The 68,100-nt window shown below is 34.5% G+C and overlaps 3 protein-coding genes and 1 long non-coding RNA gene across 17 annotated transcripts; 2 read left to right on the top strand and 2 right to left on the bottom strand.

Annotated features, from left to right (window-relative positions):
* Positions 1 to 14,950: 14,950 nt before the first annotated feature.
* LOC142618810 (pentatricopeptide repeat-containing protein At5g48730, chloroplastic-like) lies at positions 14,951 to 21,161 on the bottom strand. 4 transcript variants are annotated; one of them, XM_075791840.1, is made up of 5 exons: positions 20,691 to 21,157; positions 19,589 to 19,995; positions 18,793 to 19,211; positions 18,480 to 18,675; positions 14,951 to 15,701 (listed from the first exon to the last, which is right to left on the bottom strand). In XM_075791840.1, exons 1-4 carry the CDS (start codon positions 21,114 to 21,116, stop codon positions 18,494 to 18,496), a joined length of 1,434 nt encoding a protein of 477 aa, XP_075647955.1. In that variant the 5' UTR covers positions 21,117 to 21,157; the 3' UTR covers positions 14,951 to 15,701; positions 18,480 to 18,493. The 4 variants fall into 4 exon arrangements, with proteins under 4 accessions (XP_075647955.1, XP_075647953.1, XP_075647956.1 ...); XM_075791838.1 differs by having other exon boundaries at positions 18,480 to 19,211; positions 20,691 to 21,151; XM_075791841.1 differs by lacking the exon at positions 14,951 to 15,701 and having other exon boundaries at positions 18,326 to 18,675; positions 20,691 to 21,161.
* Positions 21,162 to 28,778: 7,617 nt separating this feature from the next.
* On the top strand, positions 28,779 to 40,852 carry LOC142618291 (putative LRR receptor-like serine/threonine-protein kinase At1g06840). Of its 6 annotated transcripts, XM_075791200.1 has the most exons (21): positions 28,779 to 28,969; positions 29,382 to 29,532; positions 30,045 to 30,116; positions 30,276 to 30,347; positions 30,609 to 30,752; positions 30,834 to 30,905; positions 30,978 to 31,049; positions 31,256 to 31,330; positions 32,068 to 32,136; positions 32,314 to 32,382; positions 32,547 to 32,624; positions 32,829 to 32,915; positions 33,169 to 33,243; positions 33,426 to 33,931; positions 34,543 to 34,701; positions 35,190 to 35,473; positions 36,514 to 36,565; positions 36,846 to 37,096; position 37,403; positions 39,864 to 39,997; positions 40,413 to 40,852. In XM_075791200.1, exons 1-21 carry the CDS (start codon positions 28,864 to 28,866, stop codon positions 40,755 to 40,757), a joined length of 2,874 nt encoding a protein of 957 aa, XP_075647315.1. In that variant the 5' UTR covers positions 28,779 to 28,863; the 3' UTR covers positions 40,758 to 40,852. The 6 variants fall into 6 exon arrangements, 5 of the variants coding, with proteins under 5 accessions (XP_075647315.1, XP_075647312.1, XP_075647311.1 ...); XR_012841240.1 differs by lacking the exon at position 37,403 and having other exon boundaries at positions 30,030 to 30,116; positions 39,925 to 39,997; positions 40,413 to 40,546; XM_075791197.1 differs by lacking the exons at position 37,403; positions 39,864 to 39,997.
* A 7,489-nt stretch (positions 40,853 to 48,341) lies between these two features.
* LOC142619841 (pentatricopeptide repeat-containing protein At5g48730, chloroplastic-like) lies at positions 48,342 to 57,384 on the bottom strand. Of its 5 annotated transcripts, none has more exons than XR_012841589.1 (5): positions 56,880 to 57,384; positions 55,774 to 56,180; positions 54,648 to 55,379; positions 50,091 to 52,005; positions 48,342 to 49,224 (listed from the first exon to the last, which is right to left on the bottom strand). XR_012841589.1 is itself a non-coding variant. In XM_075793149.1 (4 exons), exons 1-3 carry the CDS (start codon positions 57,288 to 57,290, stop codon positions 54,662 to 54,664), a joined length of 1,536 nt encoding a protein of 511 aa, XP_075649264.1. In that variant the 5' UTR covers positions 57,291 to 57,384; the 3' UTR covers positions 48,342 to 52,005; positions 54,648 to 54,661. The 5 variants fall into 5 exon arrangements, 1 of the variants encoding a protein (XP_075649264.1); XR_012841591.1 differs by having other exon boundaries at positions 50,353 to 52,005; XR_012841592.1 differs by having other exon boundaries at positions 50,398 to 52,005.
* A 4,519-nt stretch (positions 57,385 to 61,903) lies between these two features.
* On the top strand, positions 61,904 to 62,371 carry LOC142619818 (uncharacterized). 2 transcript variants are annotated; one of them, XR_012841582.1, is made up of 2 exons: positions 61,904 to 62,055; positions 62,158 to 62,371. It is a non-coding gene; the product is annotated as an uncharacterized LOC142619818 (long non-coding RNA). The 2 variants fall into 2 exon arrangements; XR_012841581.1 differs by having other exon boundaries at positions 61,915 to 62,055; positions 62,152 to 62,371.
* The last annotated feature ends 5,729 nt before the right edge of the window (positions 62,372 to 68,100 follow it).

Genomic DNA, 68,100 nt, shown 5'->3' with positions numbered 1-68,100 from the left:
TGATGGTGGTAGTGAGTTGTGGTTTATTATATTTATTTTATTGATTTGTTTATACTATTTTAATGTGTTGTGCATTAAAACAAAACCTTTGATGTTAGGTGTAATGTAAAGTGAGTTATTAAAATAAATAAAATAAGGTTTTAAGGCTCCATTTGTTAGAGTAGTTAAACAACATGTTTTCAGTTTTTAAACAACATTACACGTATTTTCACACACTTTTTCACCCACACGTATTTCAAAAAAATACAAACAGCGTTACTAGAATAACGTTACCAAACGGCCCCTAAGTCGTTAAAAGCTATATTTTTTTAAGAACCTTGCTCTGAATGCTCTAAAAATAACGTATATTGTCATCAAAAGAATTATAAAACAATCCTTCAAAATAATAATAATAATAATAATAGAAACATATTCTCGTGATTGAATGTAAATTTCATAAACATCTTTTGAGGAAAAAAAAATCTTAAACATCAAAACAAATGAATCCAATTTTTTTTTTTTTTAGCTTATTGAATTTTGTTTCTGCTATTTAACTAAAAATATCATTTAAAAATGATTAAAGGAGATCATTAAATAATACTAAACAAATCAAAATCACATAATGTACCAAAATTGTAGCATTTTTTTTATTTTAATTTTGGAACACCTAAATAGCTGTCTTTTCAGTCAAAATAGCATTTTATGGTGCTTTTTTTTTTAATCATTTAGGTTAAAACAAAGAAATGAATAAAAATTGTACAAAAATAGAATGTTTAAAAAAATAATTCTACAAATTTTGAGTGTTCATGTCAGCTTAATTATTGTTCAAATAAAAGAAAATTAAATTTTTTTAATAGACAACAATGGTACAATAAGTAATGTAAGTGCACAATTTGTATCCGGTCCAATCACTAGACAGATTCAGGCCCAAAGAGTCTTATACAATAAAATTTGTAGAGTGTGAGCTTAAAATCTAGACTATGGATGTTGGATAAAAAGAAAAAAATCATGCTAGATTGCCATTATCCGCGTGTTCAATAGATGGGAATAACAAAGAAACTCTTCTCGGACGAAATTCGAGGACCACTTATATTGCCTTTCTTTCTTTAAGAGCGGTATTACAACTATAGTTCAAGTATTTTTCTCCTCCCCCCTCCTCTTCTTCTACCCCCTTTTTCCTTTTATATCTCTCTCGTTCCTTTGTATCAATCTTCTTCTTCCTTCCTTCTTCCATGTGTATCACAAATCTTTTCATTAGATACTTGTCCCATCCAGCACCTTCCTGAAATCTTCAAATACTAGCTAGAGGGCTGAACTCATTGTTCAAAGGTCATTTCCCCATTAATGCGGTCAGGGAGGTAGGTGTAGGGTCTTTAATGCGGTGGTAGCAGATTTTTCTTCTCTGATATTTCTCACACGTTCTTCCTTCTAACTATTGCGGGGATCACGCCTTTACCCAACAGATCTTTTAGAATTCTGTTTTCAAACCCCTTGGTATGGGCCATGACCTTTACTGGACCCGTCCGAGGAGATATTCCTCCTCGACAACTCCTCCACCCCTCGTAGTGTGAACTGGCCTGTGGGCCTCAAAGACTCTGCTTAGACAAACTTACACCACCAAATCAGGCCCAAGGCCCAAATATATATATATATATATATAATTTATTTTTCCCCCACAAGTAATTTGCCAATAACAATGTCATTACAATTAACTAACCATCATGGGGTGAGAGTGGCATCGATGCTTTGTATTTCCAATAGGTGACATTGGCAACAAATGAGACTTTCTTAATACTGAGATTCTGCTTTCTTAATAATAAGATTGTGCAGTAGTATTTACCCATTTTCATAACTATTAAGTATTAACTATAACATGTTGTTGACTCATTATCTTTGGTTCTGAGGCTTCATAGGATTGATAAGATCCCCCGTTCAAATCTTAAACAAACACTTTGGGTCCGTTCGGATAGAATTTATTTTGCTGAAACTGAAAACTGAAAACACTGTAGCAAAATAATTTTTAAATGTGTGAATAGTGCTATGGGACCCATTTTTAATGAAAAAGTTGTTGAATAGTGAAATTTGTGGGACCCGTGAACAGTGCATCCGTGCACTGTTCACTGCTGAAAAGTCAAAACATGTGGCTGGGAAAAAAAAAAAGAAGGAAAAAACGTAGACGTGGATCCACAAACGCGGATCCAAATGGTTACTTTATCTCCCAATTATTACATGGTTTGTGTGAAAGAAGGGGAAAAAGTGTTTCTAATTGATACTTAGAATTACAGGATCTTAAAAATTTGCTATGCAATAACATGGTAGAAAGCGTAGAAGGGCATTGAGAGAGAGAGAGAGGGTTGGGTTCAAGTTACACTTAAGTTAAACTTGATATAACTCTAAACAATATTATATCACCTAATAACTTGTTATAGAATTCATATTTTGAAAATCCCACCGTTGAATTACATGTTCTATATGTTCTTAACTGTGGGGAATGCGGGTCCAGGAGTGCATACTTATATTTGTATTGGGCTGGAGGCCCAATCAAAGGATATTAAGCAGTCCGAGGATGGATAAATATCTTACTAAGGGTCCATGTAAGTTTATGAGAAGTGAGTTCTGATTGTGGTCATCCAAGAAGTTGATTCGAGGAGGAATATATCCTCGGATCAGCTAAGCAGAGGTCAGAATGTGTTATCTATCATTTATAGGCAACGTCCCAAGAGACTCGGTTGATAAGGATGTGCATCACAAGGGTATAGGACAAAGGAAAGCCATGAAATATCTAAAGAAAAAGTTGTTGTCTCCGCATTGAATGCTTTGTAGCTAACTCTCTGGCTGCATTAATGAGGAAGTGATGTCTAAGTAGTAGGGCTCAACCTTATAGCAGGGCTCAACCTTATAGCTGTCATCAAAAGTTTCAGGAATGGGCTAATGGGACAAGTATCTTGCCCAGCAATCTGATCCATACATGAAGGTTAGAGAGAAAATAAAGGGAAGTATAAAAGGAGGAGGAGGGCCCTAAGATGGGGGATTGGGAAAGAAAGAGAGAAAAACACTGTAGACTGAATATTTTTGTAATCTGCCTTTAAGAAGAAAGAAATATAAGAACCAACTCCTCGGCTTGAGTTCGATGACAATTTCTCATCATACAAACTAGTCCATCAATATTGTTTTGTGATCTTGGGCCACTACCGTTGTTAGCTAAGCTCATAAGAAACTAGATTTCGAATCCACTCTCTACAAATTTATTGTATTGGGCTCTTTGAGCCTATACCCTTCCTATTATTGGGCTTATGTATAAATTGTGATCTTACATTAACATTTATGCCAATTTTTATGCCAATTTTTTGTTATTGTTATTATTTATCAGTATTATGCATGTGAAATGCACCTTTTAATTAAAAACTTTATATATAAATAAATTAAAATTATATTAATAATTAGTGATTCATTTGAAACATCATATAGTTTTACCTAAAGTAAATTAACTATTTTAATGAGACATGAAAGAAATACAATGTGTAATACTGACATGTATTAAAGCTACTCGATGCAAGCAAAATTTGTAGTCATAAATATTACTCTATTAAAACATAAAATTACAATATATAATCAATGAAACTTTTGGCAATAGAATTTAAAATTTCTTGAAACTTTTTTTTTAAATTTTTATAAGTAAATTATACAATGGGGAAAGAAATATTTGAATTTTGGATCTATTAAAAATACTAGGAGATATCAACTAAGCCAAAAGACTCTTTGCACTTAATTGCTTGAAACTTAAGTAATGGAGTTTTACATAGTAAATAGTTGGTAATAGATTATTTTTTGATATAAGATAAAAATTTTACTCTAACTTGATCTAAATGTATATGTGTGTAAACCTCTCTCCTAGAGACTTGAATCCAGCCTCTGCCCCTCCTCCAACACTTTACAAAAATTTTGTACTTGTGAAGTGACCATCATGTCAAGTTGGTAATAAATTCTTAATAATTAATAGGCGAAAAACTCATTTTCGTCTCTACATTTTTACACGATTCCCACTTTGGTCCCTAACTTTTTTTCTCACCGATTTTAGTCCCTATTCTGGAAAACGCGTCTCGTTTTAGTCCCTGACGTTACATTAGAGACGGAAATTGCATAGCTGGCAAACGGGAAAAATTAAAAATATTAAAATAATGCCTACTGTGTCCACGTGGCTTTCCACGTCAGCCTCTAAATTAAAAAAATTAATTTATTAATTTAACTAAATAAAAAAATTTAAAAACAGAAATAAAAACCAAAAATTTAATTCAAAAACAACAAAACACCAAGAACAACAACAGATTCAAGAACAAGCACAGCCAAACCCACACCCAAACCCAGAAATTTGAATCTAAAACCTCCACAAACGCATAAACAAGCACATAAACAAATTTATGGGTTTGTTTATCATCTGAGTCTCAGCCCTCCCTCTTCCTTCTCTACCTCTTCGCTATATTTTCTCTCTTCTTTTCGCGTGATAGGCGATAGCATGGGTCGGTGGGTTTCATGGATGTGGGTCAGTGGGTTAAGATTAGCGATGGCGTAGTCAGTTTCGTGGTGGGTCAATTTCATGTGATCATTGATGGCGTGGGTCAGTGGGTTTCGTGGATGTGGCGGTTTTCGATGGTGAGTGCAGTGGTGGCTGGTCTGGTTCGACGGTGGTCTAGGTTTGATGGTGGTTTTTGTGACTCTTTTGGTCTTAGTTCGATGGTGGTTTGGGTTTGATGTGCGATGGTGGTCTGGGTTTCATGGTGGGGTGCTGGGCCAACACTCTTGATCTGAAAATCAAGCTCAGATCTGTTGGGTTTTGAGGGTGGATCCAAGGCACCATAATTTGGAGGTTGTATTTGTTTATGTGCTTGTTTATGTGTTTGTGGAGGTTTTAGATTCAAATTTCTGGGTTTGGGCCTGGGTTTGGCTGTGGTTGTTTTAATTAGGTGTGATGTAGTCGTGGGTATGGTGGATTCCAGAGTGTTTTGGTGGTGTGGGGTTTGAAATATGGGTGTGAATCTGTTGTTGTTCTTGAATCTGTTGTTGTTCTTGGTGTTTTATTGTTCTTGTTGTTTTTCTTGAATTTAATTTTTTGGTTTTTATTTCTGCTTTTAATTTTTTTTATTTAGTTAAAATTAATAAATTAATTTTTTTTAATTTAGAGGCTGATGTGGGAAGCCATGTAGACACAGTGTGCATTATTTTAATTTTTTTAATTTTTTCCGTTTGCCAGATGTGCAATTTCCATCTCTGATGTAACGTCAGGGACTAAAACGAGATGCGTTTTTCAAAAAATGAACTAAAATCGGTGAAAAAAAAAAATTAAAGACCAAAATGAGAATTACATAAAAAGATAAGGACTAAAATGAATTTTTCGCCTAATTAATAAGTGTATTCATTCGTCACTCCAATAAGATAGCTATTTATGCACCCTCGGTTTCTGGGGCCTTCTTCTAAAGAAAAAACTCGCTTTTATTGTATATACTGTATACAAGTATATAATTTTGTCTTATTAGGCTAGATGACGTTAACTTGAAACTAAATACAAAAAAGATAATTATTATAAAAATAAAACACCATAAAAGACAAAATTGACTAAAATAAAATATCGTGCATTGCCCGTGGTACAAGCTAGTCTCTTCGTTTGACTCTCATTAATTGTTTTGAAGATAGAGACATGGAAATGAAATATTGATTACGTGTTCTTAAATTTTACAAATCCTTAACTTGTAAATTTTGTTTTCTCATTCTTTTCTATGTTTTTCTTGTTTTGGTAGGAGAAAGATATAAAATAGGAGCACAAATTTATATTTATCTTAACTTATAACAAAGGTTTGTTATCAAAAACAAACGAAGCGAACCTCAAATGGATAAAATGACATTTTTCTAACTATAAGTAATTGATGTGAGTTCACGTATAGTCATTTGTGAGTTTACTGTAATTACTCAAAAATTAAATTATCCATAATTATAAAATGTAATGGGATGGAAATTAAAACACTATTTATTTTTGTCAAAAGCATTAGGTGCTAGTTAAGCTACAACATTTTTGACAGAGAATGTAGTATTTTATAAAGCATTTAAGAGAAATTTACACCTTTTTTGTTTATTATTATAATTATTTTTCATTAAAATAAAATTAAAAACCATCTTTTTTTAATTTTGATTTTTCATATATATATATATATATATATATATATATATATATATTTTGCATACAACATAGAGAAAATATTTTTCAAATACCATTCCCACCGTACCGGCCACATAAGAAGATTTTCCCACTTAGCTTATACCAAACTCAAAAGGGTTATATATATAAAACTTATATTAGTTAATCACTAATACATTAATATATATATATATATTTATATATTTGTAAGATCACAATTTGCACCTAAGCCCAATAGTAGAAAGGGTATAGGCCCAAAAAGTCCAATACAATAAATTTATAAAGAGTGAGTCCTAAATCTAATTGATTATGGGCTTCGTTAACAACAGTAATAACTCAAGATCACAAAACAATATTGATGGACAAGTTTATGTGATGAATAACTGTCCTCGGACTCAAGCCGAGGAGCTAGTTCTTATACTTCTCTCTTCTTAAAGGAAGATTACAAGAATTTCCAATCTATAGTGTTTTCTTTCTCTCTCTCCGATCCCCATTCCTGAATGTCTCCTCTTCCTTTTATATCATCTTTCTTCTTCTCTACATCCTCCACGTATGGATTAGATTACTAGTTTGGATACTTATCCCATCAGCCCATCTCTGATGTCTTTGGAGGTAACTGTAAGGCTGAATCCTGATGCTCAGGCTGAATCCTGATGCTCAGGCATCATCCCCTCATTAATACGGCCAGAGAGTTAACTACAGAGCATTCAATGCAGTGACATCAGTTTTTTTCTTAGATATTTCACGGCTCTTCCTTGTCCTATACTCTTACCATGTACATCCTTATCTATAGGACCTCCTAGAAAGTTGCTTCTAGTAGATAGACCATCCCTCTCAACCTCGGCTTTTACTTTGCCGAGGAAATATTCCACCTCGAACCGCATTCTTGGACGACCTTAGTCAGACTTTATCCTTTTACTTCCAACCCGGACTCTTGAGGAGATATTTTCCCGTTTTCGGACTTCCTAATGTCCTCGGATTGGGCCATTGGCCCAATACATACATAGATATATACTCCGAGGCCCATTGACCCTACAATATTAATTATTTTTAATTAGATGTAAATTTTGATAAATCCACCGCTAGATTACATTATCTTTGTACATTCTCCATACTTACAAAATTTAAAGATGATTAAAGATCAATAACCATGTCATCAATCAATTGTTTATATTTAATTTTTTTAATATATATATATATATATTAATACGTAAAATTTAGAGAAAGTTCAATTAGAATTTGAAATTAGAATCAAATTTTGCGCTATGTGTCTAAATTTATGTGAGGCCACACCATAATTATCCATTTAAATTTTTTAATCTTTGTGTCAAGTGAGTTAATGAGTATAAAATACTAAAAAATCACATATACTCAATAAAAAAGTAATCACATATATTCAATAAAATTCATCACACAAAAAAGATCACCTCACATTCTATTTTATTAAAAATTAGAAGATGAAAAAAAAAATCATAAATACTATTTGATGATACACAGAAAATCAGTAGGCTGAATGCTTCGGGCTTCAATAGACTTGAGATCGTTTGGAAGGCCTGAAAAAGAAAGAAGTACAAGATCAAAGGCGATCGGGTTAAACTGGCCAAGAATCCTCTGATACTTAAGTTAGTTTTTTTACCAAGAACATAAGAATTCTAACTTTAGGAGTCGTGAAAACTTACTTTCATTTAATGTAGATGAGTCCTTATATAGTGGGCTTTGGAGTGGTTACTTGTTTAGTAACTTCCTCCACATGTGTGGAAGTTAGAAGGTTCAAACTTAACTTCTACAACTGCTATAGAAGTTAGAAAGTTTAATCTTATCTTCTACAACTGCCATCAGAAGTTAAGTACTTAGTGGGAAGTTATAACGATAAACAAAGATTTTGCTCATACTTCAAAATAGTAGACCATGGTCCAAATTATTAGCTTTCGTACATAAATCCATTCTGAAATTTCCTTAGTGTTGAGGGGTCGTCCAAGTGTTTTCATCATGAACTACCCTCCTACCCACAAACGACCATCTAATGATGGACGACCTTCATATGCTGGGCTAACCTTACTTGCTCTGGACGACTCTTGTGGACGAATTGGAGATAATTCGATTTTTAATTCACCATTATTATTAAATTTGGGTTAGAATTTTAATATATGACCAATTACGTTTACTTAAAAAAAAATTGACTAATTATTTATATTTTTATGATAAAATTTGTGTTTAATTTTAAATGTATTCATAGATATGCATGTGTTATATGCTATTTTTTTTTTTTTTATAATTTGACTAATTATGTATATTTCTATAATAAAAATTGTGCTTAATTTTAAATGCATCCTTGCGTTTGTATTAGTTACAAGCTAGTTTAAAATAATACATAAAAAATGAATTTATGAATCAAATGGCAAATTACATACGATTGACATGAAAATTGACATGCGTGTTAAGATCATATAGAACATGAAATTCAAAGGTTGAATTTTTAAAATATGAATTTAATAACAAGTTATTTGGTAGTATAACATTGCTTATAGTTACACCTCAAATGGGTGGTGTAACTATAAGCAATGTTACACTAGCTAGGTGTAACTTGAACCCAACTTCTATATATATATATATATATATATATATATATATAGAGAGAGAGAGAGAGAGAGAGAGAGAGAGAGAGAACTATAAGAGGACTTTTGATTTTATCATAATGGGCCAAATATTACATCACATAAGAATGTGGAAGTTTACTTTGATAGATTCTTTTATTTGTATTCAACTATAACGTAACGTAAGCACATTACTATAAACTAGTATATAACTTATGCAAATGCATGGATGCATTTAAAATTAAGTATAATTTTTATTATAAATATATAAATAACTAATCAAATAAAAAAAATAGCATGTAACATGATGGGGAACTAAAAATTGGACCATCTCCAGTTCGTCCATAGGAGTCGTCCAAAGCAAAAGGTCAGCCCAAAATGAGATGCTCATCCGTGTACGTAAGAAGGTTGTCCATAGACATGAGGGTCGTCGTAGGAAAAATGCCTAGACGACCCCCAACACTTGTGATATTTCCAGAAATAGACTTATCCACAAGAACCTATAACTCAAACCATGTGCTACCAAGCCCTTGTTCACCGCCATTAAGTACTTAACTTCCAGTGGCAGTTGTAGAAGATAAGATTGAATATTCTAACTTCTATAGCAGTTGTAGAAGTTAAGTCTGAACTTTCAAACTTCCACAAATATTGGGGAAGTTACTATGCAAGTAACCAATCCAAAAACCCACTATATAAGGATTCATGAACATCAAATAAAGGTAAGTTCTACTACTCCTAAAAAGTGGGAATTCTTGAGTCCTAGAAAAAAACTAACTTAAGCAACGGATGGTTTTTGGCCGGTTCAATCCAGTCTACTTTAATCTTTTGTCTTTTTCATTTCAGGTGATCCAAGCAATCACTAGCCCATTGAAACCCAGAGCATTCAACCTACTGATTTTTCGTGCATTATCATAACATATGCATACGTATGGATACATTTAAAATTAAACACAATTTTTATCATAAAAATATAAATAATTAGTTAGTCACATATTAAAATTCTTACCTACATTTAATACTACTTATGATCATTTTTTTTCTTCTAATTTTTAATAAGATAGAACATGCGGTGATTTTTGTTGTGTTGTGATTTTTATTGAGCGTATGTGATTAATTTTTTATTTATTTATAAATTTTATAGTTAATTAATATTAGATTCTTAGTATTTTGCACTCATTAATTCACTTGGTACAAAAATTAAAAAAACTTAAGTAGGTAATTATAGTGTGGTCTCCACATAAATTTAGACACATGGTGCAAAATTGGATTCAAGTTTCAAATTCTAATTGAACTTTGGTAGCTTTACCTATTGATATATATATATATATATATATATATATATATATATATATATATATATATATATAATTGTAGTGCAATTAACTCATGTGAATGTGTTAATTTATTTAAATGACAAATGTGCCTATGCTAATTACTTGTAATTACAAAATTGTCATTGGTTAAAATGACAAAATACCCCAAATGCATCGCAAATGACCAAAGTATCCCCAATACCACAAAAATGACTAAAATATCCATAAAAACTATAAAATGACAGAAACTACCAAAACATTATGGGGCTGTTTGGTTGGTAAGTTTAAACAATAATTTTCAGTGTTTAAATAACATTACACATATTTTTACACACTTTTTTACCTACATGTATTTTCAAAAAATACAAATAATGTTACTAGAATAACATTATCAAACGGGCCCTAAGTGTTGCAACAATGTGCTAATTGGCACTTTAAACTATAAAGCAAGTGCCGATTGACACTCTAGCATATTAGTCACAATGCCGACTGAATGTTATAAACATTTGATGCGGTCGCCTAAGGCCCAAAGTAAAAAAAAGAAAAAGAAAAAAAGAAACTCCCAAATTTTAACCAATAGGGTTATTTATAACCAATAAATAAAATAATATTTTTTTTATTAAATTAAAAACAAATAAAAAAAGAAAGAGAAATAGTATGTTCATAACACTTTTACAACAAACGGTAAGTGATAAGTTGTTACCGTGTGTTATTGATGGCAAAAAAATAATTATAGTGGTGAGGAAACAAGAAGCAACTTAACACCTAGGATTTGTTATAAAAAATATTGTAAATGTTGCACTTCTCCAAAAAAAGGAAAAAAGAAAAAAAGAAAAAGAGCAATACACAAAAAAATATACAACATTTTTAAAATAGTTAAGTTAGCAAACTTTTACTAGTTCTTATCTAGGTCTGCAACTAACATCACTATTTACTTACTACTATCGATTTGCCACATCAATAAGTGTGAAAAGTTTTGTTAAATTTTTTGTGTCTATAAACATTCTAAAAAAAAAAAAAATTATACGTAATTCATTAATTAGTAGTAATTTTGCATCTAAAACAAGATAATCAGTTTTCGCCTTAGGCACCCAAATGCATCAAACCCTTGATTAGTCAACTTATTTCCGAATCTGTATATTAGGATTAATCAACAACAGTCAACACTCAAAAGAGTTATTCATTTGACAAACGTAGTAGTATTCACAGGTCATGAATTTTTTTTTTTTTTTGAGAAAGACACAGACTGAACACACACATAGGGGAGTGAGAACCCATGTTTAATATCACATTACTCACAACATACAAAAGCCGGTAACTCTTGAATGCTGTGTGAAGACTTTAAACCTATTGGGAGACCACAGGTCATGAATTAGAAACAAACAAATGTAAACAAAAATAAATAAAATAATAACTTACGCTAATCGAATATTAGCGATTATAGAAGAAATCCCAATTTCATTAATCGAATATTAGTGTTTTTTTAAGTTTCTGATAGTAATTTTGATCAAGAACTAATAGTACATGGTTTTTTTTTTTTTTTTTTCCATTTATTATATCGTTCCCAAGAGGTTTGAATTTGGAGTGGAGTGGATATTCGCAGTATATTGTTCCCAAAGTTTTGGAGTAATTATAATGTCTTATCCCAAAAGAGCTGCACATAATAATACGAAGGTCAGTAAGAATTAAGAAATACTACCATTCTTGTCTCAAAAAAAGAAATACTACCATTCAACCATTCATAACCGTCAAATACCACTCTATTTATTGTATTCTTTTATCTTCACGTGTCAATTTTCTTTAAAGAAAAAAGTTTCTTTTAAATATGATCAGCCAATAGAAAGGCCCCTCGTGATAATTTAATTTTTTAGCGTAATCACTATATTAATCTAAATTTTTATCAAGAGGAATTTGATATTTAACTAAATTGTTAAGTACTTAAATAAAATTTGATTAAAATCATTATAAACTTTTTACAATCATATCCCCATCCATTTTGAAATGAATAGATCAACATTAAATTTTTATCCTAAGAAGTGTCAGAATCCTACTCCAAATTTGCCTAAACCAATTTGAAGAAAAACACTCTTTCATAAACCAATTTGCTATTAAAGTGGTGTGTTGGGCAGTTACTTGGTCAGTTATTTCAGTTACACTGTTCAGAATACGTTAAGAGAGAGGTACCCATCCCACTTGCATCAACCACAATCTATATTTTCCGCAAAACTCCAAATCCAGATCCAAGCTTTATAACTCCTCCATTGTCATTCTTGAATCCTCTATTCACAAACAACAAACTGCAACTCCCATTCTCATTCTTGGTACGTGTTTCTTGGTTCTTCTTGTGCATTTTACATATTAAGGGTATGCCAATTCCATTCATATTTCATCATGTTCTTTTCATTTCAAGACTCTTTCTTCTTGCCCATTTGAGTATGTGCTCTAATTTTCTTGTAACTTCCACTACTGCCATTTGAAAACTCTGGCACTTTCTTGGATAACGCATTTGTTTCAAATGAACTCATTTTCCTTTTTTGGGCAGTGATCAACGTATTATTGAATCAAGCTTTTACATAGGAAATGACTGACCATCAGAGAGAGGCAGATGGAAAAAAAGGGAAGGAGTTGGCGACAACCTCTTCAGAGTCTTCTCCATTGGGGTGGAGCACTTACAATGCTCACTTTGTCCGACTAGCCATCGAAAAAGTTGCTTGCCCTGGTACCACTGATATAACAGATAGAGAGATCTTCTTCAACACAGTCGGACAGATGCAGGATATTGTTACAAAAGAGCCTAAGTAAGCCATGCTTTTCATCCATTCTATCAATCTATGGTCAACTGTTTAATGCTTTGATAATATAGGCTTATACCTGCACAAAGGTTCATGAAAGGTTATCATTTTGATATGCTAAAAGTAATAATAGCCAAAAGAAAAATGAATTTATTAAATCTTTCTTTCATATTCTTTTTCTACCACCTTTAAAAATAAATAAATAAAAATTCTAATATTATATTGCAGGCTTCCCACTCTCCCTGATGAGCTGGACTTGCATAGGCTTTTCTTAGAGGTGATTTCTCGAGGTGGGAAGCGAAAGGTGAGATGAAGCAACTACCACTAGTACTTCTTTTGTATATATTCTTTAGATGTTTATTGCCTAGCCTCTATATATGGTATGCAGAGCCATGGTTCTGCCATGTACCTAAACCTGTATTCACATGAGAATTGGTAAGCAATGTGAAGGAGACCAAGGGAAGAACAAATGTTAGAAGTTAAAACCTTTCCAATCCCAGATTAGTTAAATGTAATATTCGAAAGGCTCATTTTACTTATCAATATATATATATATCTGTACTCTTACTAAAGAAAATTCTGATGCAATGACATACGAGACTAGCAGAGATCATTCAAAAGTTAAAATCTAATTCCACCCACTTTCATAGTAATTATGGTCTCCAAACTTCTAAAAAATGCACTTCACTTTGGAAGATCAAGACATTGGCATTGAAGAAACTACTGCAACCATGAAAATGCATGGTATAGAAACTGAAAGAGAGCTAAGAAAATAGATTTTAATTTAAGTAAATAGTAGCCCATCTATAGTTAGATTTATGAAATCAACAGCATGCAATATGGAGTCAAAACTAATATGGTGAGGGATAAAAAATGCTCTTCACCGAATATTTCTAAATTAAACTGCTATGCTGCTGTTAAGACAAAATTCAAGTCCAAGAAATCCAATACCTGCCTCCAAAGAGTAAGATAAGAATTGCACATTGTTGGATATTAAAATGGAATTATCCGACCAAAAGTGTATGTCCAAGTATCAAAATCCATCTCCTCCAGAAATTAACTCAATGCAGCCTAAAATTACTTCCACAACTACTTTTTACTCCTGCTAGAAAATTGACCTTGTAAAGCCATCTTTATTGACACTCTGTGCCTGTGAACAATCACGCAGCTTGAGAAGGAAGGATTGTGGGAAGAGGTCCGTGATGTTATTTACCAAAATATAGCAGTTTGTGACCTGCTTGATCTTTATGATGAGTACCTGCTTCATTACTGTGAAGATTTCAATGCCCAAAATAATGCTGGTTGGTGTACAGAACTCCCATCCTGCTAATGTGTTAAATAAATAACCTGCCTGTAAGCTAATGATTTCATATATTTTTAGCCTCTGTACAAAGTTCAACTACAACACCAGCTGAAGAACATCAGAGGTTCAGACAAAGGCTACCTGCAGCACAAGGCCCATCATTTCCTACCAAAAAGAGGAGCTTCAGACCAAGGTTACCAGCAGCACAAGCCCCATGTGTTGCTACCAAAAAGAGAGAGAGCAATTTTTATCCAGATCTGCCATTGATTTCACCTGCAATGTTAAACCAAGTACCAGATATCGAACTGTTAAGTATGAACTCTCCCTCTAATAATAGGTGCATGGAGCTTCTATTTTCTATTATCTGCTGTGTTGCTGTCTCTAAACTTGATAGGAATCCCTCTTGCAGCTCCACCAACAATGCTACCAAATCATTCAAGTTCACTTTGGGCAATGGCGGACAGCTGGTTTCCAAAAAATACTCAAGCCAAGACCAGTCAACAACAGCAGCAAAATATCCTCTCAGCTCCATGCTCAAGTTCAATTCCAACAGAAGAAGAGGTTGCGGAAGGGCTCCGCCTGTTTACAGAATCTATAACAGAGTGGTACTGGGACAAATACTTGGATCCCCAGCTCGATGCAGTTGCAAGGTCAGATCTGGGTGAAGATTATCAAGGCATGTGTCCTTCACTCTCCCTCCAATTCTCAGTATGAACGACTTGTTCTTTTATGTGTATGTTGAATCTTTCTCCAAAGCTCTAACTCAAACAGGAATGGACCCAACCCTATACTTTGACGTAAAAGAACTTGGTCAGTTAGCAAAACTTGTTTACTTTTTTATTTTTTATAGAGCTATCTCTGAAGCTATTACTCCAAAATTTGCTTTTATCTAGCCCCTACAATGAGTTCAACTGCAAGAACATTCCCAACACAAGGGGAGGTTGGAACAGGGCTCCTCTTGACACAAGCTGAACCTGCTTCTATGCCAGAGAGGGACTGGAACATGTCCTTGGATTCTCAGCTGGATGCAGTTAAAAACCCAGATCTGACGCAACCTGATCAAGGCATGTGTCCTCACACTCCCTCCAATTCTAAGTATGAACAGCTTGTTCTTTTTATTTGTATGTTGAAGCTGTCTCCAAAGCTCTAACACTATAATGTTCTAGCTCCTTTGCTGGGTTCCTATGCAGGAATGGAGCCAATCCCATACTTTAAAGCAGAAGGTTGGTACTCTACCCAAGTTACTCTGTTTGCAAAACTCTTTTTTGTAGCAATCATTGACTCAAGATGACATGAAATGTTATAAATCCAAATATTTTGTAGCTCCAGAGTTGAGTTCGACTGCAAGACCAATAGAAGCTCGACTTGAAATTAAACCAATGCTGACATTAGCAGAAGGTCAAGTTGCTCCTACAAGTCAGAGGGAAGTTAGTGATTCATTGCCTACAGGTGATCTGGCTAATGCAGAGAAGAAGAAACTGAAGACAGCAGCAGCAGAACTTCAACCAAGTGCACCATCTGAATACAATATCTCTGTAAAAGAACAGTGGGTTAGTAGTGACAGACCAGGCGACATACAGATGAAAGCTGAAGAATCAGAGAGTCTAAAAGCGGCCGAAAAATCCGTAAGATATACAACATAGTAAATGGCAAATTATTGCTTTTCAAAGAAATTATTCTTTCTGCTAGACTGCATTTTCCAGTACAAATAACCATACTGGGAAGTGAACACAATATACAGATTCTTTGGAAAAATTTTCATTCTTGTTAATAAAAACAAGTGGACATTCTGTTGCATTATGGCATGTTCTCAAAGAAGAAGAAGAAGATGATATTGGCAGTCTGGTACCACATGCTTTTTTCATCAACAATGTAACAAAACTCTTGATTTTGTCTCTTCTCACATAGAAATATATTAATTCTCCAAGCCTTGATGGGGTAATTTGTAAGTGACAGGTTGATAACCAAAAAGCTGTGGAAGACAAACAGAGATCTGACAGAAATATATCCATGACAGAAATCCTAATGCAAAAGGCAAAAGCTGAGATACATTGCAATGTGGGATCTGGTGAAAAGGCTAAACCAGAAGGTGAAAAAGATGTAGACAAAGGTTTGAACATGGAGTTATTAACAGGGGCAACACATGGTAGAAAAGGAATTTCTGGAAAAGGCGATTTGGAAAGAGAGAAAACTGCAGACTAAGATTTGGATAAAGTCTCAACTCCAGGGACAGGACATGGAAGAAAATGAAGCGACATCAGAAGAGGTTTTAGCCCTTCTCATGGAATGAGTGACAGAACAAAAAAAGAGGGTGTGAGACCTAGTAATGATGATGCAATTTGGACATCCAAAATAGAGCATATTATATTAAAAAAAGAGGAAAAAAGGGGGAACAAAAAAGGAAAAGAACATAACAATTTATTCTTTGATTTGTAAAGTTGATCTGATGTGATTGCAGATATATTGATACTTTGAATGAGTACTTAAGAATTGAATTACCATACTTCGAAAGAACTTTTAATCACCTGATTTAAATTCAATATATTTTGGAAATTGAGATGACAGTATATTAATCCATTGTGATTAGAATTTTTTCCTGTCAGAAATGTGTCATACTCCCATACAATAGAAGAATATATAAAAAGTCCTACTCTTTATATTAAAAAATATATATAATAAAATAATTTTATTAATAAAAAAAATAGCGGTTTGAATGCACAAAATGTGTACCAAACTACACCCGAGGGATTACAAACTTTTTTTTGATAAATACCTGAAGGATTACAAACTTAAGTTCAAAGAGTTGATAAATTCAAGAAAATGACAAGGAAATCTGTGCAAACATCTCAACGCAGATTTTTTGATGACATGATTAGGATGCTCAAGCCCTTCAAACATTCTAGGATTATGGTCACGCCAGATTGCCCACATAACGCACAATGGAATCACCTTCCATATTAGCACTTCTGACACTGGAGTTCTCCTTGTCACTTTCTTTGGCATAATTGAAGAGGCTCCAAATAATTCAAACACGAAAGACCCAGTATCCCTAGTGACTAAGCAATGAAAAAGAAGATCATCAACTGATTCTCCATTATTCTTATAGGCACAACACCAGTCCAGGATCAAGATATTCCGTTTCAAATCCTGCCCCCTTCTCTAAACAAAAACAATAACCATAGAAACAATGGAACCCGCTTTTTTTTTATTCAATTATATTTTATATTTACTACTTTATTTTTTCAGCAAAAGTTTTCTTATTGCTAATTAAGCAGGTGAACCAAATTCATATGTATCAAACATATTACTCTTTTATAATGAAGATCTGTGCACTTATTTCCAAGCTCCATTAGCCTTATTCCCCTTATTTCACTTATGCTATTGTATAAGTATCAACACCACTTCCATAAAGGCCTCTTGGTCAACTTGCAATTCTTCAGATAAATCTAGCTCATTGCCTTTCTTTTAAATCTCTTGATTCACAAAGTTGCACAGTCCTTTTTACATTAACTCATTTCACTTTTTTTTTTTAATTTAAATTTTTATGAGCAATTCATTAAATATAAAAAGGGCCATAAATTTTTATGAGCATTCATTAAAAAAAAATTATCCCCCCCTAAAAAACCCTAGTGCTGGATGTATACTAGAGAAACACTTGAAAAGAAATTCTAACATCTACAGCTTGAAAGGACCAAAAACTCCCACAAATTTTCGCAGGAAAAGCTTTTCACTTCTTTCATCGTCTTTACCCAATTTTTATTTGAACCTGAGACCTTTTCAAACCCGTTCTGTTCTTTTAGCAACTGAGCCAAGGCCTAAGGCATCACACACTTAATCTTCTTTGTTAGCATATCCATAGATCTACTTTTTCCAAACAATATTTTAGCTCCATATCAAACATCATACTTATTTTATTTTTTAAATTGCAGGGTGCATATCGCACAATTACTTTAATTAGGGAGTTGATTGCATGTTTTTAAGCCTGGGTGCAAGGGCAAGTAACCCCAATAGTTTAAAGTGGTTTTCCACAATCAACCTAATTCTTAAGTGTTATGAATGTTAAGATTGCTACAAGTTACAGATGAAAAGAGAATGGAAGATAGGTTCATGCTTTCTAAGGCCAAATATCAGATGCAAGACAAGTTGAAAAATCAAAATTATCACAAGATATTGATTCTTTTTTTTTTTTTTAATTTTAAAAATATACACATTCAAAAGTAAGATTCACTACTAAACAAAGAATATGTGATGTAAAAAATAAGATTCACTACTAAACAACGAGTATGTATATACATCACGGGGAGGAATGACCTGTAAAACTTCCCTCATCGAAAGTCGGGCTTTCCCATATATGATTGAGTCCCTTCAGCGTATCCAATGAGACTTTGGAGCTCCTTAACGTGGCTAGTCATCCCATTGATTGAATAAGCTTTAATCATGGTTCTATATGTAATCTTATCAGGCTTACATCCTCTCTGCTCCATCATGTCAAGAACTCCCTTCATCTCTGCAAAGCATCCCATCCTACCATAAGCATCCACCAGGCAATTGAAAAACACAGTATCCAGTACTACATCTGAATTCTCAATAAAACGCAAAACACCACCAATCTTTTCAGGTTTACCAGCTTGCCCATAAGCCCTTACAAGCGAGCAAAGTGTAACACAGCTTGGCTTAATCCTCTCTGACCGCATTAGCCTAAACAAATATTCCATTTGTTTTAAATCTCCAGCCTTCCCAAATGCATCTATCACCACATTGTAGGTGACGATCGTCCAAGAGTAATGGTATTTCTGCATGTATTCCATCACAGCACTCATTTTCTCATACTCTCCTGCTTTTCCATAGGAATCTAGTAGAATATTGAAGGTCCGAATGTTTGGTTGGACTCCCGCACTCTGAAATTTCTCATAGCACTTCTCCATTGTTTCTGTTTGCCTGCTGCTACCAAAGGCTCTGAGCGTGGAGTTCATGGTCCAAACATCAGGTTCACAGTTCTTCTCATGGAGCATTTCCACAAGGGTCGATTCCATCTCTGAAAACCTTTTAGGAAGTAGAAAGAATAAATTACTGCTCTGAGAGTGAAGCATAATATCAAGCTCCATCTGGTTGCAAAGAATGTAAGACGGAAACAAAGTGAACTGAAACAAAGCCAACATCTATTCTCAAATTTGGTTTAGTGGGCAATTTATAGGAGTAGTGGAAGCGAAGGCTGCTATCCATCCACCTTTTCTCTGCCCATTTAAAGAAATAGAAAAACTGAAAAGTAAAGAGACCATTTTAATTTACTGCTTAGTCCTTGCTGCTCAGATGATGGTTGATATACTTAAATTTATATTAACTTGGTTCCCTTAGTTTCTTGGCAACCAGATGGCACATACAAAATTCATAAAAAGGGTGAGGAGAAATTGCCAACATACTTTCTGGCCTTCCCATAGGCATCGATTAGGGTATTGTATGTGACGGTGTTTGGTCTGATTCCCTGAGTTGTCATGTCAGAAAGCAGAGCCTGCACTTTGTCAAAGGCATAATACTCTAAACATGATTTTATGAGGATTGAGTAAGTCTGCACATCCGGCTGACAATCAGGAGTATTCTTCATCTGCTCGAGGAGGGAAAATGCTTTGTCAAAGAGACCACTCCTACCATAGGCAGATAAGAGAGCAGTGTATGCTTCATGGTTCACAACACAACCTTCATCAATCATGGCTTGAAAAAGTTCATCAGCTTTTTGAGGTTGCTTACATTTTCCAAGCATCACAATTAACTTAATGTACACTCCAGAATTGGGCTTGTACCACAGCTGCTTGCGTAGTAGTTCAAACACCTGGAGATAAGAAAAGATACCATAATCACGAGAGGAAACCCTGGTAAGACTATTAGACTACTCGTCTTCTGATTCGTAGAATTCAGATTGTTGTGCAAAACGTGGCTTTGAAAATGTATGAATACAGCATGGAAAGGATAACTTCCTATGTCACAGGTTCAAGTCCGGGAATTGGCCTCTCCCAAAAAAGAAAAAAAAAAAGGGCATAAGGCTGACTAACAAATCATCTCTTCCAGGCTCTGCAAAAGGGAGGGAGAGTTTGTGCATAACCCTTTTAGATTGTTGTGCAAAATAGCATCCAAAATAAGAAACCACTCAACACATGGCAAACCCAAAAATAGTTTCTTCTAGCTTTTTAAGCTTATTTTAATAGGTTCCACACTACATTTTCAGCAACATTAAAGTGCGTCCAAACATACTTAGAATTCAAATATGTTTCTACAGGCGCACTTGCTTTTTTGTTAATGGAAAATATCCTCGACAAAAACAGAACCGAGTTACCCAAATCCAAAGTGGACATACTTAGAATTCATTTTCTTAGCAAACAAACAGAACCCAGTTGCCCAAATCGAAAAAAAAAAGAAGTTACAGCTAAATATTTTGAATAGAATCAAATCAAATTGAACTCCAAAGTCCAAAAGTAAAGAAACCCATTTTCCAAAATATACATAGAGTTTGAAAGTGAAATAGACAACCTTGAGAGCAGAGTCAGGACGCAAAGCTTTGATTCTCTCGTGAAGAGCTTCAAGAACAGTCCTGGGAAGCAGCTTTTTAGAATTGGTGGGACCCCTCTTCTTCTCGATGAGTGCTTTGGTAGCCTCTCTCCTGAGTATAATTGAGATTGCTTTCCTCGAAGCTATCTTCCTGTTCACTTCCTCTTTTCTCTCCTTGGCTTCTCGCTTCTTAAGCTTCTCAATGTCTATCATCACTTTTCTTTGGGTTTGGCTTCTCTCTGGGACTGTTAAAGTATTTGGCTTATCGTCTGGGATAGCAGCAGCAGCAGCAGCATTAGAAGAAGAGGGTGGTGGTTTTGTGGTGAGTCGGCGATTGAAGGAAGGTGGGAATGGGTGGGTGGGTGTGGAGGACAGTGAGAGTGAGAGTGAGAGTGAGAGTGAGGGCATGGTCGTCTCGTTTGTAGCCTTGCACTACAATCACAGTTAAATGGAGAGAGAGAGAAAGAGAAAGACAACATATGTAGGGAGCGGCTCAGGAGACAGTGGTGAGGCGAAGTAGAGAGATGAGAAAATAAGAGTTTTTTTTTTTCTAACCGTTGGATAACATTTTGGGTTAATTGTACAAATCTACCAAAACTATTGGGGGTGCTTGCACTTTGTAACCAGACTATAATAATTTGCAATTAACACCCTAATTTGTATCGATGCTTAGTTTGTTTTGAAATAAAATATTTTTAAAAAAATATTTTCTCAAATTTTTAGGTGTTTGTTTGCAAGTAAACTGTGATTAAACTTGTAAAATAATTTTCATTAACCATAAAATTATTTATAAAAAGTTGTAAAACGTTTTATTTTTAAAATTTTGGTAAAATATTTTACAAAAACACACCATGACTTCTCTCACCCCATTTGGTGGCTAGGCCACTAGTTCGATGGGCTAGTTAGTCGAAGCCTCCATTTTAATGACCGATGTAAGAGGTCTAGTGCCATCTGTTTGGGGCCCAAAGTAACTGCTCTGAGGACCAGTGCAGGAGGTTCAATCACCAAAGACATTGTTCTAATGACCAAAGCGATCGTTCTGGCCACCAATGCTAGTAGTTTGGTCATTAAAGACATCACTTCGGCGACGGTAGCTGGCAATCTGGTCGATGAAGCCACCATTTCGACATTCTGGTCATCTGACCTTCAACACTAGTGGTTTCAGTGGCCAAGCCACCGATTTTGGTGATTTACCTTTTTTTTACTTGTCATACCAAACATCTAATAATATTTTAGATTTGAAAATATTTTACTTTAAAACAAATAAAGCAAAAATTAGCACTTTACACCCCATTCTTAAATTAGTTGTTAACATTGATGTGTATAGTACGTGACCTTTAGAGAAGATTAGTATGAAACTATCCTTCAAAAGTTTCATTCTTTAAATTGAAAACATGGGTTAAATTGACCCGAACCTCAAATTCAAATTGAAAACATTAGTTAAATTGTCCAAATTCAAAAATTTAAGGGGTATTTGGTAGAGTAGTTTGAGATGAGATTTTTGTAGTTTTTTGTAATTTTTTGAAATATGTTTAGGTGAAAAAGTGTGTGAAAATATGTGTAATGTTATTTAAAATGTAAAAATGTGACTTTAAAATTAGAGACCAAACAGGCCCTAAGACTTTGACACGGGTTAAGAGATGTTTTAAGGTTTGTGGGTGGAATTTGGACTATTTCCATATAGTGTGCGTTGGATGTTATGGGCAACCTGCAACCCCTTTATTGAAGCTAGGTGACAATGCAGGGTGTTATGAGTAGCAAGTGGAGAATCGTGACCAAAAAATTATGTTTTAATGAATGCACGAATGTTTTATGTTTGATGTTTGTAATTTTCAAGCTCTATAAGAGAAAGAACATCATTTGGACTGTTTAATGAACACAAACTTCATTTCAATATACAATTAAATTCATAAAAATTATAACAACATGTCAAGTATGACATTGAACCATCTAATCAAAAGATCAAGCCGTTAATATGCATTCTTACACATTATGGCATCAACTATATATGTGATTATGATTAATTATACCTGATTAGTTCTTAATTGGATTAATTAGAATAAATTGTATGTCAAAATCTCATTAGTTTAATTTCAAGAAATACACCAAGTACAACAACATGATTCCCTCTCCTCACATCCCTCCTTCAAGACCCCTACAACCTTCCATCCACTCTTTTTGTCTCTGCTAATATAAGTTGTCCGATGATAACATAAAGATTTCCAAGATGGCCTTCTGCTAATTCCTGTTGCAATTCGTAAATCTTGCGTGAGAGCTTCACTCAATTCATGCCAAAAATTACTGTTTATTGGCCTAAAATCACTGTTCATGGCCAATGAACAGTGACAGACACGCTGAAAAGAAAAAAGAAAAAAAAGAAAAAGAAGGAAGCCCAGACGTGGACATTGAACATGGAAGCTGAATCCAAACACATTTTTTGACTCTCTAATGACTCGATGTCCCTTCCTGCTTTGATTTCGAGTTTCGGGCCCTAAAAGAGCTCCACTCAATTTACTTTAGAGCACTTGCAGCAGTGGAGCTAAATAGCTATATAGCTATTTTAGCTCCACCAAAACACCAAAAAGAAGCATGCAACAGTGGAGCTAAATCTATATTTTTTTAGTTCATTGCTACAGTGCACATCTATAGATAGCTAAAAAAAAATTAATTTTTTATTTTGTGTTCACATTACCTTTTTATTGTGGTGTTTTTATTGTAGTGAGATGTATTATTTTATTATGGTAGATATATTATTTTATTGTGATGTTTATATTATTTTATTATGTTGAAAGCTAAAATAGATCCACTGCTGCAGCATGTGTGTAGGTAAAATAGATAAAGTAACTTTTAGTGGAGTTAAATTACTAAATTTTTAGCTCCATTGCTGTGAATGCTCTTACACTTCTAACGACACAACGTTTCCTTTTACTTCAATTATGAGTATCATACCTCGGATCTCAAGTCATAACTCCAAAGTGGGAACACGCACTTAATCCGGTGAGATCAAATTTTCAGATTATGGTGGCCAATTACACCTCATCAAGCATGTCATAAAGCATATAAATAAAACATACTAGTATATTGCGTTCATAATAAAAAAATACTACTATATTGCATCACATTGAAATTGACATTTGAATTGAATTTGAACATGGAAATTCGAAATGGAAAGTATACTTTGAGTTTTGCATCATATATTGTCCTTGACTTAATTTGCAACATCATGAATATTTACAAAATCAATATTGAATTTTAGAAATTATGTTACCAAAGTAAAAAGATCTAAAACATTTTTTGAGACTAAGTAATTGTTAGATCTGAAATCAAATTTAACCTTTTGCAAAAAACTTTGGATTCTAGAAAAGAGTCTTCATTTTGATCTTGAAAACAAATTCTGATTCTTGAAAAAGATTTGAAATTTGTTAAGTCAAAATATTATATTTGAAACCTAGATTTATTTTGAAGAAACACGTGTAGAAAGCAAAAAGTTCAAAAATAGTGCAGGAGTTTTCTTTCTAAAAAAGTGTAGGAAACTTATTTTAAGAAAGAAAATGAGGGAGTGCAGAAGCTCATTTTTAAACAATGCACGCAAAACTGTGTTTTTTGAAACAGTGCAGGAAATCAAGAACTTTGGCTTGATGTAAAAGACTATCTCTACCTTGAACATAAAACAAGAAATGTATTTTAAAACACCGAATTGGTTTTGAAAATTGATTTATTTGAAAACATATCTAAGAATCAGTCTAAATCAACAAATTTATGCTTTCATGAACAAGAAGATTTTTCTACAATTTTAACCATTCTTATGGATCTAGCATACCCAAAAGTTCTAAAACCTACTATAGACATGCATAAAATTCTAAGAACAAACAAAATAGAAGTGATATCTTCTAAGAACTAAGATCTAGTATAAGATTTTCATTGAAGAAGCATCCATTCATTCCTACTTAAAATCTAAATTATCATAATAATATTGTAACTAGGCTAGTTTACACAAGCATGGTATTAATCATAAAATTTCATATCTACAAGAGAACTATCAACAAGCAAGGATCACATATATATACAAACTAAAACAAAAATAAGTATAACTACCTGCATATAATACCACAAACAATGGTAAAAATGCAAGAAGGTATGTTCAGGACTATGTGAATTTGAACACCTTGTTACTTCCTGTAAAACCTTAAAGAAACTGATTCTAATATCATAGAGATAAACTAGAATGATTGCTTCATTGCACTAAAAATCTTGGTAGACCCAAGTACAAAAGCAACTTCTAAGAGATTGGAGGGGATAGGGTGCTTTGGAATGGGGCTGTTCCCTCTTATTTATATGGGTTTTAAAAAGTCAAAGGGTCTGTTTGGATACCACTTATTTTGCTGAAAACTAAAAACTTATTATTGAAAGTACTGTAACGAAGTAATTTATAAGCTAGCTAATTTTTTGGGTTGAAAGTATTGTAGCTTCAGCTAAATAGTACTGTAAATAGTAACATGAACAGTACAAAATAATTCATCTACGTTTTTCATCTTTTTGTGGGGTTTGTGAACAGTAACGTAGGACCCAGATAATTTTCAGCCGAACACGCAAAACGTGGACGCAAAATTCCATCCAGACACTCACTAAAACTCTCTCAGGTAGAGCTAGCACATAGAAATATATATGGGCTTGGTCTGCTGATTTGGCAGAACAAAACTGGGCTTAATCTATCGATTAGGTAGATCGACCCAGTTTCATCTAATGGTATGTTGGATGAAAAATTTGGGGCCGTTTGGTATTGATAATATTGTTCTAATAACGTCGTTTGTAATTTTTGAAATACGTGTGGATAAAAAATGTGTAAAAATACATATAATGTTATTAAAAATTTGAAAATATGTTGTTAAACTACTATACCAAACTGTCTTATTGTAAATTTTTAGGGCCCGTTTGGTAGATGAGTTTGATTAATGTTATTTGTCATTTTTTAAAATACATGTAAGTAAAAAAATGTGTGAAAATATGTCTAAAATTATTTAAAAACTGAAAATATTGGATTGAAGTACTTTAGCGATCTAGCCTAAATTGTTGGCATCCAGCTGGAAATCATTATCTTCCCCTTTTTTTTATTTATAATTTGTTTAATACAACTCATTAGCGAAACGTAATCTACACCACTCATTCATAATTGATAAATAGATACCATTAAAATACATATATATATATATATATGTATAAATAAATAATAATTAAAAAAAAAAAGAGTAGAAGAATAATTGAAAAGAATGAAGCCGCCGCGGCTTCTGGAGTGTTCTATTATTATCATAGCTTCCACGGATTTATAGCCACAAATTCCATCTTCTGCAGTGTCCTATTATATTTGGGTTAAACTCTTTAGTTTTGAGTTAAAAAAAATTTAGAGATTATAAATTATAAATATGAGTCCTAAAAATGGAGTAAAAATGAGAAATATTCAAAAGTTCTATTCCTCTTCAGTCCTCTTCGGTCTATCTTGTCATCTTCGGTCCATTTTGGTTCTATTTGGTCTACTTTTTTCCTATTAGGTCCAATTGGTCCAAATTGATCCTATTCTATCCACTTCAGTTCTATTTGGCCCACGTTGCTCATATTCAGTCCACTTTGGTTTTATTCGGTCCGCATTGGTCCTATTCTTTCCATTATGTTCACTTCACTCTACTATGATCCTATTCTGTCCAATTTGGTATTATTTGTTCCTATTCGGTCCATATGTCCATTTTGATCCTAATCTGTCAATTCGTTCTGTCCACCTTGTTCCCATTTCGTTATATTCTGTCCACTTCATAGGGCTGTCCACGGGTCGGTCCGGGTCGGGTTTGTGCCCAACCCGGAACCGACCCGCCGGAATCGGGTGGAGAAAAAACGCACCCGCCGCCGACCCGCCGGAGTAATCGGGTCGGGCGGTTCAGGTCATCAACGGGTGGCGGGCGGGTCGGTCGGAATCATAGATCTGAGAAGACGACGAGTAATCGGTGAAAAAACACACAGTCCGGCGAAGAAACCCGTATTCGGCGAAATTTTCCAGATACCGGCGATATTTGTCTTAGATCCGGTGAGATTTCGCAAGATCCGGCGAAAATCTCACCGGATTTGATGAGATTTCGCCAAATCCAGTCAAAATCTGACCAGATCTAAGGAAATATATCGCCGGAATCTGGGTTTTTCGCCGGAATCTGGAAAAAATTCGCCGGATTCTGGAAAAAACTTGCCGGATTCTGGAAATTTCGCCGGGATCTTTCAGACTCTCGGTCGGGTCGGTTAAAATCGGTTTCTCAGCCTCAAAACCGCCAACCGACCCGCCGTTTTCGGGTTAAGGAAGCTGAAACCCGCCGCCGACCCGTCACCGACGTCGGGTCGGCCGGTTGTCGGTCCGGATCGGACGGTTTTTGCGGGTGGGTCGGGTCCCGGTTTTGCTTGGACACCCCTACCACTTCATTTCATTTGGTCATTTGTATCAATTTTTGTCCATTTTTATGCACTTAACCTGTTCTAAATCCAAATTTATTAATAAAAAAAAACATAGATTTTAAACTTGTAACATCTAAAATCTTATTGCTTAATATTTATTATTACTTTTGTATCCTAACTTAAAAAAGTAAAATCGAAAACACCTCAAACTTTAAGGTGTAAAATCGAAAACACCTCAAACTTAAAAAAGTAAAATCTAAACACTCCTAAAATTTAGGGAGTAAAATTCAAATTCTAAAATATTAGGATGCAAAATCCAAACACTCTCAACCTTCAAAGATGTAATTTACAGTTCACCTAAAAAATAATAGATATATTTACAATAAAAAAGATTATATATATATATATATATATACACACACACATTTAGACAAAGTTTAACTATAAATTGATATAACCTTAGACTACAATCTTGCTTAATATTTTTTTTATTGAATTTGAATATTAACAAATCTACCATTAGACTACATTTTCTACTTATACCTTCCATCCTTGCAAAATTTCTAGAAAATAAAAAATAAAAAATTATATCATCAATAGATTGTTTAAATTGCAAGTTTTTGTAATTTAAAATTATACATAAATATAAATTTACCCAAAAAATATAAGAGTGCCTGCTCAAAAGGTAATATATATATATATATATATATATATATGTGAAATTTATTTATTTATTTTATATATATTTCATTGTTATTAAAAAAAATTTAACTTCTATAAAAGTTAAATATAATTTTTTTTTTTTTGTCATGACATGTTTATCCAAACCAAATCTTTCTTTACCCAGCGCCCCCCACAAAAAAAAAAAAAAAAAAAAAAAAAAAAAAAAAAAAAATCTAAAACCACTCTCTACTTTTCCCGTTGGTTTCATGGCAAACAAACAAATCCTGAAATTCACCATTACACAAGATTATCGAGAAACCACCACAGGGATTGTTTTGGATTCCGCAACGGTGCATTGCGGCTTGACTCACCTTGTTGGTCGAGACTGGGAACGTTAGGATTTGACGGTAGCTTTTTGTAGTCTCACTTTCAGTCTCAGAGTTACAGAGCTTCCTCTTTTTGGGTCTATTTTTAAAATTTACATGCATTGATTTTTTTTTGTTACTGCTACATTTAAAACTAACACGAAAAACTTTGGTGACTGACAGAGATGGCTGTGATCACCATCAACAACTTAAATGCTAGTTATTATGGCGACCTGGTCAGGAAGATACAACTATTGACAAGGTCTCATTTTTCAAACTTGAAATTGTATTCTCTGGTTAATAATCAATTGCAGCTTATATTGTCTACTTGCATTGTTCTGGTTTTTCAACATTTTAGTCTTGTTATTCTAGTAACTGGTACTGATGTATACCCCTCTCTCTCTATTGGGTCAACCTTAATATGCACAATTTTTGTGGTTGCTTTGTTCTGTCTCAATGTTGAGTGATTCTCTTATTTTATTCCCTAATAGTTGGAGATTTTTTCTCTGCTTTACTCACTGTTGAGTTCTTTGATTATTCATTTATTTTACCTTAGTTATTTTAGAATTTAATAGCATGAGTTTTGATAGTTCTTTCATATTATATATAAGGTGGAGTACTTGGATATTACCACAATTTATAGTCTTGGGTACTAATAAGAGGATTTTTAGAGTTCTGGGCTTCGATGCGTTAGTGGGATGTATCGGTCAAAAGTTTGGACGTTTGGATTATTTATTGTTGCATGGTTGTGTCATTCTTTGCTTCTCATCGGAGCTCAGAATCCGATTACCAACCCCGAAGAAGGTGAATTTGCTTTATTTTGTTGCTCTTTTGGATTTCATGATTCACAAGCTTCTTTTGTGCTTAAGTTCTTCAGGGGATGCTTGTTTAGAGTTCTCACAAAGGGCATGCACACGTTTTTCTGAAAATTTACTCATGAACTCTCTAATAACTCATTTTAGTGTAATTTCACATGTCAAATATTCACTTACTGAAGTCGGGAGTGGTTATTGTTGCATGTAGTTGAGCTGTAGAGGTTATTTGATTCATTGATTGTCTATGCCTCAAAACTTGAGGCTACTAACAACATTGATGCATGTTTTTAAGATAACATTGGGTTCCTTTAATGCAGCTACCCTGATACTGGAATTATGGAAACACAAGTACCATCAAAGATGTTGATGAAACAGTGATTAACATTTGTATTAATTTGCAGTGAGGGCTTTGAGGGCCATCAAGAGCAGTTTGATAGATCCTAATGGGAATCTGAGTGATTGGGATCGAGGAGATCCATGTACATCAAATTGGACAGCGGTTTTTTGCTACAATAAAGCATTAGACGATGGATATCTACATGTTCAACGATTGTATGATTTTAATCTTTTGTGATTTTTATTTCTGTCAGAGAGCATTATTGACATGAATAATGTTGCATATTTTCTTTCACTTAGAACACTTTTTTCTTACTTTTTTTTCTTTTCTCCCCCTCACATGATGAGATGTATATTATTCCACTTTTATATTTACTCATTAATGGGTGCAGGGAACAAACTTCCTTAATCATGTAGTTCATTTGAGATTAAAAGAAATGTATTAGGACAGGATATATTATCCACATATCTCTCAATGTTCGCTAGCATCTCCTAATGAGTTTAAAATTTGTCTTCGTGATCTTTTGATTTATTGATATATTATAATTTATTGCCTACAAACGCATTGTTATGTAATGCCTATCATTATATTTGATTTAGACACTAGTCACAAATTAACATATATGACTATTAAGCTTTGAGAAAACTTGGCTATTAATTGTAGGCTTTTCTTATGAAGACTTAGCAATGGCACTTTAATAATATTGTTTTAGGCTGCTTCTCTACAGGGTACTACTGCGTATGAATTTGTCAGGAACTTTATCACCAGAGCTTGGCCGCCTATCAAATTTGAAAATATTGTAAGGCAAAGGATATCTGAAGGCTGATTTTTTGTGATACAAATATCTTTATCTGAATCACAGTTTTCGGAGACCTCTTTCACTCAATAGTCTAGAATCCCATGGTAGTATTGGTTACTTATCTTACTGATATATTTTTCTCTATCTACTCTGTTGAAGGGATTTTATGTGGAACAACATTAGTGGGAGTATACCAAAGGAGATAGGCAGTATTACCTCTTTGGAACTCTTGTAAGTTGAGCAATTTCTATCTAGAATAAGTTAGATACTAGATATTGTTATTAGATGATTAATTATATACTTGTACTGTTAAGAAATGCTGATTTGCTTCTAGTTCATGCCTTTAAAGTCGTTGAGTTTTAAATAGTATAGGAGATAATCCTTATGTCTAATTTACTTTAGATGTCAGCATTTTTCTGAATACTTGGTATTTTAATTTTGCAGTACATTTGCTTTGTCTCTAATTCTATATGTGCTATTCTGTGTTTCCAGGCTTCTGAATGGAAACCAATTAACAGGTCCCTTACCGGAACAGCTTGGTTATCTTCCAAACCTGGACAGAATACAAATTGACCAAAACCAAATATCAGGACCACTACCTAAATCATTTGCAAACTTGAATAAAACAAAGCACTTGTAAGGGTGTTCCTGATGCTATACCGTCTAAAATCAGTTTGACAATGACTGACCCTTTTACTTTTTCTTTTTTATGAGCAGTCATATGAACAATAATTTGATCAGTGGGCAAATCCCGCCTGAGCTATCCAGATTACCGAGTCTTGCTCACTTGTAAGTATTTAGTCATATTCTTAAATTTCATCTGAGTTATCTGTTAGGTGAGTGACCATCTTCAACTTGCAGCCTTCTTGATAATAACAACTTATCAGGATATCTTCCAGAAGAGTTCTTCAAACTGCCAAATTTACAGATACTGTATGTTTTTTGCTTTCCTAGAACATACATATATTTGTTTATACATAAATATATTTACATTAAATTTTTTTTTTAATTTTTTTGTTTTTTGCTTTTCATCTTTAACAGGGCTATAATTTTCTAAACTTTCCTTTTTCTACAATGTAAGATTACTCAAGTAATCTTTTTTCAAGTTTCTTAGAACTTTCATTTTCTTTGTTTTGCAGTCAATTGGATAACAATAACTTCAATGGGACTACAATTCCCGCTAATTATAGCAAAATGTCTAAATTGCTGAAGTTGTAAGTTCATATCATTATTGTATATTTGTAACTAGGTACCAAAAGTAAAGGTGGAGCATGGTGCTAGCCTTGAAGAGTAAGGCTGAATTTTTTGTTTTTTTTTGGGGGACTTAATGATTAAATAAGGTATATTCCCCCCCTAAAATGAAAACCTGAAATAAAGAGGAAAATACTAGCAAAATAAGAAGTAATATAAGATAGAGTGGTTTACATTCTGTTGGGATAATACATAAATTATTCCAACATTGATTGAAAACAAATGCTTTTCTATTGGTAAGTGACACTGACACGCACTCTGTCGGTCTTGAATCCATGACCTCACCTTCCATCCCATTATTATGGGAGAATGACGTGCCAGTTGAGCTATAGCTCATTGGCATTTGAAAAGGAATACAAATGGGAAGTTCCTCAACCTAGAAGTGTTGTTGGTTTTAGTCCAACTAAGGTGCCATGAGGTATTTCATTGCACTTTGCTGAAATTTCAAGGCAACTGGTACACTGAACAAGTTAGGATTTCCTTGATTAGTCCTTTACCATTTAATGTTCCATATCATTTTTATGTAGTCTGCTCAAGTTGTAAAGTGTCTCCATTATCTTAATCGGATAAAACAAACCTTTCATGTTCTTAGATGCTTTGTACACTTGCAAGATGGCAATTAAGGAGTATGCACATTCACATGTCATGTGATATTTCGTGGCAAGATTGATAATATTTGTGTTTTGGTTGGATTTTCCAGGAGCCTTAGGAACTGCAGTTTGCAAGGACCAATTCCTGATTTTAGCCAAATACCAAACCTCCTTTATCTGTAAGTTACTTTATTATTTTTTCTCCTTTTTAGAATCATTTTACCATGATCAAGTATGGCTTTTAAATCAGAAATAAATAAACACACCAGGCTGAATACAATTTTCTCTTTTCTTTATAATAACAAATCCACTAGCTACTTATACTTTCTTCATGTTTTACTTTATATAAATTTTAGAGACCTCAGTTCAAATCAGCTAAATGGAACCATACCTCCAGATAGGTTTTCTAAAAATATCACGACTATGTAAGATTCTCCATTTTTTGAACGAGATGTCATTCTTTTTTCTTTTTTCTTTTATTTTATTGTTATTTATTTTTTTGCATTTGAATTTCTGTCAATTTTTTAAGATAATTTATACCCACAATTCCCTTGACTTATGATATCAATTATTTGAGCAATACGCTCAGCTTGTTATCCTACAACCGTCTTACTGGAGCAATTCCCTCCAACTTTTCGGTTTCGGATCTTCATGATCTTCAAAAACTGTGAGTAGTGTCCCTTTGTTCTCCCTCCTTTTGTGTTTACTTCTATAATTCAATGTTATTGTAAATTATTCCATATAAATCTGAATTTGAGATTGCGTTTATCTCAACCATAAAATTTTAAATTTACTAGTTAATATCAGTAAATAAATTAAACTGTTAATAAAATAATTGGATTTTTCTTTGGTAAACTACTCCCCATGGCAGGTCGATTGCAAACAATTTATTGAGTGGCTCTGTTCCATCCTTCATTTGGGAAAATAGGGCTCTGAGAGGAATGGAGAAACTTACAGTGTAAGACCTGAATGACAATGTTGCTATCCCTTGGTTAAAAGTGTCATCATCTTTTGGTATGGGTGTGTGTGAGTCCATTCATGCTCTCAAGCATCTTTTTCTTGTAATGGTGAAAATTTGAGATTTTGCCTTGTTCTGATTACGGAATGGCCTTTTGTAAAATTCAAAGGTGTAACCTCCCAGGTTGACTTTAATAAATTTACTCTCATACTAGATTTTCTAAGCTATTGCTTTTGGCTCTTTGTTAATTCAGGGAGTTGCAGAATAATAAGCTTTCAAATATTACATTTACGGGCACTGCTTATCTACCTCTAAATGTCACTGTCTGGTTTGCTTCTATACCTCCTTCCCAATTTTCGCTTCTTAATTAGTTTCAAATAGAACCTGATTGCATCTTCAAAATGTGAATACTTGTTTAAATATTTTGGATGTGAGCTTTTTAATTTTAGTTTTGCGAGGATTGACAGACATAGCACATTGATGTGATCAAGTCTCATTTTTAACTTTCAGGCTTCAAGGGAATCCCTTATGCTTGGACTCCAAGTTAGCCCAGTTTTGTGTGTCTCAACCCAAGGATAAAAATAACAGTCAGAGTTCAACAAATAACACTTCAGTTTGTCCAGCTCAAGCATGCCTACCTCCTTATGAATATTCACCTACATCTCCAGTAGATTGTTTCTGTGCTTCTCCTTTGTTTGTTGAATATCGGTTGAAAAGCCCTGGATTCTCGGATTTTCTTCGGTACAGACATACGTTTGAGAAATTCTTGACATCTACTCTTAACTTGTTTCATTATCAGCTGTACATTGATTCATTTGTATGGGAAGAAGGACCTCGACTGGGAATGCAATTGAAGTTTTTTCCTGTATATGATGCTGAAAACAGCACACATGTCTTTAATAGGAGTGAGATTCAGAGAATCTTTGATATGTTCACATCATGGAAAATTAAAAATTTTGACATTTTTGGACCTTATGAAATTATCAGCTTCTCTCTACTGGGCTTCTATAAAGATGGTTTGTCTCAAAACCCTTATCTGATATATTTTTGTAATAGAGCTTTCTTGAAGTTGGAACTAATGCTTATTTTTCTGTTCAATGATGTAGAAATTTCTTCTATAATTTATTTGATCTATAACGTGAAGTCCTCTATACTTCAAAGACAATATTAGGCTCATGGCATTATTCTCTGTTATTATTTTTTGTTTATATTCTGAGTTACGTGGTATGTCTGTGAGTGGCACATTAAGTGGAGATCACCTTTTCTTTTTCTGCCAACAACATTGAGAAAGGCTTGATCTACACAGTTCAATGATTTGATTTCACCATGGTGATGCTATGTTCTGTATAAACAGACAATTGCACCACTGTGATCCAGCACACAAGTGAATAACTGCTATGCTAAGTTCAAGTTTTTTTTTTTTTGTAATTTTTTGGGCAATTAAGCTGTGTTCTACATTGATCAAGATGGCAGCTTTAACACCCTCTCACTTATGACTTGACCCCAAGGATAGATGAACTATATGACTCAATCACATCTTCCCTTCTTTCATGTATTCATATGTGAGTTGACTATTGTTGTAAAGTTTTGATTTAGTTTGTGCTCATAGTTCTCACCAATGTCACAGATGGTGCCAACTCTCCAAGTTCTGGTTTAAGCAAAGGTGCACTGGCTGGCCTAGTACTGGGGACCATTGCAGGTGCAGTTACATTGTCTGCAGTTGTTATTCTACTGATATTGAGAATGCATGTGGGGAATTACCATTCACTTTCAAGAAGACATCATTGTGAGTATCTTATGTTTATGAAGTTAGGGTTTTCAAGTATATATGTCATGATTTTTTCTTTTCCTGTAATTGTTTGTGTTCTACATCCTGATTAGGCTTGTCAATTGGGCACAGATACTAGTCCAATTATAAAGGCCTTAGCCTGGCTTGGTCAATATCTTAGCCCTATCTCAGCTAATGCTGCAGGGCAAACTTCAGCCAAGTTTGGGCTAGCCTTTGATTGGAAGCATCATTTAGAGATAAATAACAATCAATAAAAAATACCATTACCATAAGACTTGGTATTTTGACAAACAACCACTCAGCAACTATTTTATTAATGTTTTTGACTTGTAAGATGCAATTTGTACGCGTAAGTATAAATAAAATGTTCGGATAAACAGTGCATAAGTTTATCAGGTATTTTAAAACAAATGGCACTGCATCTTTTTGTGCAGCATCTATCACTATGTTTTCATTTTAACATTGGACCTATATGTAAAATGCAGCGTCTACGTGCTCCATAAAAATTGTTGGGTTGAAGGATTTCACTTATAGAGAAATGGCTGTAGCGACAAACAACTTTGAAAAGTCCACACAGGTTGGAGGAGGAGGGTATGGTAAGGTTTATAAAGGCATTCTAGCTGATGGTACAGTTGTGGCCATAAAACGTGCACGAGAGGGATCCTTACAGGGTGTGAAGGAGTTCTTGACAGAGATAGAATTTTTGTCAAGGTTACATCATCAAAACCTTGTGTCTTTGATTGGATATTGTGATGAAGAAGGTGAACAGGTACTTTTTCTCATCTATATATGGGTTAGGATCAAGTTATACTTGGTGTAACTTTAAATAATATTACATCACCTAAGAACTTATTCTGAAAATCCCATAGTTGGATTACATGTTCTCTATGTTCTTAATACGCATGCCAAATTTTTTGTGAATCTGATGTTGTTTATTATTTGATCCATAAAATAATCTTTTATACATAATTTTAAAATACAAAAAACTTGAGATTTAAGCATTTTCTAGATGAGAATCATCTCGAAATTTTACAAGAATGAAAGGTATAAGAAGAAAATCCAATTCAATAGTAAACTTATCAAAATTTGCCATAAAAAAATATTCATTGGTGTAACATTGCATAAAGTTACACTAGATGTAAATTAAACCCAAACCTATATATATAATCAATAAAAGATTGGATTATCCATCAGTCTTATTATTGGGTACCCAAGGAGATGATTCCCATCAACTTAGGAATTTGATGCAATTAAACCAAATGAATATGAAAGCTGTAAGAGTAAAAAAAAAATTAAAAGAAAAAGAAATATGCAAAATCGTGTAAATAAGTTCTTTGAATAGTTGCTAAAAGTCTTGTAGCTCAATTGACACATTTTGGTGTTTCCAATGGAGACGTTGAGGGTTCAAAACTTCAAATTCCCCCTCTCCCATTATATCTATCAAATTATCAAAAAAAGCATATAGCTACTTTGAATAGTTGCAAACAATGAAAGAAATCAAATTCAATCTAGAGATATTACAAATGAGATTCAGCCAAATTTGTTGCTTAATAATGGATAAGCATATACAGAGTTCTTCTTGATTAAAGGATTTTTGGCTCTAAGAAATGGATTAAAAACTTAAATATGTCCATTCTCAATGAACTTGAGATAATGTAGTTTTACATTTACTTCTTCATGAGCAATATTTCTTCTCCTGCAAAATTGTGTGGCTTTATTGGGGCTAGCCTTTTCTTGGTCTCTGTTGCTTAATATGTTTTGAAAATTTTGCTTGGGAAGAGCTTCACATAAGTATTGTTTTGCATGCAGATGTTGGTCTATGAGTTTATGTCAAATGGTACTTTAAGGGATCACCTTTCTGGTACACCTTATATTCATTCTTTAAGCTTGCCTTTTATTGATCTCACTATAATATTTTCTAGGTGTTCCTCATTGCGTGTGAATGCAAGTAAACTTGCAATTTATAACTAAACTTGCAATTTATAACTTGCAACAGTACACCTCCCCCCCTCCCTCCCCCTCCCTCTCCCCCCTTTCTTTTCTATCTTTTTTTTTTTGGAGCTAAATGTAACCATTTTAATTTTCAAATTTTGCACCTCATCTTATTGAGCTTATTAGGGGTCATGTGTGCAATAATACAGCTAAGTGTAAAGAACCTCTGAGTTTTGCAATGAGATTGAGAATTGCCCTGGGAGCGGCCAAGGGCATCCTCTATCTACATACTGAAGCCAATCCTCCTATATTTCACCGAGATATCAAGGCTAGCAACATATTATTGGACTCTAAGTATATGGCAAAAGTTGCTGATTTTGGACTTTCACGACTTGCACCAGTTCCAGATATTGAAGGGATAGTGCCTGCTCATGTATCCACTGTTGTGAAGGGGACGCCAGTAAGACTTTCTCTTTTTCTTTTTTTAATAATAGGTGACGCTAGTAAGACTCTTATAATTGATGTTTAACTAATAGAATTATAAAATTCGTATGTGTCTAGGTTGATGAGTGAGTTTTGCCCCCTTTGTATCACTGATTTTGTTATCAGTGTTCTCCAGCTATGGCTCAAGTGCCACTTGTTAATTGCCTATAATTTTTATATGTTTCAACATTTGATTGTCTAGCCTGGGCTCTTGACCCTTCTTGGAAAAACAATAAAAATGAATTGATAATATAGTGTTGTCCATTTCCATTTTTGTTTTAAGGGTTAATTGCAAAAAAAAAAAAAAAAAAAAAAATCCCTAAATTATGGGATACTTGCACACCACAAAGTTTGAAAATTTGCAATCAACATTCTAATTGAAACAATTGTGCCAATAGGTGCCTTGTCATCCAAATTAGTTCGGGTTAAGGTTAATGGTCACTCGTGATTTGCGCATGACCCTCAAAGGGTTAAACGATAGATCTACTCTTTTTAGTTACTAAATAACTAAAATACCCTTACTAACTGCTGACTTTCACTAAAATACCTGACTGATGTAACACAAAAGTAGAAAAATAAAGATAGAGTAGGACAAATCTTAAGCTTCACCTCTTAGAATATGCCCGTAAACTTTAGGCATCACCACCTAAGAGTGCTTGGAATCACTACCAAGCAAGAGAAACATTATCTAATAAGAAAATTTTTATTCAATTTATACTAATTTCACAATTACAAGAGCCACTATTTTAATCGTTAGTTTAGGCACCAGATTTATTTATGATTTTTACTTATTTGAGACACCAGATTGTAGACTTTTATTTGAATTTTGAATTAGTTTGGGCTTTATTGTGATTAAGGATTTTGTGGGATTTAGTTGTGGCATGATTAAAATTTTCCATATTGATGTAATCTTGGAAGCACTATTAAAATAATGGCTCTTGTAATCATGACGACATTGCATTTTGAATAATAATTTCTTGATGAGAAATCCTCTCTTTTTTGGTGGTGATTCCAAGCACCCTTAGGTAGTGAAGCCTTGGGTTTTTCCCTTTTTGTATCTTATTTCTTGCTTTCCTTACTATGTTCTGCATCAACTTGATATCAAACGATTACAAGAGCAACTATTTTAATAGAGCAACTATTTGCTTGATTTTCTTGATTCTTGTCATCTTTGTACTTGATTGTTGACCCCCTGTACACTCTCTGTGTACTCGGGTGTCCATTTTTTATATCAATAAAACTTATTACTTATAAAAAAATAAATAAAATAAGCAACTATTTTAATAGGGCTTTACTTACCATTTTTTTTTAATAGGGCTTCCAGGCTTATATCAATATGAAAAGCTCTAATCATGCCACAATTAAATCTGATAAAATCATCAATCACAATGAATTCAAAATTCAAAATAAAGTCAGGCATCTTAATGAATTAGTATTATTTTGATTGGTAAGTTATGCATGCATCAGTGGGTATTGAACCCACAGCTTCACCTTCCATCCCATTATTATGGGAGGAGGAAGTGCAAATTGAACTATAACTTATTGACCTAGTATCTCAAAGAATATCTGAAATAATTTTGGTACTCCTTGCGTCATAAACTCACTCAAAAATTAGTAAGAATAAGTCTCCCTCTCCATCTCAAACTATGCCAACCGATTCTCGTGCTTGACCTAATCCACAATATCCCAAACAAGCTGTTTCCATCTCATGACACACTCTTGCTTGTCTCACAGCAACACCCACTGGAATAGTCCATATACTCCCATTCAATGTTGATTAGGGTTATGAATTTCGGGAGACACTTGCATGGGCCTCAATCCCTTACTGTTGCATGATCCATTTGACCTTCCCATTTCATTTGTGCCACAGCCGCCTCTCTCTCCAACCCCTCCACATTCTCCCCCTTTTCTTCCTCCGCTAACGCTAGGATCAAAATCGCCTTCCCTTTTCCCCACCAACTCCAACCTCCAATTCAGTAACTTATGGCAAGGCTTCCTCCATGCCACTACTTCCTCCAACATTTTAAGTCCACAACTACCTCTTCATCAACCCCATCCCCCCCCCCCCCCAAAAAAAAGGGCATCTTTTGGGATTGTATAATATTTTCTATACATCATCTTCTTGCCACTTTCCTCCTTGATGACTCAGCCAATGCCTATTCACTTTGCTTTCCCAGTATTGCATCCATTCATTTGTTTCGCTATGTGTAACACTTGCTCATCACCTCCGCATACCTTGATTGGATGACCTAATTGAACTTTGAGTTCACCTAGTCAAGCACATGAGTCGTTGAGTTTGAAATGTGCAAGTTACATAAACATTAAATTTGACCTTATTTGGATGGCAGGGTTGTAGATTGGCACAATTGTTTCAATTAGGGTGTTGATTGCAAGGTTTTATTAGGATGCAAAGTGCATGTATTCCCATATATATGTGTATATATATATATATATATATATATATCGATTTGTAAGTTATACTCATATCCAATGGATTTCGAATCCACAATCTCAGCCTTCATCCCATTACGTGTCAGTTGAGCTATTGGTTATTGGCAATCCCCATAGTTTAGGGTGGTTTTTTGCAATTAACCATTTGTTTAAATTATAAATTCATACAACAATTTTAAAAATAAAAAATAAATGTAACTCAAACTAGATGAGATAGACTTAATAGTATGCCATTGGAGATGTAAATGATGTCTATTTCTTTATTCTCATATTCTCTGAATTAAATTTGTAAGGTTACCTTGATCCGGAGTATATCTTAACTCGTAAACTAACAGACAAGAGTGATGTTTATAGCCTTGGTGTTGTATTTCTTGAACTCTTGACCGGGAAGCAGCCAATCTCTCATGGCAAAAACATTGTTAGAGAGGTAAAACCTTATAGACTTATTTACCTTGGATTTTATAGGGCCTAATGGTATATCAGGTCCTCGTGCATGAAGGGAAATTGTTCTTCTATAATTTGTTTTATTTGTGCAGGGTAAAGTTTGATAACTTTCAGTTATGTCCTCATTTGCAAATGAGGATGTCTCTTGTCTTTACAAATTTGAATGAGAAATATCCTCATTTGCAAAATTTAGTTTTAACTTTAGTAAAACATTGAAATCCTTTTGAAATCTTCACTTTCAGCCTTATATGAAACACTCGTTTACTTCTATATCAGCTATGATCATTTTGGCATATAGTTCATATTATTTGATCCTTTGGATACTTTGGCTTAAATTTATGTAATAAAATGGTATCTCATAGTTTATATTAAAAAAAAATGGTTTCTATCTGTTTCAGGTTAATGTTGAGTGTAAATCTGGTATGATCTTTTCGACCATCGATGGGCGAATGGGATTTTATCCTCGTGAATGTGTGGTGAAATTTTTAAATTTGGCTCTCAATTGTTGTCAAGATAAGACAAATGCTAGACCTTCAATGGCAGAGGTGGATCGAGAACTTGAAAGTATATGGCATATGATGCCTGATTCCGACATTAGATCAGCAGGTCCTATAGTCACTAATGCTGAAAAGGTCGCAACTCCACCATCATCATCCTCTATAGTGAAGGATTCTTATGTGTCATCAGAGATATCTGCCATTGAACTTGTTAGTGGAGTCATTCCATCCATTACACCTAGATAAAAAGCTTTTCGAAAAATAATGTTGTATGAGAACTTGATATGTTATGATCTTGAAATTTTGAATTGGGAAATGATATTTACAATCATCTTGTTTGTTGATGTTGTGTAAAGTCTTACTCTTCGATCTTCATTATATATTGTAAACTAATTAGTTAAGAGCAGTAGATGGTGTAATAATTAAAAAAAAACTAATACTGTTCAATAAATGGAGTTGTTGATGCTTGATGGTGAAATTTTGAAATACAATTGATAAGAAACATAAACGTTTATGGAGTATGTGCTATTCGATACAATCTTCCAAAGGGACACTGAGCAGTCCTGAAGCTACAAGGGAAAAAAAAAAAGATTTGATTGAAATTCTTTTCATGAAAACTGCCTCCATACACATTGATATGAATAGGGTGGTGGTCACTCAATTAGCATTGAATCGCTATGGATCCTTAGAGAGGCTGTACAATACAATATTGGACTTGGTTCTTACAATGAACTTGTTAGATTCAGATCAATAAGGCCCTTTTAAGTCTGGGCTTATGGAGGAGCTTGGGAACAAACCAAAATTGGGGCAAATTGAGTCCCAAACTTGGGGTCCACTTTTACCAATAGGAGGTTGGTGAATTGAACTTATAAAATTCATAAATGAAAGTCATCCTATCTAATCAAGTCAAATAAAATTTTAACAATAACATAATTATTAATTATTAGCTTTTACTTGTAAATGAATAAAAAAAAATAGTGATAATGTTTATTATATACGGAAAGTGAATAACTTAATTTAAGTAGTTCATGAACAAGTTCGAGTTTTGATTAATAATTTTGGTTCTTAAAGTTTGGATTATTTTAATTTTTGTCTTTTATGTTTCAAAATTTTCATTTTGGCCATTTATGTTTGATTCCATTTTCATATTGGACCTATTGTCCATATCCGTTAGTTATCATTCCGTCCATAATATGTTTTTTCTGCTTATATTAATGAAATTCGTGTATTCCACAACATTTTAGTACTAATATTTCATGAAATAATTAAATATAGAGGGCACTTAACAAATTAGAATAAAATGAAGTACGATTGAACATGTAATCTCAATTGATATTGAACTTGAACTTGACTTGTGTTTGAAATAAAATTAAATAGAGAATCTAAATTTTAATTAATAGTCCCTTTCGATTGTGCTTGTTTACAATCCTAGAGCAAACTAAAGCCCAATATATATATATATATTTACACATTTGCTATTTATAATTGATTTTTTTTATGGTGCATATTTAATTACCATTCCTTAAACACTTAAAAAAAAAACTTTAAGTACTTTAATGACTGCACATTCCCCTCATTTTTACCTCATTAATATCAAAATTACTTTGTCAAAGGATAAACAAAATACCTCAAAGGCTCAAACCCATTTCATCCTAATAGGGTAGGGCAACTTGATCCAACTATATGCTACTCTGATGTGATCCATAATTACATTAAAACTAATCACTTGGAAAGTTCTATAATAATAATAATAATAATAATAATAATAATAATAATAATAATGACTTACAAGTAGGGATGGCAAATGCGCTTCTCCTCACTTGGCCCACCCCTACCCCGCTTCGCCTCGCACAAATTTTCCCCTCCTCGAAAAGATGACTAGGTAGAGATTGGTTTTGCTTGTCTTATAACATCTTGTTGTGCCCCAAATATATACAAATAAATTTATTTATATTTAAATTATTTATATAGTTTAATAATTTATATTTATATATATATATCTTACTTATAATTTATTTATGAAAAAAGAAAAAAAACAATTAATATTGGCCAAAATGGCCCATTAACATTTGATGATGCCAAGAAAATCAGTAGGCTGGATGCTTCGGACTTGAAAGGACTACTGGTTCTTTCTACGGCCTGAAAAAGAAAGAAAAGCGTATCAAAGGTGACCGGGGCTGCCGGCCAAAGATCCTCCGATGGTAAAGTTAGTTTTCCCTCTATGTAATCTGAGTTCCAACTTTTTTGTAGTAAAAACTGAACATACCTTTGCCTTGTCTGAATCAGTCTTTATATAGTGTCTTCATAGACGGTTATCGAAATGGGAACCTCTCCTGGATTCGAGGTTTAAACGTAACTGCCATAACCGTCCAGGAGTTACATTTCTATTTCACAACGGCTACATGACCGTTATGCGTGGGATAAGGGATTGTCACATTTTATTCGGAGATTCTCCCAAGTGTAGTACCCTCGTCCTGAATTTCCTTCGTTGAGTGCACCTGCTGATTCCGTGTAAAATCCTAGTCCATGGACCTTCATGTGGACGAGTCCTCTCAGGGTAGGCTGTGCGCACCCCACGGACGAGGGATGTAGCTTCGCTATCATCCTCTGGACGTCCTTGTTCGTTACCCTCGTCCTGAGGATAACTTCTGGACGGCTGCCGAGGTGATGACCGTCCATGGACGGGTTGGGTGGTTTGAGTGTTTTCATCCCACATCAACATTAATTTTTAAACATTATAATTAGTAGGTATTGTTTCTAAACTATATTTTTTACTAACATCTCGAGTCTAAGAGAGTCGATTTTAGGCTATAAATCGAGTCTTAAAGACTCGATTTTCATGGTCAGATCAAGTCTGATGTGGCATTTTTTCCACGTGGACTCTACCTAAAAATCGAGTATCTGACACTCGATTTACAACTTTCACTTGTTTTTTTGTTTTTTTGTTTTTTTTTTCTTTCTGAGTTTCATTTCCTCATTGCATCTGTCTTCCGGCACAAGGTCAGCCACCACAGGCCCATCGCCGCCGACCAGCAGCGCGACCCAGGCAGCGCTACCCAGGTAGCGCCACCCCCTGCGCGCCTGGGTCGCGACCTGGGTTGCGCGCCTGGGTCTTGCGCCTGGGTCGCGACCCAGGCCGCGCGACCCGCGTAGGTCGCGACTCGCGCAGGTTGCGACCCAAGTCTCGCAGGGGTCGCGACCCAGGCCGCGCAACCTAGGTCGTGACCCAGGTCGCGACCCAGATCGCAACCCAGGTCGCGCAGGGGTCACAACCTAGGCCAAGCGACCTATATCGCGACCTAGGTTGCGACTTGCGCGCCTGGGTCGCAACCCAGGTCGCGACCTGGGTCGCGCGCCTGGGTCGCGACCCAGATCGCGACCTAGGTGGCGCGACCCAGAGATTTCTGGGATTTTTTTTTTTTTTTTGGTGGTTTGTAAATCGAGTCTCTAAGACTCAATTTCCAGGTGGTCACCACGTGGATAAAATGTCATATCAGACGTGATAGCCCTTGGAAATCGAGTCTTTGAGACTCGATTTTGACCCCCAAATTCGACTCTCTTACACTCGAGATGTTAGAATTATATTTACTTTCGCACCAATGCCTACTAACTATATTCTTCAGCAACTGTGGCTAATTGCCCATTTTGGCCATTAATATTTTGACATACTTTTCAATTTCACACAAAAGTGGTATAAAAACTTTGGTAAAATAATTTATTAATAATTATCTTAAGAATAACCATTAGCATGATCTTCTATTTTTATTTTTTTATATTATCATTATATATATATATTGTCGTTTTTTTTTTGGAGAGAATATATTTTGTGTCTTGAATATAATAAGAGTGGCCAACAAATTGAGTTGCAACATATTTGCTTACAAGTTTGGAAACATCAGAGTGACAAGAGTGCGCTTGACTCTACATTTTAGACTGTTTAGTGTCCATCACCCACTCTCACGTTCGAAGAAGTATACGCTATTACGGGCTAACCTTACTTGCTCTGGACGACTCTTGTGGATGAATTGGAGATAGTTCGATTTTTAATTCACCATCATTATTAAATTTAGGTTAGAATTTTAATATATGACCAATTACGTTTACTTAAAAAAAAAGACTAATTATTTATATTTTTATGATAAAATTTGTGTTTAATTTTAAATGTATTCATAGGTATGCATGTGTTATATGCTATTTTTTTATTATAATTTGACTAATTATGTATATTTCTATAATAAAAATTGTGCTTAATTTTAAATGCATCCTTGCGTTTGTATTAGTTACAAGCTAGTTTAAAATAATACATAAAAAATGAATTTATGAATCAAATGGCAAATTACATACGATTGACATGAAAATTGACATGCGTGTTAAGATCATATAGAACATGAAATTCAAAGGTTGGATTTTTTAAATATGAATTTAATAACAAGTTATTTGGTAGTGTAACATTGCTTATAGTTACACCTCAAATGGGTGGTGTAACTATAAGCAATGTTACACTAGCTAGGTGTAACTTGAACCCAACTTCTATATATATATATATATATATATATATATAGAGAGAGAGAGAGAGAGAGAGAGAACTATAAGAGGACTTTTGATTTTATCATAATGGGCCAAATATTACATCACATAAGAATGTGGAAGTTTACTTTGATAGATTCTTTTATTTGTATTCAACTTTAACGTAACGTAAGCACATTACTATAAACTAGTATATAACTTATGCAAATGCATGGATGCATTTAAAATTAAGTATAATTTTTATTATAAATATATAAATAATTAATCAAATAAAAAAAATAGCATGTAACATGATGGGGAACTAAAAATTAGACCATCTCCAATTCGTCCATAGGAGTCGTCCAAAGCAAAAGGTCAGCCCAAAATGAGATGCCCATCTATGTACGTAAGAAGGTTGTCCATAGACATGAGGGTCGTCGAAGGAAAAATGCCTAGACGACCCCCAACACTTGTGATATTTCCAGAAATAGACTTATCCACAAGAACCTATAACTCAAACCACGTGCTACCAAGCCCTTGTTCACCGCCATTAAGTACTTAACTTCTAGTGGCAGTTGTAGAAGATAAGAATGAATATTCTAACTTCTATAGCAGTTGTAAAAGTTAAGTTTGAACTTTCAAACTTCCACAAATATTGGGGAAGTTACTATGCTAGTAACCACTCCAAAAACCCACTATATAAGGATTCATGAACATCAAATAAAGGTAAGTTCTACTACTCCTAAAAAGTGAGAATTCTTGAGTCCTAGAAAAAAACTAACTTAAGCAACGGAGGGTTTTTGGCCGGTTCAATGTAGTCTACATTAATCTTCTTTCTTTTTCATTTCAGGTGATCCAAGCAATCACTAGCCCATTGAAACCCAGAGCATTCAGCCAACTGATTTTCCATGCATTATCATAACATATGCATACGTATGGATACATCTAAAATTAAACACAATTTTTATCATAAAAATATAAATAATTAGTTAGTCACATATTAAAATTCTTACCTACATTTAATACTACTTATGATCATTTTTTTTCTTCTAATTTTTAATAAGATAGAACATGCGGTGATCTTTGTTGTGTTGCGATTTTTATTGAGCATATGTGATTAATTTTTTATTTATTTATAAATTTTATAGTTCATTAATATTAGATTTTTAGTATTTTGCACTCATTAATTCACTTGGCACAAAAATTAAAAAAACTTAAGTAGGTAATTATGGTGTGGTCTCCACATAAATTTAGACACATGGTGCAAAATTGGATTCAAGTTTCAAATTCTAATTGAACTTTGGTAGCTTTACCTATTGATATATATATATATATATATATATATATATATATATATATATATATATATATATATATATATATATATATATTATTGTAGTGCAATTAACTCATGTGAATGTGTTAATTTATTTAAATGACAAATGTGCCTATGCTAATTACTTGTAATTACAAAATTGTCATTGGTTAAAATGACAAAATACCCCAAATGCATCGCAAATGACCAAAGTATCCCCAATACCACAAAAATGACTAAAATATCCATAAAAACTATAAAATGACGGAAACTACAAAAACATTATGGGGCTGTTTGGTTGGTGAGTTTAAACAATAATTTTCAGTATTTAAATAACATTACACATATTTTTACACACTTTTTTACCTACATGTATTTTCAAAAAATACAAACAATGTTACTAGAATAATATTACCAAACGGGCCCTAAGTGTTGCAACAATGTGCTAATTGGCACTTTATACTATAAAGCAAGTGCCGATTGACACTCTAGCAGATTAGTCACAGTGCCGACTGAATGTTATAAACATTTGATGCAGTCGCTTAAGGCCCAAAGTAATAAAAAAAAAAAAAAAAAAACTCCCAAATTTTAACCAATAGGGTTATTTATAATCAATAAATAAAATAATATTTTTTTATTAAATTAAAAACAAATAAAAAAGAAAGAGAAATGCTATGTTCATAACACTTTTACAACAAACGGTAAGTGATAAGTTGTTACCGTGTGTTATTGATGGCAAAAAAATAATTATAGTGGTGAGGAAACAAGAAGCAACTTAACACCTAGGATTTGTTATGAAAAATATTGTAAATGTTGCACTTCTCCAAAAAAAGGAAAAAAAAAAAAAAAGAGCAATACACAAAAAAATATACAACATTTTTCAAATAGTTAAGCTAGCAAACTTTTACTAGTTCTTATCTAGGTCTGCAACTAACATTACTATTTACTTACCACTATCGATTTGCCACATCAATAAGTGTGAAAAATTTTGTTAAATTTTTTGTGTCTATAGACATTCTAAAAAAAAAAAAATTATACATAATTCATTAATTAGTAGTAATTTTGCATCTAAAACAAGATAATCAGTTTTCGCCTTAGGCACCCAAATGCATCAAACCCTTGACTAGTCAGCTTATTTCCGAATTTGTATATTAGGATTAATCCACAACAGTCAACACCCAAGAGAGCTATTCATTTGACGAACGTAGTAGTATTCACAGGTCATGAATTTTTTTTTGAGAAAGCCACGGACTGAACACACACACAGGGGAGTGAGAACCCATGTTTAATATCACATTACTCACAACATACAGAAACCAGTAACTCTTGAATGCTGTGTGAAGACTTTAAACCTATTGGGAGACCACAGGTCATAAATTAGAAACAAACAAATGCAAACAAAAATAAATAAAATAATAACTTACATTAATCGAATATTAGTGATTATAGAAGCAATCCCAATTTCGTTAATCGAATATTAGTGTTTTTTTAAGTTTCTGATAGTAATTTTGATCAAGATCTAATAATACATGGTTTTTTTTTTTTTTTTCCATTTATTATATCGTTCCCAAGAGGTTTGAATTTGGAGTGGAGTGGATATTCGCAGTATATTGTTCCCAAAGTTTTGGAGTAATTATAATGTCTTATCCCAAAAGAGCTGCACATAATAATACGAAGGTCAGTAAGAATTAAGAAATACTACCATTCTTGTCTCAAAAAAAGAAATACTACCATTCAACCATTCATAACCGTCAAATACCACTCTATTTATTGTATTCTTTTATTTTCACGTGTCAATTTTCTTTAAAGAAAAAAGTTTCTTTTAAATATGATCAGCCAATAGAAAGGCCCCTCGTGATAATTTAATTTTTTAGCGTAATCACTATATTAATCTAAATTTTTATCAAGAGGAATTTGATATTTAACTAAATTGTTAAGTACTTAAATAAATTTTGATTAAAATCATTATAAACTTTTTACAATCATATCCCCATCCATTTTGAAATGAATAGATCAACATTAAATTTTTATCCTAAGAAGAAGTGTGAGAATCCTACTCCAAATTTGCCTAAACCAATTTGAAGAAAAACTTTCTTTCATAAATACATAGCCATAGATACTCCATTTGCTATTAAAGTGGTGTGTTGGGCAGTTACTTGGTCAGTTATTTCAGTTACACTGTTCAGAATATGTTAAGAGAGAGGTACCCATCCCACTTGCATCAACCACAATCTATATTTTCCGCAAAACTCCAAATCCAGATCCAAGCTTTATAACTCCTCCATTGTCATTCTTGAATCCTCTATTCACAAACAACAAACTGCAACTCCCATTCTCATTCTTGGTACGTGTTTCTTGGTTCTTCTTGTGCATTTTACATATTAAGGGTATGCCAATTCCATTCATATTTCATCATGTTCTTTTCATTTCAAGACTCTTTCTTCTTGCCCATTTGAGTATGTGCTCTAATTTTCTTGTAACTTCCACTACTGCCATTGAAAACTCTGGCACTTTCTTGGATAACGCATTTGTTTCAAATGAACTCATTTTCCTTTTTGGGCAGTGATCAACGTATTATTGAATCAAGCTTTTACATAGGAAATGACTGACCATCAGAGAGAGGCAGATAGAAAAAAAGGGAAGGAGTTGGCGACAACCTCTTCAGAGTCTTCTCCATTGGGGAGGAGCACTTACAATGCTCACTTTGTCCGACTAGCCATCGAAAAAGTTGCTTGCCCTGGTACCACTGATATAACAGATAGAGAGATCTTCTTCGCCACAGTCGGACAGATGCAGGATATTGTTACAAAAGAGCCTAAGTAAGCCATGCTTTTCATCCATTCTATCAATCTATGGTCAACTGTTAAATGCTTTGATAATATAGGCTTATACCTGCACAAAGGTTCATGAAAGGTTATCATTTTGATATGCTAAAAGTAATAATAGCCAAAAGAAAAATGAATTCATTTAATCTTTCTTTCATATTCTTTTTCTACCACCTTTATAAATAAATAAATAAAAATTCTAATGTTATATTGCAGGCTTCCCACTCTCCCTGAGGAGCTGGACTTGCATAGGCTTTTCTTAGAGGTGATTTCTCGAGGTGGGAAGCGAAAGGTGAGATGAAGCAACTACCGCTGGTACTTCTTTTGTATATGTTCTTTAGATGTTTATTGCCTAGCCTATATATATGGTATGCAGAGCCATGGTTCTGCCATGTGCCTAAACATGTATTCATATGAGAATTGGTAATCATGTGAAGGAGACCAAGGGAAGAACAAATGTTAGAAGTTAAAACCTTTCCAATCCCAGATTAGTTAAATGTAATATTCAAAAGGCTCATTTTACTTATCAATATATATATAGATATCTTACTAAAGAAAATTCTGATGCAATGACATACGAGACTAGCAAAGATCATTCAAAAGTTAAATCTACTTCCACCCACTTTCATAGTAATTATGGCCTCCAAACTTCTAAAAAATGCACTTCACTTTGGAAGATCAAGACAGTGGCATTGAAGAAACTACTGCAACCATGAAAATGAATGGTATAGAAACTGAAAGAGAGCTAAGAAAATAGATTTTAATTCAAGTTAATAGTAGCCCGTCTAGAGTTAGATCTATGACGATCAACAGCATGCAATATGGAGTCAAAACTAATATGGTGAGGAATAAAAAATGCTCTTCACTGAATATTTCTAAATTAAACTGCTATGCTGCTGTTAAGACAAAATTCAAGTCCAAGAAATCCAATACCTGCCTCCAAAGAGTAAGACAAGAATTGCACATTGTTGGATATTAAAATGGAATTATCCAATCAAAACTGTATGTCCAAGTATCAAAATCCATCTCCTCCAGAAATTAATTAAATGCAGCCTAAAATTACTTCTACAACAACCTTTTACTCCTGCTAGAAAAGTGACCTTGTAAAGCCATCTTTATTGACACTGTGTGCCTGTGAACAATCATGCAGCTTGAGAAGGAAGGATTATGGGAAGAGGTCCGTGATGTTATTTACCCAAATATAGCAGTTTGTGACCTGCTTGATCTTTATGATGAGTACCTGCTTCATTACTGTGAAGATTTCATTGCCCAAAATAATGCTGGTTGGTGTACAGAACTCCCATCCTGCTAATGTGTTAAATAAATAACCTGCCTGTAAGCTAATGATTTCATATATTTTTAGCCTCTGTACAAAGTTCAACTACAACACCAGCTGAAGCACATCAGAGGTTCAGACAAAGGCTAGCTGCAGCACAAGGCCCATCATTTCCTACCAAAAAGAGGAGCTTCAGACCAAGGCTACCAGCAGCACAAGCCCCATGTGTTGCTACCAAAAAGAGAGAGAGCAATTTTTATCCAGATCTGCCATTGATTTCACCTGCAATGTTAAACCAAGTACCAGATATCGAACTGTTAAGTAGGAACTCTCCCTCTAATGATAGGTGTATGGAGCTTCTATTTCCTATTATCTGCTGTGTTGCTGTCTCTAAACTTGATAGGAATCCCTCTTGCAGCTCCACCAACAATGCTACCAAATCATTCAAGTTCACTTTGGGCAATGGCGGACAGCTGGTTTCCAAAAAATACTCAAGCCAAGACCAGTCAACAACAGCAGCAAAATATCCTCTCAGCTCCATGCTCAAGTTCAATTCCAACAGAAGAAGAGGTTGCGGAAGGGCTCCGCCTCTTTACAGAATCTATAACAGAGTGGTACTGGGACAAATACTTGGATCCCCAGCTCGATGCAGTTGCAAGGTCAGATCTGGGTGAAGATTATCAAGGCATGTGTCCCTCACTCTCCCTCCAATTCTCAGTATGAACGACTTGTTCTTTTATGTGTATGTTGAATCTTTCTCCAAAGCTCTAACTCAATACTTTTCTATCTCCTTGGCTGGGTTCTTATACAGGAATGGACCCAACCCTATACTTTGACGTAAAAGAACTTGGTCAGTTAGCAAAACTTGTTTACTTTTTTTTTTTTATAGAGCTATCTCTGAAGCTATTACTCCAAAATTTGCTTTTATCTAGCCCCTACAATGAGTTCAACTGCAAGAACATTCCCAACACAGGGGGACGTTGGAACAGAGCTCCTCTTGACACAAGCTGAACCTGCTTCTATGCCAGAGAGGGACTGGAACATGTCCTTGGATTCTCAGCTGGATGCAGTTAAAAACCCAGATCTGACTCAACCTGATCAAGGCATGTGTCCTCACACTCCCTCCAATTCTAAGTATGAACAGCTTGTTCTTTTTATTTGTATGTTGAAGCTGTCTCCAAAGCTCTAACACTATAATTTTCTAGCTCCTTTGCTGGGTTTCTATACAGGAACAGAGCCAATCCCATACTTTAAAGCAGAAGGTTGGTACTCTACCCAAGTTATTCTGTTTGCAAAACTCTTTTTTGTAGCAATCATTGACTCAAGATGACATGAAATGTTATAAATCCAAATATTTTGTAGCTCCAGAGTTGAATTCGACTGTAAGACCAATAGAAGCTCGACTTGAAATTAAACCAAGGCTCACATTAGCAGTAGGTCAAGTTGCTCCTACAAGTCAGAGGGAAGTTAGTGATTCATTGCCTACAGATGATCTGGCTAATGCAGAGAAGAAGAAACTGAAGACAGCAGCAGCAGAACTTCAACCAAGTGCACCATCTGAATACAATATCTCTGTAAAAGAACAGTGGGTTAGTAGTGACAGACCAGGCGACATACAGATGAAAGCTGAAGAATCAGAGAGTCTAAAAGCGGCTGAAAAATCCGTAAGATATACAACATAGTAAATGGCAAATTATTGCTTTTCAAAGAAATTATTCTTTCTGCTAGACTGCATTTTCCAGTACAAATAACCATACTGGGAAGTGAACACAATATACAAATTCTTTGGAAAAAATTTCATTCTTGTTAATAAAAACAAGTGGACATTCTGTTGCATTAAGGCATGTTCTCAAAGAAGAAGAAGAAGATATTGGCAGTCTGGTACCACATGCTTTTTTCATCAACAATGTTACAAAACTCTTGATTTTGTCTCTTCTCACATAGAAATATATTAATTCTCCAAGCCTTGATGGGGTAATTTGTAGGTGACAGGTTGATAACCAAAAAGCTGTGGAAGACAAACAGAGATCTGACAGAAATATATCCATGACAGAAATCCTAATGCAAAAGGCAAAAGCTGAGATACATTGCAATGTGGGATCTGGTGAAAAGGCTAAACCAGAAGGTGAAAAAGACGTAGACAAAGGTTTGAACATGGAGTTATTAACAGGGGCAACACATGGTAGAAAAGGAATTTCTGGAAAAGGCGATTTGGAAAGAGAGAAAACTGCAGACTAAGATTTGGATAAAGTCTCAGTTCCAGGGACAGGACATGGAAGAAAATGAAGTGACATCAGAAGAGGTTTTAGCCCTTCTCATGGAATGAGTGACAGAACAAAAAAAGAGGGTATAAGACCTAGTAATGATGATGCAATTTGGACATCCAAAATAGAGCATATTATATTAAAAAAAGAGGAAAAAAGGGGGAACAAAAAAGGAAAAGAACATAACAATTTATTCTTTGATTTGTAAAGTTGATCTGATGTGATTGCAGATATATTGATACTTTGAATGAGTACTTAAGAATTGAATTACCATACTTCGACAGAACTTTCAATCACCTGATTTAAATTCAATATATTTTGGAAATTGAGATGACAGTATATTAATCCATTGTGATTAGAATTTTTTCCTGTCAGAAATGTGTCATACTCCCATACAATAGAAGAATATATAAAAAATCCTACTCTTTATATTAAAAAATATATATAATAAAATAATTTTATTAATAAAAAAAATAGCGGTTTGAATGCACAAAATGTGTACCAAACTACACCCGAGGGATTACAAACTTTTTTTTGATAAATACCTGAAGGATTACAAACTTAAGTTCAAAGAGTTGATAAATTCAAGAAAATGACAAGGAAATCTGTGCAAACATCTCAACGCAGATTTTTTGATGACATTATTAGGATGCTCAAGCCCTTCAAACATTCTAGGATTATGGTCACGCCAGATTGCCCACATAACACACAATGGAATCACCTTCCATATTAGCACTTCTGACACTGGAGTTCTCCTTGTCACTGTCTTTGGCATAATTGAAGAGGCTCCAAATAAGGCAAACAGAAAAGACCCAGCATCCCTAGTGACTAAACAATAAAAAAGAAGATCATCAACTGATTCTCCATTATTCTTATAGGCACAACACCAGTCCAAGATCAAGATATTCCTTTTCAAATCCTGCCCCCTTCTCTAAACAAAAACAATAACTTTAGAAACTATGGAACCCGCTTTTTTTTTTTTATTCAATTCTATTTTATATCTACTACTTTATTTTTTCAGCAAAAGTTTTCTTATTGCTAATTAAACAGGTCAACCAAATTCATATGTATCAAACATATTACTCTTTTATAATGAAGATCTGTGCACTTATTTCCAAGCTCCATTAGACTTATTCCTCTTATTTCACTTATGCTGTTGTATAAGTATCAACACCACTTCCAAAAAGGCCTCTTAGTCAACTTGCGATTCTTCAAATAAATCTAGCTCATTGCCTTTCTCTTAAATCTCTTGATTCACAAAGTTGCATAATCCTTTTTACATTAACTCATTTCACTTTTCTTTTTTAATTTAAATTTTTATGAGCAATTCATTAAATATAAAAAGAGCATTTTTGCAGGAAAAGCTTTTCACTTATTTCATCGTCTTTACCCAATTTTTATTTGAACCTGAGACCTTTTCAAACCCGCACTGTTCTTTTAGCAACTGAGCCAAGGCCTAAGGCATTGCACGCTTAATCTTCTTTGTTAGCATATCCATAGATCTACTTTTTCCAAACAATATTTTTAGCTCCATATCAAACATCATACTTATTTTCTTTTTTAAATTGCAGGGCGCATATCGCACAACTACTTTAATTGGGGAGTTGATTGCATGTTTTTAAGCCTGGGTGCAAGGGCAAGTAACCCCAATAGTTTAAAGTGGTTTTCCACAATTAACCTAATTCTTAAATGTTATGAATGTTAAGATTGCTACAAGTTACGGATGAAAAGAGAAATGGAAGATAGGTTCATGCTTTCTAAGGCCCAATATCAGATGCAAGACAAGTTGAAAAATCAAAATTATCACAAGATATTGATTCTTTTTTTTTGAATTTTAAAAATATACACATTCAAAAGTAAGGTTCACTACTAAACAAAGAATATGTGATGTAAAAAATAAGATTCACTACTAAACAAAGAGTATGTATATACATCACAGGGAGGAATGACCTGTAAAACTTCCCTCATCGAAAGTCGGGCTTTCCCATATATGATTGAGTCCCTTCAGCGTATCCAATAAGACTTTGGAGCTCCTTAACATGGCTAGTCATCCCATTGATTGAATAAGCTTTAATCATGGTTCTATATGTAATCTTATCAGGCTTACATCCTCTCTGCTCCATCATGTCAAGAACTCCCTTCATCTCTGCAAAGCATCCCATCCTACCATAAGCATCCACCAGGCAATTGAAAAACACAGTATCCAGTACTACATCTGAATTCTCAATAAAACGCAAAACACCACCAATCTTTTCAGGTTTACCAGCTTGCCCATAAGCCCTTACAAGCGAGCAAAGTGTAACACAGCTTGGCTTAATCCTCTCTGACCGCATTAGCCTAAACAAATATTCCATTTGTTTTAAATCTCCAGCCTTCCCAAATGCATCTATCACCACATTGTAGGTAACGATCGTCCAAGAGTAATGGTATTTCTGCATGTATTCCATCACAGCACTCATTTTCTCATACTCTCCTGCTTTTCCATAGGAATCTAGTAGAATATTGAAGGTCCGAATGTTTGGTTGGACCCCCGCACTCTGAAATTTCTCATAGCACTTCTCCATTGTTTCTGTTTGCCTGCCGCTACCAAAGGCTCTGAGTGTGGAGTTCATGGTCCAAACATCAGGTTCACAGTTCTTCTCTTGGAGCATTTCCACAAGGGTCGATTCCATCTCTGAAAACCTTTTAGGAAGTAGAAAGAATAAATTACTGCTCTGAGAGTGAAGCATAATATCAAGCTCCATCTGGTTGCAAAGAATATAAGACGGAAACAAAGTGAACTGAAACAAAGCCAACCTCTATTCTCAAATTTGGTTTAGTAGGCAATTTATAGGAGTAGTGGAAGCAATGGCTGCTATCCATCCACCTTTTCTCTGCCCATTTAAACAAATAGAAAAAACTGAAAAGTAAAAAGAGACCATTTTAATATACTGCTTAGTCCTTGTTGCTCTCATTCTTGATGTTCAGATGATGGTTGATATACTTAAATTTATATTAACTTGGTTCCCTTAGTTTCTTGGCAACCAGATGGCGCATACAAAATTCATAAAAAGGTGAGGAGAAATTGTCAACATACTTTCTGGCCTTCCCATAGACATCGATTAGGGTATTGTATGTGACAGTGTTTGGTCTGATTCCCTGAGTTGCCATGTCAGAAAGCAGAGCCTGCACTTTGTCAAAGGCATAATACTCTAAACATGATTTTATGAGGATTGAGTAAGTCTGCACATCCGGCTGACAATCAGGAGTATTCTTCATCTGCTCGAGGAGGGAAAATGCTTTGTCAAAGAGACCACTCCTACCATAGGCAGATAAGAGAGCAGTGTATGCTTCATGGTTCACAACACAACCTTCATCAATCATGGCTTGAAAAAGTTCATCAGCTTTTTGAGGTTGCTTACATTTTCCAAGCATCACAATTAACTTAATGTACACTCCAGAATTGGGCTTGTACCACAGCTGCTCACGTGGTAGTTCAAACACCTGGAGATAAGAAAAGATACCAAAATCATGAGAGGAAACCCTGGTAAGACTATTAGACTACTTGTCTTCTAATTCGTAGAATTCAGATTGTTGTGTAAAAAGTGGCTTTGAACATGTATGAATACAGCATGGATAGGATAACTTCCTATGTCACAGGTTCAAGTCCGGGAATCGGCCTCTCCCAAAAAAGAAAAAAAAAAAAGGGCATAAGGCTGACTAACAAATCATCTCTTCCAGGCTCTGCAAAAGGGAGGGAGAGTTTTGTGCATAACCCTTTTAGCTTGTTGTGCAAAATACCATCCAAAATAAGAAACCACTCTACAAATGGCAAACCCAAAAATAGTTTCTTCTAGCTTTTTAAGCTTATTTTAATGGGTTCCACACTACAATTGCAGCAACATTAAAGTGCACCCAAACATGCTTAGAATTCAAATATTTTTCTACAGGCGCACTTGTATTTTTGTTAATGGAAAATATCCACCACAAAAACAGAACCGAGTTACCCAAATCCAAAGTGGACATACTTAGAATTCATTTTCTTAGCAAACAAACAGAACCCAGTTGCCCAAATCAAAAAAAAAAGAAGAAGTTAAAGCTTAATATTTTGAATAGAATCAAATCAAATTGAACTTCAAAGTCCAAAAGTAAAGAAACCCATTTTCCAAAATATACATAGAGTTTGAAAGTGAAATAGACGACCTTGAGAGCAGAGTCAGGACGCAAAGCTTTGATTCTCTCGTGAAGAGCTTCAAGAACAGTCCTGGGAAGCAGCTTTTTAGAATTGGTGGGACCCCTCTTCTTCTCAATGAGTGCTTTGGTAGCCTCTCTCCTGAGTATAATTGAGATTGCTTTCCTCGAAGCTATCTTCCTGTTCACTTCCTCTTTTCTCTCCGTGGCTTCTCGCTTCTTAAGCTTCTCAATGTCTATCATCACTTTTCTTTGGGTTTGGCTTCTCTCTGGGACCGTTAAAGCGGTTGGTTTATCGTCTGGGATAGCAGTAGCATTAGAAGAAGAGGGCGGTGGTTTTGTGGTGAGTCGGCGATTGAAGGAAGGTGGGAATGGGTGGGTGGGTGTGGAGGACAGTGAGAGTGAGAATGAGAGTGCGGCCATGGTCGTCTCGTTTGTAGCCTTGCACTACAATCACAGTGAAATGGAGAGAGAGAGAGAGAGAGAGAGAGAGACAACATACGTAGGGAGCGGCTCAGGAGACTGGTGAGGAGAAGTAGAGAGATGAGAAAATAAGAGTTTTTTTTTTTTTTCTTCTAACCGTTGGATAACATTTTGGGTTAATGGTACAAATCTACCAAACTATTGAGCACAAATCTTCTGTCTCACTTTTTTTGTTCTACTTTATACTTTATCAATAAAAATTTGACATGTGTTCACTTAATTAATTAAATACTATCATTATTGACTTATTAATGCTACCGTTATTAATTAATAATAGTATTTAATTAATTAGGTGAACATGTGACAAGTTTTTATTGGTGGAGAATAGTGTGGAGCAGGAAAAGTGGGACAGAAGATTTGGACTCAAAACTATTGGGGGTGCTTGCACTTTGTAACCAGACTATAATAATTTGCAATTAAGACCTTAATTTGTATAGGTGCTTAGTTTGTTTTGATATAAAATATTTAAAATATATATTTTCTCAAATTTTTAGGTGTTTGTTTGCAGGTAAACTGTGATTAAACTTGTAAAATAATTTTCATTAACCATAAAATTATTTATAAAAAGTTGTAAAACGTTTTATCTTTAAAATTTTGATAAAATATTTTACAAAAATACACCATGACTTCCCTCACCCCATCTGGTGGCTAGGCCACTAGTTCAATGGGCTAGGTAGTCGAAGCCTCCATTTCAATGACCGATGTAAGAGGTCTAGTGCCATCTGTTTGGGGCCCAAAGTAACTGCTCTGAGGACCAGTGCAGGTGGTCCAATCACCAAAGACATCGTTCTAATGACCAAAGTGATCGTTCCGGCCACCAATGCTAGTAGTTTGGTCATTAAAGACATCACTTCGGTGGCGGTAGCTTGCAATCTGGTCGATGAAGCCACCATTTCGACATTCTGGTCATCTGACCTTCAACACTAGTGGTTTCAGTGGCCAAGCCACCGATTTTGGTGATTTACCTTTTTTTTACTTGTCATACCAAACATCTAATAATATTTTAGATTTGAAAATATTTTACTTTAAAACAAATAAAGCAAAAATTAGCACTTTACACCCCATTCTTAAATTAGTTGTTAACATTGATGTGTATAGTACGTGACCTTTAGAGAAGATTAGTATGAAACTATCCTTCAAAAGTTTCATTCTTTAAATTGAAAACATGGGTTAAATTGACCCGAACCTCAAATTCAAATTGAAAACACTAGTTAAATTGTCCAAATTCAAAAATTTAAGGGGGTGTTTGGTAGAATAGTTTGAGATGAGATTTTTGTAGTTTTTTGTAATTTTTTGAAATATGTTTAGGTGAAAAAGTGTGTGAAAAAGTGTGTAATGTTATTTAAAATGTAAAAATGTGACTTTAAAATTAGAGACCAAACAGGCCCTAAGACTTTGACACGGGTTAAGAGATGTTTTAAGGTTTGTGGGTGGAATTTGGACTATTTCCATATAGTGTGCGATGGATGTTATGGGCAACCTGCAACCCCTTTATTGAAGCTAGGGGACAACGCAGGGTGTTATGAGTAGCAAGTGGAGAATCGTGACCAAAATAATATGTTTTAATGAATACACGAATGTTTTATGTTTGGTGTTTGTAATTTTCAAGCTCTATAGGAGAAAGAACATCATTTGGACTGTTTAATGAACACAAACTTCATTTCAATATACAATTAAATTCATAAAAATTATAACATGTCAAGTGTGACATTGAACCATCTAATCAAAAGATCAAGTCGTTAATATGCATTCTTACATATTATGGCATCAACTATATATGTGATTATGATTAATTATACCTGATTAGTTCTTAATTGGATTAATTAGAATAAATTGCATGTCAAAATCTCATTAGTTTAATTTCAAGAAATACACCAAGTACAGCAACATGATTCCCTCTCCTCACATCCCTCCTTCAAGACCCCTACAGCCTTCCATCCACTCTTTTTGTCTCTGCTAATATAAGTTGTCCAATGATAACATAAAGATTTCCAAGATGGCCTTCTGCTAATTCCTATTGCAATTCGTCAATCTTGCGTGAGAGCTCCACTCAGTTTAGCCCAATGATTCCTACTTTGACTCTCTAATGACTCGATGTCCCTTCCTGCTTTGATTTCGAGTTTCGGGCCCTAAAAGAGCTCCACTCAATTTACTTTACACTTCTAATGACACAACGTTTCCTTTAACTTCAATTATGAGTATCATACCTCGGATCTCAAGTCATAACTCTAAAGTGGGAACACGCACTTAATCCGGTGACATCAATTTTTCAGATTATGGTGGCCAATTACACCTCATCAAGCATGTCATAAAGCATATAAATAAAACATACTATTATATTGCGTTCATAATAAAAAAAATACTACTATATTGCATCACATTGAAATTGGCATTTAAATTGAATTTGAACATGGAAATTCGAAATGGAAAGTATACTTCGAGTTTTGCATCATATATTGTCCTTGACTTAATTTACAACATCATGAATATTTACAAAATCAATATTGAATTTTAGAATTTATGTTACCAAAGTAAAAAGATCTAAAACTTTTTTTGAGACTAAGTAATTATTAGATCTGAAATCAAATTTAACCTTTTGCAAAAAACTTTGGATTCTAGAAAAGAGTCTTCATTTTGATCTTGAAAACAAATTCTGATTCTTGAAAAAGATTTGAAATTTGTTAAGTCAAAATATTATATTTGAAACCTAGATTTATTTTGAAGAAACATGTGTAGAAAGCAAAAAGTTTAAAAATAGTGCAGGAGTTTTCTTTCTACAAAAGTGTAGGAAACTTATTTTAAGAAAGAAAATGAGGGAATTTTATTTTAAAATAGTGCAGAAGCTCATTTTTAAACAATGCACGCAAAACTGTGTTTTTTGAAACAGTGCAGGAAATCAAGAACTTTGGCTTGATGTAAAAGACTATCTCTACCTTGAACATAAAACAAGAAATGTATTTTAAAACACCGAATTGGTTTTGAAAATTGATTTATTTGAAAACATATCTAAGAATCAGTCTAAATCAACAAATTTATGCTTTCATGAACAAGAAGATTTTTCTACAATTTTAACCATTCTTATGGATCTAGCATACCCAAAAGTTCTAAAACCTACTATAGACATGCATAAAATTCTAAGAACAAACAAAATAGAAGTGATATCTTCTAAGAACTAAGATCTAGTATAAGATTTTCATTGAAGAAGCATCCATTCATTCCTACTTAAAATCTAAATTATCATAATAATATTGTAACTAGACTAGTTTACACAAGCATGGTATTAATCATAAAATTTCATATCTACAAGAGAACTATCAACAAGCAAGGATCACATATATATACAAACTAAAACAAAAATAAGTATAACTACCTGCATATAATACCACAAACAATGGTAAAAATGCAAGAAGGTATGTTCAGGACTATGTGAATTTGAACACCTTGTTACTTCCTATAAAACCTTAAAGAAACTGATTCTAATATCATAGAGATAAACTAGAATGATTGCTTCATTGCACTAAAAATCTTGGTAGACCCAAGTACAAAAGCAACTTCTAAGAGATTGGAGGGGATGGAGTGCTTTGGAATGGGGCTGTTCCTTCTTATTTATATGGGTTTTGAAAAGTCTAAGGGTCTATTTAGATACCGCTTATTTTGCTGAAAACTAAAAACTTATTATTGAAAATACTATAACAAAGTAATTTATAAGCTAACTAATTTTTTGGGTTGAAAGTATTGTAGCTTCAGCTAAATAGTACTGTAAATAGTAACATTAATAGTACAAAATAATTCATCAACGTTTTTCATCTTTTTGTGGGGTTTGTGAACAGTAACGTAGGACCCAGATAATTTTCAGCCGAACACGCAAAATGTGGACACAAAACCCCATCCAGACACTCACTAAAACTCTCTCAGGCCGAGCTAGCACATAGAAATATATATGGGCTTGGTCTGTTGATTTGGCAGAACAAAACTGGGCTTAATCTATCGATTAGGTAGATCCACCCAGTTTCATCCATTGGTATGTTGGATGAAAAATTTGGGCCGTTTGGTATTGATAATATTGTTCTAATAACGTTGTTTGTAATTTTTGAAATACGTGTGGGTAAAAAATGTGTAAAAATACGTATAATGTTATTAAAAAATTGAAAATATGTTGTTAAACTACTATACCAAACTGCCCTATTGCAAATTTTTAGAGCCCGTTTAGTAGATGAGTTTGATTAATGTTGTTTGTCGTTTTTTGAAATACGTATGAATGAAAAAATCTGTAAAAATATGTCCAAAATTATTTAAAAACTGAAAATATAAGATTGAAATACCCTAGCAGTGTAGCCTCAATTGTTGGCATCCAGCTGGAAATCATTACCTTCCCCTTGTTTTTTTTTTAATTTATAATTTGTTTAATACAACTCATTAGCGAAACGTAATCTACACCACTCATTCATAATTGATAAATAGATACCATTAAAATACATATATATAAATAAATAATAATTAAAAAAAAAGAGAGTAGAAGAATAATTGAAAAGAATCAAGCCGCCGCGTCTTCTGGAGTGTTCTATTATTATCATAGCTTCCACGGATTTATAGCCACAAATTCCATCTTCCGCAGTGTCCTATTATATCTACACCCTCTCTCTCTCTCTCTCTCTCTCTCTATTCGCAGCCTCTCTCGCTCAGATCTCTCTCTCTCATTCATAAGGTAACTCTTTCTCTCTCCCTCCCTCTTCTTTTCAAAGTTTAGATTTTTTTTTAGTTATAGATTGTTGATGATTTTTTTTTTTGGATTGTTGTGAAGTTTCAGGATCAGTGGCTTTTTTTTCTTCTTCTTGATCTCTCCGATCTCCTTCATCTGTTCGTAAAAAGAGAATCTATCAAATCTCAATAATAATAATAATAATAATATAATGACTCATATCCTTCCCTAGATCAGCCTTTTTCCCCTACGGTTTGTTGTTTCTATCCTCCTGTTTGGCTTCCGAGTAAATCAGTATCAAAACAATTAATTATAAAATAAATTAATTTTTTTATAAAAAAAAAAATATTTTCTTGATTGTTAAGACTTTTTCTCGGAAACCAAACGGGATATAATTTATGTACGTGGAATTTTGTTTTTTTTCGTTTTGTGATATTATTGCTTTTGGTTGTTTTGTTGTTTGGCCTTAACTGAAGCGAACGCGGCAACCAAAGAGAGCGAGACCGTGAACGGGCTCAGGCTCGCGCCGGCGGCAAAGCCAAGCAGCCTAAAGGCGATGGCCTCACCCCCGAACAACGCCGTGAAAGGTACCTCTCTCTCTCTCTCTCACTTTGATCATTCTTTATTCTCTGTGCGTTTCGATGTAATTTTTGCTCAAAGCTTTTTTTTTTTTTTTCTTTATTTCCTGAAAATTACTTAAGGAACAAATTTTTTGGTTTTTTTTTTAATTAAAAAAACTTTTTATTAGGAAGAATTAGTTGAAAAAAAAAAATTTATAGAATACTTTGGGAGAGTAGTGCAGATCTGGTGAGTTCTTTCCTCTATCTGAGGAGATCTCAGATATATAATGTTTAATTAGGAAAAGTAAATTACTCTTTTAACCTGCTTTTTTTTAATTAAAATTATTTAACTAAATGATAGAGATAATTTAGAGTGTTTAAGAATTTGAGTGGGGATATTTTAGTAGTTAAAACCTTGAAAACCAAATTGGGAATTCTGTTATTAATATTATAGAATAGATTATTACTTTTTAAGTGAAAGGTAAATGACAAGCTTAGATTTGTCATATTGGCACAAAATGGTGTTAATGAAGTTCCCCAATTAAATTAAAAAAGATAGCTGCAATTTGGGCTTTATTAGTTAATGCTATCATGTTTTTGAATGAATCTAAAGCATCTAAAGAATTGCATTCAAGTTCTGCTAAATTGTTAGATACTTAGATGTTGATGATGAGCCAATAAAATTTTATCAACTCCATGGGGGAAATTCTAGAAAAAATTTGATTTTTGAAATTTGCCCCCTTGGTATAGAAAATGTAAATGCAATATCAAAAAAAGTTTATTTCAACAGTTTTAATCTAAGTGTTTTATTTGTATTAATGGAGGAATGGAAAAGATTAGAACACTTAAATTATTTTTTTTTGAGTGAACACTTCAAAAGATAAGATTGGTTGTATCTTTTGTTTGCTTAAGGGCCTGTTTGGTAGAAGAGTTTGAATAATGTTATTTGGGTGTTTTTGATATATGCGTGTTGAAATGCGTGTAAGGTTGTTTAAAATGTAAAAATGTGTGTTAGAACTTGCTCACCAAACAGGGTCTAAGTCTCTTATCCTTGTGTCTAATAAGGGATTTGAGTTTGAATCAAGTCTACACAAAAATAAATGGGTGTTTTGGTGTGATGATGAAGGGCTTTATTTTTAATAATAATATATTTATTTCTTTTAGGGATGCTAAGGCACTACAAGAAAAGGCAGCAAGGAAGGCGGCGCAATCTGCAGGAGGGAACAATGCAGGTGGTGGTGGGGTTAAAAGATAAGAGATGGTAATTGTAGGGCCAGTAGATATGGGGATGTGAGTACTGGATCAGATGTGGATTTACGGTTGTTGGAGTCATCGTCATGTGTTTTATGTCGTTTGAAAACAAACTGATTTTAATGTTTGCTTGTAGGGCATATTCATAATCTTGGCTTCTAAACCTTCTATTTGTCTCTGATTTGGAAATGAGAATTCCTATGTAGCTTTGTGCAATTGGTTTTTGTTTTTCAAGTTTTTTTTTTCCTCTTGCATTTTTTTTCCACTGGCAATTAGATTTTAATGATGGGAAAAATTATTGAAGGTCTCAAGTTATTGGTTTAAGATATATTCTTGAAATCTTTTTATGTGAAAAGGAAAAAAAAAAAATTTGACAGTTTGTTTGCATTTCTCGTAAAAGTGAATTAGCACGGTAACTTGAACAAGATTTGTCGTGTAGGAGTGTACGAGAATAGTTGGATGATGAATGTGTAGAAATACATAATCATGGTACGGTAGTCGACAGTTGAAATTACTAGTGGGCACTCACGTTCATGAGCAGATTGCGAGGTTTATGGTTAATCACGCTATCTAAACATCTACGATGTCATTTCATGATTTAGTAGTTGTGCAGCATATCTGGCACAAATCTGAGTCTGCATGTCAAGTCTAATTTGTTTAATTTGTTTTGATGTAAAATATTTTCAAATCTAAAATACTTTACACTGGAAGTATGTCTATTTTATTGTTTGGTTGTATATAGGAAAATGAAAATGCACAAATTAAACCACCCATCAAAGCCAAGCTCCAGTCCACCTATCACCAACAAATTGGCACAAACCCACCCACTGCTTCGCTGATCACCCGAGAATATCTGGATCCACATCAGCACATGCATCAGTTCTACAAACAACAAATCCTTAAAACACAAAACTTAAAAAATGCTCATTCAATAAACCATCTTTTGCTTGAAAACCCAAAAACCAAATCAAAACAATAACTTTCAAAAGAGCACACAGCCAAACCCACATATCTATAAACTACCATGCCCAAACTCCTGATTTTCAAACCCAAGCTGAAAACATCAGATCCTAACAACCCAAAAGGAAACCCAATCTCCAAACCCACATAGAATCCATAATAAGAACAGAGAGAGAGAACGGTAACCACCGTTTGTGGTGGCATTGTTGTGCTCTGTCGCCATCAATGGTGGTATGGGTCTCCTGGGTTTCAGCCTCAACAAACACGAGTAGGGAGAGGGAAAAATTGAGGTAGAGAGAAAGAAACTTGAAAGTGAGAGCCACCCCAGGTTGTGGTTCGCGGTGGCTTGGTGGCGGTGTGGGCAACCTTAGGCTTCGTTGAAGGAAGTGAGAGAGGAACTAGTGAGCCACTATGATAGTGAGAGAGAGAAAGGCTTCCTTGAGCGAGATGGGTTGTGCGAGAAGAAAATGAAGGGTAGAAATTGAGAAAAGTGTTGGGGAGTGAGGGGAAGAAGAAAGTGTAAAATGTTTTACCCATTTTTCAAGTGTAAAATATAGTTTTTATCTTTAGTTTTTCCTTTGATTGAAAATATTTTACAATTGGCCAATTATTTTACTGCAAAACAAACATATTTTCCTGAAAATATTTTACATCAAAGCAAACAAAGCGTTAGTTTATAGTGTTATTCATTTCCTTTCCTTTCTTCTTGAGTTGGCCATATATTCAACAACTTTGCGTGAATGTGCTCGGAAGTAGTCACAAAATAAGGAGACATTTAATGATGTGTTTGGTCATATGTAAAGAAGCTGTGGCTGTTCTTGCTTTATCTTTGTGTTTCATCTGATTTTGTAAAGACTATGTAGACATAACCTTCTTTTAGCTTAAAGTGTTTCGCCTGCTGCTTTGTGGTGCTTTCTACGGGCATGAAAATCATAGATAATTTACTTTATTAGATAATGTTCATGCTTTGTGATGATGAGTTCCCATTTAGCTTTGTGCAATTACTTTTATTAGAGATGATGTTCATGCTGCTGCGGAGAATTTTATATTGAAGGTTTTGCGGAGCAGATTCTCCTGGGTGTGATTAATTGATCATCACATTTCCTTAATGTTTCAAAGGGTAGTGTTAACGGGCAAGAAACAACTTTGTCAATAAAATCAATTTTTTGTTAAATTTTTAACCAATTTTATTGCAATTATAGTGTAGTTAACCGAATTCCTAATGACGTAGGCTTAAGATATTACCCAGTAGAAGCCGTAGGTAACGCTAGGAGAAAGGGAGAAGTCATCATTCCCATGATCGCCTTCATAGAAGGTGGGATGACCCTCCCCATGAAAAACGTGACCAGTGAATACCTTCGCAATCATAGGTTATGCCCAGACCAATGCACACCAAACGTGTTTAGAGTCTTAGGTTGTGTCGATGATCTGAACGAGCAAATGGGTCTGAACCTCACATGGCACGACGTTGCCTATATGTACGAGTGCCATAAACTCAAAAATGTAGGATATTACATCAAATCCAGGTCTAGCATCGTTAGGCTGATTTCCTGTCTTCTCAAATCCAACAAAGGCATGAAAGACGACTATCTCATCGCCTCAGGAAACTGGTTTGATGGTCCTCATTGCCCAGTCGAATGGGGAGACCTAGGTGTGACTCCTTAGGAGTTAGATTTCCTAACCCATGATTCAATCCCATTGCCTTTACCGCTTTTAATTTTATTGCACATTATTGCGTTTTGCCTTGACGTTTATCACTAGTCTGACCATGCTCGTCTTCTCGGATGTTTCTTCTCACAAATAAACAACACGTACGCCCACGCCTCAGCCTTCGCAACGTTGCTGACTTGAACCGTGTCCTTCGCTCCGAAGTCTTTGTCAGTGAAGACCTACAAGTGAGGGTTGCCCACCTGATACTAGGATACGACCCTATATTAGTGGACTTCCAAGAAATTGACAACGCGATCATTGCGGGAGACAAACGACGCAGGAGGATAGACGTGGCACGACCCAGCTTCCTTTCCAACCGCGAACTCCTAGACGATCCTTCTATCATCCTGTATACTCGCCCTATCACGGCGATTCCTTTCTCGGCACATTCCCAGACAACCGCCGTTCGAGAAGAGCAAGCGTCCTCGCAACAATCGTTGGACGAGGAGATAGACCAATTTCGACTTGAGGACGTTGAAAGACTTCGAGAAGATCCACTTCTCATCCTCTCAGACGAGGAACACGCGCCAGCCGAAACTTCGGGCATACAAGGTCTGGTAATTGCCCAGCCTGACTCCAGCTCCGAAGAAGAAGAAGATATGGACGCTCTACGGAAGATGATGCACAAGAGGGGCACGAGAGTCTCTCAAAGGGAACGGGTGGGCCACAAGTCCCTCCGTCCTTGCCACCACCTCCTCCTCCCTTTAACCCTAAGCCTCCCGTTCCAGAGCCTAAGAAGAAGAGGAAGAGCGAGGCTGAGGAGGCAGATGCAGAGAGGCAGAAGAAGATGAAACAACAACAACAACAACAAAAACCTAGCAAAGGCAAGGGACGTGCCTTTTCAGTGGAAAGCGGGGAGAACAAGGACCTTGCCGAGGTACGCCGTGCACCGGCTAACTGGTCACCCGAGCTAAAACTGGACGAGACACCAACTTCCTGCCAGTCTAGTATTAGGACATTCCAACAAGGTCACGCCTACCACCTATCCGACTCCTTGGAACGTCCCCTTCTTCTGTCTAAGGACATGGAGGCCCTGGAAAAGATGAGCCAGCCGCATCTGTTCTTTTCGCTAAAAAGGGACTTGGCCTTAGTGAGTATCTAAGTATTATCTTTACTTCATCACTTTCATTATACCTTAACGAAAGAAAACAATCTTATGTACTTTAGAGTCGTGCTACCAATAATGCATTTATTTTGATATTTCACCATAGGCCATCTAGGAAGTCTTTGCTGCCGAGAAGTGGGTGGAAGATTCTCGGAAGAAAGCTGGACTTGAACTGGAGCTTAGGCAGGAAACCGAGAAGTCCTTAGGCCAAGCTCTTGTGCAGAACGAGAAGTTAACCACAAAGTTGGCAGAGCTGAAGAGGGAAAAGGACGGTGCCGAGGCCAGCCTGAAGACAATGATGACCCAGGTGGAGGGGCAACGCAAGCTTCTTCATCAGAAGGACGAAGACTTAGCCAAATCTCAACAAGTGAACTCCGACCTGAAGAAGGAGCTTGCAAAAATGAGAGATGAGGCTCGTACCTTCAAGGACTCCATGAAGGCTGCGAAGAAGGTCGCTTACAAGGA

This window comes from Castanea sativa, chromosome 12 (assembly GCF_040712315.1).
Source record: "Castanea sativa cultivar Marrone di Chiusa Pesio chromosome 12, ASM4071231v1".
Taxonomy (NCBI): domain Eukaryota; kingdom Viridiplantae; phylum Streptophyta; class Magnoliopsida; order Fagales; family Fagaceae; genus Castanea; species Castanea sativa.
Note: the sequence above shows the minus strand (reverse complement) of the source record. Positions and strands in the feature narration are given on the sequence as shown.

What these genes read in the sequence shown, in the direction of transcription:
- LOC142619841 (XM_075793149.1), bottom strand. Translation starts at nt 57,290, where the DNA reads ATGGCCGCACTCTCATTCTCACTCTCACTGTCCTCCACACCCACCCAC. An exon ending in GTCCTGACTCTGCTCTCAAG is followed by an intron (nt 56,181 to 56,879) that starts GTCGTCTATTTC and finishes TCTTATCTCCAG; the next exon opens with GTGTTTGAACTACCACGTGA. An exon ending in GTCTATGGGAAGGCCAGAAA is followed by an intron (nt 55,380 to 55,773) that starts GTATGTTGACAA and finishes ACTTCCTAAAAG; the next exon opens with GTTTTCAGAGATGGAATCGA.
- LOC142618291 (XM_075791200.1), top strand. Translation starts at nt 28,864, where the DNA reads ATGTATCGGTCAAAAGTTTGGACGTTTGGATTATTTATTGTTGCATGG. An exon ending in ACTGGGCTTCTATAAAGATG is followed by an intron (nt 33,932 to 34,542) that starts GTTTGTCTCAAA and finishes CCAATGTCACAG; the next exon opens with ATGGTGCCAACTCTCCAAGT. An exon ending in TTTAAGGGATCACCTTTCTG is followed by an intron (nt 36,566 to 36,845) that starts GTACACCTTATA and finishes GCAATAATACAG; the next exon opens with CTAAGTGTAAAGAACCTCTG.
- LOC142618810 (XM_075791838.1), bottom strand. Translation starts at nt 21,116, where the DNA reads ATGCCCTCACTCTCACTCTCACTCTCACTCTCACTGTCCTCCACACCC. An exon ending in GTCCTGACTCTGCTCTCAAG is followed by an intron (nt 19,996 to 20,690) that starts GTTGTCTATTTC and finishes TCTTATCTCCAG; the next exon opens with GTGTTTGAACTACTACGCAA. An exon ending in GCCTATGGGAAGGCCAGAAA is followed by an intron (nt 19,212 to 19,588) that starts GTATGTTGGCAA and finishes ACTTCCTAAAAG; the next exon opens with GTTTTCAGAGATGGAATCGA.